At 45.0% G+C, this 69,721-nt stretch overlaps 7 protein-coding genes across 19 annotated transcripts in view; 4 read left to right on the forward strand and 3 right to left on the reverse strand.

Moving 5' to 3' along the window:
- LOC116842817 (protein fem-1 homolog CG6966) overlaps positions 1–1,628 on the forward strand; it is a 55,202-nt gene extending 53,574 nt beyond the window's left edge. For all 4 annotated transcript variants that reach the window (XM_032812537.1, XM_032812539.1, XM_032812538.1 and 1 more), the window contains exons 7-8: positions 123–329; positions 901–1,628. In XM_032812537.1, the coding sequence (XP_032668428.1) occupies positions 123–329; positions 901–1,305 (612 nt within the window). In that variant the 3' untranslated portion in view covers positions 1,306–1,628. The remainder of the gene's footprint in view (positions 1–122; positions 330–900) is intronic.
- A 1,969-nt stretch (positions 1,629–3,597) lies between these two features.
- On the reverse strand, positions 3,598–11,323 carry LOC116842818 (myelin expression factor 2). Of its 5 annotated transcripts, none has more exons than XM_032812544.1 (9): positions 11,091–11,323; positions 10,356–10,725; positions 9,305–9,634; positions 8,989–9,235; positions 8,741–8,917; positions 8,227–8,663; positions 7,999–8,134; positions 7,630–7,717; positions 3,598–4,377 (listed from the first exon to the last, which is right to left on the reverse strand). In XM_032812544.1, the coding sequence occupies exons 1-8, from the start codon at positions 11,102–11,104 to the stop codon at positions 7,662–7,664; spliced, it is 1,767 nt and encodes a 588-aa protein (XP_032668435.1). In that variant the 5' UTR covers positions 11,105–11,323; the 3' UTR covers positions 3,598–4,377; positions 7,630–7,661. The 5 variants fall into 5 exon arrangements, with proteins under 5 accessions (XP_032668435.1, XP_032668434.1, XP_032668433.1 ...); XM_032812543.1 differs by lacking the exon at positions 3,598–4,377 and adding an exon at positions 5,895–7,566; XM_032812542.1 differs by lacking the exon at positions 3,598–4,377 and adding an exon at positions 5,895–7,528 and having other exon boundaries at positions 11,091–11,322.
- A 1,428-nt stretch (positions 11,324–12,751) lies between these two features.
- LOC116842797 (probable isocitrate dehydrogenase [NAD] subunit alpha, mitochondrial) lies at positions 12,752–17,336 on the forward strand. The gene is made up of 6 exons (XM_032812499.1): positions 12,752–12,982; positions 13,414–13,539; positions 14,104–14,276; positions 14,536–14,770; positions 15,868–16,146; positions 16,314–17,336. Exons 1-6 carry the CDS (start codon positions 12,956–12,958, stop codon positions 16,551–16,553), a joined length of 1,080 nt encoding a protein of 359 aa, XP_032668390.1. The 5' UTR covers positions 12,752–12,955; the 3' UTR covers positions 16,554–17,336.
- A 2,354-nt stretch (positions 17,337–19,690) lies between these two features.
- On the forward strand, positions 19,691–21,490 carry LOC116842791. The gene is made up of 2 exons (XM_032812490.1): positions 19,691–19,978; positions 21,102–21,490. Exons 1-2 carry the CDS (start codon positions 19,778–19,780, stop codon positions 21,324–21,326), a joined length of 426 nt encoding a protein of 141 aa, XP_032668381.1. The 5' UTR covers positions 19,691–19,777; the 3' UTR covers positions 21,327–21,490.
- A 169-nt stretch (positions 21,491–21,659) lies between these two features.
- LOC116842790 lies at positions 21,660–34,151 on the reverse strand. Of its 2 annotated transcripts, XM_032812489.1 has the most exons (3): positions 33,917–34,151; positions 24,454–25,731; positions 21,660–23,229 (listed from the first exon to the last, which is right to left on the reverse strand). In XM_032812489.1, exons 2-3 carry the CDS (start codon positions 25,721–25,723, stop codon positions 23,054–23,056), a joined length of 1,446 nt encoding a protein of 481 aa, XP_032668380.1. In that variant the 5' UTR covers positions 25,724–25,731; positions 33,917–34,151; the 3' UTR covers positions 21,660–23,053. The 2 variants fall into 2 exon arrangements, with proteins under 2 accessions (XP_032668380.1, XP_032668379.1); XM_032812488.1 differs by having other exon boundaries at positions 23,079–25,731.
- An 18,994-nt stretch (positions 34,152–53,145) lies between these two features.
- Positions 53,146–55,529, reverse strand: LOC116842737 (G kinase-anchoring protein 1-like). Of its 2 annotated transcripts, none has more exons than XM_032812373.1 (6): positions 55,056–55,529; positions 54,707–54,772; positions 54,119–54,329; positions 53,752–54,009; positions 53,524–53,678; positions 53,146–53,457 (listed from the first exon to the last, which is right to left on the reverse strand). In XM_032812373.1, exons 1-6 carry the CDS (start codon positions 55,245–55,247, stop codon positions 53,425–53,427), a joined length of 915 nt encoding a protein of 304 aa, XP_032668264.1. In that variant the 5' UTR covers positions 55,248–55,529; the 3' UTR covers positions 53,146–53,424. The 2 variants fall into 2 exon arrangements, with proteins under 2 accessions (XP_032668264.1, XP_032668263.1); XM_032812372.1 differs by having other exon boundaries at positions 54,119–54,383; positions 55,056–55,528.
- Positions 55,530–57,006: 1,477 nt separating this feature from the next.
- Positions 57,007–69,721, forward strand: part of LOC116842734 — a 12,802-nt gene continuing 87 nt past the window's right edge. The window contains exons 1-6 of one of the 4 annotated variants that reach the window (XM_032812367.1): positions 57,013–58,352; positions 58,442–58,726; positions 58,817–58,893; positions 58,990–66,251; positions 66,456–66,803; positions 66,932–69,721. The exon at positions 66,932–69,721 is cut by the window's right edge and continues 87 nt beyond it. In XM_032812367.1, the coding sequence (XP_032668258.1) occupies positions 58,551–58,726; positions 58,817–58,893; positions 58,990–66,251; positions 66,456–66,803; positions 66,932–68,587 (9,519 nt within the window). In that variant the 5' untranslated portion in view covers positions 57,013–58,352; positions 58,442–58,550 and the 3' untranslated portion in view covers positions 68,588–69,721. Of the gene's footprint in view, positions 58,353–58,441; positions 58,727–58,816; positions 58,894–58,989; positions 66,804–66,898 lie in introns of all 4 variants that reach the window. The other 3 variants (XM_032812368.1, XM_032812365.1, XM_032812366.1) reach the window with 3 other exon arrangements.

Genomic DNA, 69,721 nt, shown 5'->3' on the forward strand with positions numbered 1-69,721 from the left:
ATATATATATATATATATATATATATATATATATATATATATATATATATATATATATATATCCGTTTTGCTCGCTCGTTCACGACCGTTTGTTTATTATTACACGGGGAAACTGTTCGCAGGTGATGGAGGTGAAAAGAGGCAAGCAGATGTTGGACAAGATGCCGGTCTGCGAGCGTGACCTGACGTACTTGAACAGGGTCCTCGTCATTACCCTCCACTTGGCATGCTTGTTGACGCGCGAGACAGCGGAGGAAGGTAGCGACGAGTACGTCGCTTTGCACAAGCAGATCTACGAGTTAGTCCGAATAAAGGCCAAAGGCAAGCAGGTCAGTGCTCGTGACGACTACCGCTACTTCAATACATTCGCTTCAATGTCTAGCGTTCTTCTAAAATGCCAGGAAAATATTGTTCCTGTTTGAATCGTGATCGAGGCCGCGCTTTTTCTATTTATATTTTCTATTTATATTTAAGTGTATCTCTCATTATTCAGCGTTCATGTTTCGTTATTCAAAATAGTTAAAATAAACGTCGCGAAAAACGTTTAATCTCATGTGCGATATACCGAAAGAAAAAAACATTATAGTTACAATTTTTATTTTAATTATAACGCAACAACTGTAATCGTTCATTGTAGTCAGTAAAAAATGATAGCCATTTGTGGCCTTAACCGCATCTTTCCAACAAGAATGTAGCAACAGCTGTGCTATTATCACCAATACTGCAGTAACATTTGCTATGTAAAAGTGGTTTTCCTCAGCTGTAATTGCTCCACCGCGTAATTATAGTCACAAGTGTCGGACACCTCCTCCATGTGCCAATAAAAAAGAAAAATAGCGCGTACCGGTATACGCAATCTTTCCGCGCGTCTAATATCGTCTAATTTTCGTATTTACATAGGGTCGCGACGCGCTGCAGCTGATTCACAGCGAGGACGGCACCCTAGTCAGCAGGTATCCCACTTGCAAGTTCCCGTCTCCTCACTTGACCAAAGCACTGCTGAGAGTGGGCGCCGACGTGACCGCCCGCGACAACGACGGCAACACGGCGTTGCATTTGGCCGCGTTGTCGCGCCCATGGCGACCAGACCTCGCGATCGCTCTACTCGACGCTGGCGCGCACTTAGACGCGGTCAACAAGGATGGCAATACCTTCCAGATGTTGTTATGCGACAAGCGCAGATATGACTCGATTTACCCCGTTAAGTACACCACGCTCACCTGCTTGGCCGCGCGGGTCATCAAGAAGACGCAAAGGGTTATCAAGGTGCCAGCACACCTTCGCACTTTCGTCGAGATGCACTAGCAACATCGAGACGCGATGAGACCGGGCTGGTGAACCGTCGACTGATCATGAGAAGAAGATGGAGTGTCACAGCAGCCTCGGCACCAACAGCAACAACACGGCAAGCAACGGTGATAATCACGGTTGGCCCGAATCCTCCGATTCGTTCGTTCATCCGTTTAATCGCGAAACTCTCGGCTCCGAACAGTCAAGAGGTCTTTCTCTTGCGAAGTACAATTTTCATAACGATTTACTGTATATGAACAGGCGCGATACCGGAGAGATCTCTCCCTCTTTCTCTCTCGATCGATGACTTTTCTCTAAAGACGAGATGCCCATTGTTTTGTCTTAAGGCTCTTCGCTACTCGCCACAGACCTGTTGACAATGTTGGTAACACAGCCTTTACGTGGGATGTACACACTGAAAATTCTTGCAAAGTAGCCAGGAGTCTTAAACGCGAGATCGTCGCGAAGGGACACTTCGATTTTTGCGTCGTTCAAGTTGACATGTCTCATCTTGTACTTTCTATCGTTAATTTATATTCGTAACGAGTCCTTGTTTAATCGCGTATTAGTTGGTAAGAAGTCAAGGAGCACGACACTGCGTCGAGTTGTCGTGCGCAAATCAACATTAATTGCCGTTCGAGTTGTGTGCCCGGAAATTACACAACGAGAAATACCTCCTCGCGGAGCGATAGATTCGATACTAATCGCGCGTTTGAAAAAGAAATATTTAATTGCATTCAGTGGACATTTTCGTATTGATAATGTCATTCTGTATAGAAAGAATAATGCTGTCGACACGAAGGCGTACGAAGCGCACGCAGTCAATGTCAAGTCCTACGATCGCGCTCAAACAGTTGGCTGCCCGCGACGGTTTCTTCGACTCTGATGAGAACGATTAATCGCGTCTTTCTTTAATAACGACCATGTTATTGTTTCCGCTAACACGATCAAAATAAGTGAATCGAATTAGCCCTCGGCGATACAGAATCCTTGTCGGAGATCTCTTTTTCATTCTTTCTGATATCAGTGCGTGACAATTACACGCGAGAAGGACTTTGAGTGGAAGAAAACATACATCGAGAGAGGGAGTGTTATTTTGGCATGAAAAACGCGATAACGGCGACGGAGATGATGAACATTGTGATTCTATTATTACGAACTCGGCTACTTAAAGGCCTCTCCTGTATACATAAACCCCGCGCGCGCGAGCCATATTACATATACATACTACGTTGAACAAAACACATACACGTGCTTAGCGATAATAACATATTACATATATACAGGGTGTCTCGCCATTACCGCATTATATCTTAAGGGCGGATTCCTGAAGTAATTTGAAGAAAAAATTCTAATACAAAAATGTCGAGGCTGTAATACTTTTAAAATTATAAACGATTAAAGTTGACCAATTGGCTAAAGTACGCGCGCTCAAGTACGATACAAAACACAATGGATGCGTTCAGCGGAAAAAGCGCTCAGTGAGCAATCAGCGATTATTGGTTCTTACTGTTAAATTCCTAAATCTAGGCCAATTACATTGACGAATTGTTCAACTGTTGTGCAACTGTTGAGTTCGCTGAACGCACCCAATAATATAGATGCATGCACATGTCGCCCCTTCTCCAAATATTGATACAGAAGTTCCATAATAATAATCTGCCTTTTCTATCATTTAAATAAATATCGCAAATAATTTCGTTAAAATGTTATAAATAAAATATCACACGATACATTTATGAGAATCAATAAGCTGTCAATCCGCCTTTAAGAGATAATACGGTAGTGGCGGGACACCCTGTATATTATACATATAAATGTACGTTAAATTACAACAGTGTGTAATCTTAGAGAAGTGACTTTTTACCTTGCTGTATAAACGAATAAATAAAAAAAAATGAGAGGAACGTGAGTTTGTGATAGAAGGGACTTTCTGACACCGACATGTCGACGGAATGAAAGCGACATGAATGGAATCTTATGCTCACTCGCGCGTTCTTGCGTATAAGTAACGAAAGAAAGAAATAACAAGAGGAAGGAAGACGGAAGGAACAAGGAAGATAAGCGTACACCACGCAAACATACGCGACGAAGTCGCGTCATTCTCTTTTTCACCTTGTATATTCCACGCCCCGAATAAACGTCATGCAAGGTTTACTACTGTTATACTAAGTCGGGCAGAGGGGGCTATTTTGCTGATCCGTCGCACCGATATTCCCGTGTAATTTTCCATCGCGATGTGATACCGCGAACGTGAGCGCCCGGAATTAACGTTTCATTCGCAGGAGAGACACCTCTTATTTTGCGTCTGTGTGACTGTCTTTATTTCGAATGTGATAAAAAAAATCTATTATAAAATATAACATAGACTTAATATCTCATTACATGATTACAACTACACGATTACACAAGTATATACCATACATGAGAAGGAGTATGTGACGTTGGTCTTTTCTCTCTTATCCCAGAGAGAGCCGTTGATGAGCGATGCGTTGCACACTTTTTGCGTGCGATAAATGCGGCCCCGTCCATGTTGTTACTTCATAACGAAGCAGCGTTCTTGTGTCCACGCGGTTTTATACGTATTTCATTTCCCGAATCGATATATAATGGCGTTTGCTACCGACGTACCTTTACGCGCGTCACAATGTGCCGTTTTTAACGCACAACCGTCGCTATGTGTAATATACACACGTCATATCTCAGCTCTATCTCTCTCTGCTTTTCTCTCTCTCTCTCTCTCTCTCTCTCTCTCTCTACGAAGATAGCGCCTTTACACTTTAACTCGCATATAGAAAACTATTTTATAATGTAAAGGTAGAAAGAAGTGTTCTCCTGGAAATAACTCGGAAATAAACTCGGCAATATAGGTGTGATTGAAAAGTACGACTGCAAGCTCGTTCTTTTTTACTAAGCGCGACACCGTCTCTCTGTCTTTCTAATTCTTTCTATCTCTCGTATATCAAACTCGACGTGTCGCTTGCGCGATCATTACCCTGCAAGAATAACATTTGCGTGAGGTGACTGTTCACCAATTGTCGAAACTTACCTCGTTGCAGTCGGGTGACGCACGTTGGTTCTCGATCTCTGGAAATAATTAACATATCCACCATGTGACTCTCTTCGTATGTGTGCCCCATGTAATAAAAACGTAAAATTCTTATTCTCTATACGACGCAATAGCTGTGCACGTTATCGTCTCTCTTTCAGTACATCTCACAAAAGGGGGAAAAATACGGATACTTCTTGTTCCCGTAAAAATCGGAGATATCGAGCGATTGTTACTGCAATTCGCACAGATACACAACGAAGCGAAGAGCACACCTCCCGGCCCCTGGAATCGACGAACCGTTAAACTACGGAAACAACACAAACACCGATTCTCGACGAGAGCGAGTCTCGCATCGTACGCTGGAAACCTGACTCGTCGACTAACTGAACAAAAAATAGGTGGGGGAGAGTACAAAACGTATCCTCTAACACTTTTCTTCGTTTTCTTTTTTTTTTTAGTGCACAGACGCAGACTTGTGAAACCAGAGTTCGACTCGATAAAACGTCGAGAAAAGCACCGGTCTCAGAGAGGGAGCGTGGAAATCGAAAATTCGAGGTCCGAAAATACACGAGCTCACTTACACAGAACGCGCTTCGACCCGGAATAGGAGCCGCCAAGTCTCCTCTCGCGATACAGAAACCGACAAAGAGATCGTACACAGAGCTGTATCGGCCACAAAGACACTTTGGAAGCGGACACGCGAGTGCCGTCGCGACGCGCGTGGAAGATTTCGCCGTCGTTTTCACGATTCTCAATCTCTATACACAAGACACAGGATCGACCACGAACACCACGTTAAAGACTACGAGAACCAGGAACCCGATGTTAATCACCCCTTATTTGCACAGTCCACATTACAAAAAATGAAAAGAAACATATAAAAAAAAAAAAACCGTGGATTCGCCTCATCGCTTTGTCATCCGCGGTAAAAGAGCGTCGCGTTTAAAAGCCACCGGTGACGAGGAACACACTACGATACCTTGACGATCATCCACATAGGACACAGACAGAGTTGGAGCATTGTTTCCCTCAATTTTAGCTAATTAATGAAAGGATAATCGTGCTGCTAATCACGGAGGGGCCGGAGTTATCGTCAATAGTCACGCTCCTTCTCTCTCCCTTCGGAACAAAGGAACAAATCGGGGGAAGAAAGTCATCTGAAAAGATATCTCACCTGCGATGGCAACAAGTTCTCTCTCTCTCTCTCTCTCTTTTCCACTGCATCGATTACTCCAGAGATTCTACCGACGCTCCGGTGTGTGCAGAAGAGATAATCGAGGCGGATATCTGTATTTAAAGACACGCCAACAAAAGCGAACGGACTGTCGCGTTGTCAACGTGACGCACTTATGGGAGAGACACATACCCATTATCACAAGTTGAGTCGCGCAAATGCGTGTCTTGTTCGAGCGCTGAAAATCGCGCACGCATACGCGCGTCCATCGTCCAAATCTACGCAGTGAGAGACCGCTTGCGGAGAGAGAAAAAAAGCAATAAAAATTCACAGCAGCACAGAAATAAAACACAACGACCAGCATGTTTCTTTTTTTTCTTCTTTTTTTCTTGATGTAATCACAAAACGAATCTGAATTTTATTCAATCACTGTCATGAGATTGTGGTTATACAAGAGTGTGTTGTACAATGCGCAACATGTTCCTCGAAATCGTCTACATGGCGAGAGGGGAGCTGTTATGTTTACCAAAAAATAACATCCAGGAAACACCGAGCTGATTGCGACGACAATAACGTCCATTGTGTCCACCGAAAGCGGTGGTGCGACTTTATCCCTCCATGAGGAATGAAAGGATATCCCATAGAGGGGTGCGGCACAGGGACGATATCGAACAAAAGTTAATAAAAAAAATAATAAAAAAAAAAGACAAAACCAAAATCTACGTTCGACGCAGAGAGCACGATTTTACTTTTTGGTAAACATATTAAAACGGCGCGGAGAACGCAAAAAAGCCAGTTTAACCGAATTTCCTATTCAGAGATGTAAATTTGATTCGACGTTGGCACGCCCGAGTCACGAAACACACCGAATCGAGAGAGGATCGTCCTGAAGCGGCGACTATAACAAATTTCCGTGTATCGTCGTGTCTAAGAACAGTTCAATTCTTTTAAAACAGAGCTCGACAAGAGATACACTTCCCGAGCTCTGTCTTATAACAATAATGCAATAGAAGGAACAGTGCGTAGTATACTGCAAAAAATTAAAGAACAAAAAGTAATAAAAACAATAATAATAGATCCTATCGCGACGGAGCATGTTGTTGGTTCCCTGTTGTTGAAAAAGCGTCACGATGTCAAAAAACCTCACGTTACTTTGGAAAATACGAGCGATTCGACGAGAATTCGATGAGAATAGCTAGGCTCTCTAGCACGATCTGCATAGAGCGAGATTTGTAACGAGCGCGCCTATTGGTAATTTCGATAAGAGTCAAAAAAAGACAGACACACACGAGCGTTAATCAGCAGTTCGAGCGGACAATGATTTTCTCTTATTTTCTTGTGTCTTCTTCACGACGTGGTAGAAGTGCGTTCCCGTGAACGATCGATAGATTAATCTCTATCCCTGTTTGGTGGAACAACCAGAGCGTCACTTTTTAAAAGCGAACGATGGACAGCCAATCGATCTCTCGTCATGACGACTAAGATATAAACTTACGGATTACATTTGCTAATTACTGTAAAACAATAAAGTAACCTATACACTGAAAAAAGGGACCTACTAGCTTACACAGTAACGATCATTGTGAACCTATACCTAAACAACTAAACTATGTCTCGATATCACTAGAAAAAAAGATCGATTTAAGAGGCGAACAATTAGTAAAGACTTCCACTGCAAAAAGGAACCATAAGGCGGCGTGGTGTAAACGATATCGCATTGAAAAATCGCAACAAGAAAAAGACAGATAAAAAGACTTCAGGAACAGAATGGAACTTGGAAGTGGAAGGTGCTTGTAGTGGTGGCAGGTGGGTGGATGGGGTGCGGAGAGGGCGATCGTCAGCAGTGGACACGACCATTTCGACGTGGAGTAGCCATAATTGAACAAGACTTGCTGATCTTCCGAAGAATAGATACTTCTCCCCCTCTCTCTCCCTCACTCACTGTTCTCTAAAGTTCTGCCACGTCATAACTAGGATGAATTTCAAGTATTGTCATCGGGAGCGGAACAATCCTGCAGACGACAACACAAATACCCCCAGTTTTCTCACGCTGCGTCAATAAGTTATGATTAAGCGTGACTACTCGCAAGTAGATCTTGTCTATTAACATTACCTTGTATTGTCCACTGATCCACGACTCCTCTTTTAGTACAGGCGTACATCGATCGTTCGGCCGTCGATGCGTGTCCGGTTCATCATAGCTAATCACGATCATTAAGGATAATTCCCTTGTGTAATGGAAGCATATTTCGTCTTCTTTACGTGATCTTTACGTACAATTAGGATAAGTGCTCTTTCCATTTCCATTTTATACTCCACTTATACTTTTATGCGTACGCGAGTATTGATTAGAAACATATAGAAACGAAAAGCTGAACTAACTCAGCCATGAGAAATATCTTTTCAAACTATATGAAACATATCGTGAGAGTCGTATCTCATCGTCGTTACCGTAACACCTGCATTGCATAGAAAAGGATACTCACTGCACGCTCAGCATCCCAATCGGATGCAAACCGTACCATGCCCATATCAGTGCCTCTCATTTCCGCAAACTTTACTTCTCCCGCGTCCTGGAACTTGTCGCGCAACATCTGCCATGTCGTGTTTGGAGGTAACTACAGCCGGAGAAACAAAGAGACAATCAAAACCTCGTATCGCACAAAGAGCACAAAAAAAGTTATGACTCGAACGAAAGTGCGACGCGTACATTACAGATGAGAATGGTGTCCGACATCGAGCGTGAACCGTTGGAGTTCTGTCGATTGCCGCCCCCGGTTTGGCTCTGGTTTCCAGAGAATCCACCGCCAGCGGAGACACGATCACCGTCACCTCTGTTGAATCCGCCGTCAAAGTCTCTGCCGCCTCCGAAATTGGAGCTCCCAAAGGCGTTGTTGCCGCCGAAGCCTATGTCACTGTCTAATTTAGACAAACCACGTGGCGCAAATGAGTTATTGCCTTGTCCGCCAGCTAAAGATGCTTGAAGTCCGCTCAATCCACCCACGCCACCGCCGAAGTTGTTCAGATTCGATGCCAATTCATTGGTCAACGAAGAGTTGAGCAACGAACTAGTAGTGAGATTGGCTCCCAGGCCACCAGCTAGACTGGCTTGTAAAGCCGCTGCGTTAGTATTTGAGAGTGCTGACGCTGCAAACAAATGCGACTCCCGTTGATTTGAAGAAAATTTGCGATCGCCTATGGAGTGCACGGCCAGCAATACTCACCCAGCTGTGCTGGCACGACGTTATTCAAGCTGGCTCCGAAAGCACCAGCCGCCAGAACTGGCGCCGAAATTGGATTCACCACTGGTGGGTTGTTCGCTTGCACATTGGGAATGTTTCGAGCCACGTCCAACAATCTGTTGCCACCAGCTCCAAGACCCATACCGATGCCCTTCAAGCCTGGCGATTCAAGAGACATACATTAATGAGAACAGAGCCACGTGTGAATCACATGTTAGCGCTGCAATTACCTTCCGGTAATTTAGGAGGCATATCCGGCTCGTTAGCTCTATCAAGTCTCACAGTCATGCGTCTATCGAACAGTTGTTGATTATGTAACATCGATATCGCTTGGACCGATTCTACCGGGTGATCATATTCCACGACCCCGAAGCCTCTCGATTTGCCGTCCTTATCTTTCCCCAATTCGACATGCAACACTTTGCCCGCCAACTTGAATACCTCAAGCAATTTCTTTTCGTCGACCTTGTAGTCCAGCTAAAAAAACGAACGAAGTATTCCAATGTTGCACACATCTCTTGCAACGCTTTGAATTGATATACTAACATTAGCGACAAAGACTCTAGTGACTAATGGACCGTTGATGCCCAAAGACTCTAAGAACTGTGTGCTAAGACCATATGTATTCCCGAATTTATTATCGCCGCCGCCACCGCCACCCCCGCCACCGCCTCCGCCAACACCACCACTGCCGCCGCCGCCACCGCCGCCGCCGCCGCCGCCGCCGCCGCCAACACCGCCGCCGCTAGGCGTAGACATGTTTTGTCGTCCACCTCCTTGCTGTCTGGGAGAATCTCTGAATCTGTCATCGCGAGTTCTATCGTTGTTACGACCTGTTGTCAAACGTCCATACTTATCGCGTTCAACGTCGAAATCCTGAAAAATATGTAATAATGTGATGAATGAAATTATTTCTCAAAAAATCGAATTACTGAGCACAGCTAGTCCTCGTGCTTGCATGAACTCGCAGATAACTCAGAGAGTTTAATTTAACACTAGAAATATACATACATACAACCAAAATAGTAAAAATAACCAATTCTGTAATTTCTTAAAAAGATGTCTAAATTTTTATAACTTTACATTTTATGTTCTTAATTGGCATTGAATAAAATTAAAAAGAATGAAAAGTGATGTATCAGTTTGCAGATATGTCAAGATGTTCTGTTGTTGCAGAATTCAGGATGGATTGATGATAGTTTTTGAAGCATCTTACAAATATGCTCAAGCAATCTAAAGTATTCTTTCACTCAAGTATCTTTTTATTTGAAAATGACATGCAAGAATTTTTGCCGTATGATTTCCCTCTTCATCAATCCAGAATTCCACAGTAGTGGCATCAGAAGTCTTGAGTACCAATAACAAGATTTCCTAACAGAAGTATTTGAATATTTACAACTTTGTAACAGGAAACATAAACCATACTTGTTTTAAAAAAGTTAAATCTGTAAACTGATGCACTGAAAATATTTTTATTCTTGCATACTTTTTCAAGAATCTGTCATTCTGATAGCTCCAATAGAAGTAGATAGTTGATTGTTAGTAGCTCTAGTGTTACATTATTGAAAGATCACAATTAGAGGGTCTTTACACTCACTTCTTTGACAACAAGTTTTCTGCCTTTGATGTCATACCGATGCATTTTCTCAACAGCTATCTTGACAGAGTCTGACTCTTCAAACTCCACTATCCCACATCCTCTGGGCTTATCATTTTCGTCAGTGAAGAGCTCCACATGTGCTACTTTCCCGACTTCTGTCCTGAACAGATCCTTGAGATCCTGCCAGCGGAAATCATAAGGAATATTGGATACATAGATCCGTCTGTCGGAAGCTTTCCTGCCACGTTCATTCCTTTCCCTGCTGCGATCGCGAGTAGCGGAATTCAGACGATTCGGCCTATCCGATCTTCGGTTGCGGTCGCGTTCTCTGCTTCTGTCTCTGTCATCGTTATTTTGCGGCTGATTGCTACAATCATAGCACACAGTCGATGTAAGTCATGGCATATGTATGCGTAGACAAAGAAAAGAGTATATCGCGAAAAAAAATGAAGTACTGAAAGAAGGGTTAAGATCAAGGCGGAGTTTCGTGATTAACTGCGACTACAGGACACGATTACAATATCGCAGAATGTATTGAATAGGAGGCATAGGAAAAAAAAAAAGAGATATTTTGTCTTCATAATAACACCGGGGAGTCGAGGCACAATCGCGGATAGATAATACTTCAGCTTGCGTGACAGCACTTCGATTACATTATCTGTGCAGGCATTTAACGCTGGAATTTCTCGTCGACGCGCGAGTAACTACACGAACGATGAGTCTCATACTTACTCTTCCTTTATCATAGTCGAGAAACCGGCTGACACTAAACTTTGAGATGATTTTATAAATTAGTCCTTGTTTCTCCTATTATTACTAATGACCCAGGAACCCAGGACCAAGATTGGTCAATCAAATTATATAGACATTTTCGATACTCTGTTAATATGATAACACGACTGCGCCATAAACTAGTCCTTAAATGTACGTAGACATCGAGCGTCCTATAAAATGGCCGTCACAGGAAGTCGCGAGCGTCCTTACCGGATGCTACTACGCTCAACAACAGGGTATCTATTGGCTTGATTTACATCGTGCACTTGATACGCGTACTAAATAGTAACTTTCTATTAGATAATCTTAATATCGACGATATATATAAACAACGATATATTAAGCTAATATAATACTCATCAACAAGACGTATTGTATTGACTGAATGCGTCGCCGTTGATATGCATTGTCGATATTAAGATTATCTAATAGAAAGTTACTATTTAGTACGCGTATCAAGTGCACGATGTAAACCAAGCCATTGGCTTGGTTTATATCGTGCACTTGATACGCGTATTAAATAGTAACTTTCTATTAGATAATCTTAATATCGACGATGTATATAAATAACGGTATATTAAGCTGGTACAATACTGATCAAGAAGACTTATTGTATCGATTGAATGCGTCATCGTTGATATGCATTATCAATATTAAGATTATTTAATAGAAAGTTACTATATAGTACGCGTATCAAGTGCACGATGTAAACTAAGCCAATGTGGACTTCTTCATATGGAATCAATTCCGATCGGAATAAAGGCTGGTTTATGATGACCATAATCCGTTAACTTATGCTGGAACCGTAAAAAATTGACCAATCAGAATCGATTATTTTTCTATAATTCGACTATGATTAGTCAATTTTTTATGGTCCCGGCATAAGTTAACGGATTACGACCATCATAAATCAGCCTTAATTCCGTTTCTCCTAGAAAAGACAATAGAAATCTAGGAAATAACTGAATGTTTCCGATCGGAATTGATTCAGAAGGGCTGCGTTCCAAAACTCTACTCGACGGGTAGATATCATTTAATTGACCAATAAGAGCAAAGATAACTAGGATTTCTTTATCATAATTGGACTAAATGTACTCTACTCGACAGGTAGAATACATTTAATTGTCCAATCATGATAAAGAAATCCTAGTTATCTTTGCTTTTATTGATTAAATAAAATGCTTTTATTAATTAAATGCTATTCTACCCGTCGAGTAGAGTTTTAGAACGCAGCCCTGTATAGGTTGAGTTCATTGAATTAGGCTGGTGGCCGGATAGGTAGATGGAGTTGGGAATAACTCGACTCGAGCCATATATTGAAGAAAAGAAAGCTGGTGCCGCTCTCTTGCTTCTCTCTGGTGGCGTGTTCCCCAAACGCACCCTTAGATGGCGCCAAGCAGGTCGTTGCGAATTTAAACTTTTCCCTGAGACACCGTCAGATGGCAGCAGGTTGTCCATCACTCTCTTTTCAAGTAAAGCCGGTATCAGCAGCGCAAGGTTCCCTGCTTATCTCTATTCGTTGCTATTAAAAAATAAGAATCCATCTTAAGTTTAGATATATAATTACATCGCAGAAGAATAAAAATCATTCTGCTTCCGGGACTTTGACTCGTCGTTGTAGCAGAAGACACCGCGTGTACGGGACCAATCGCAAGGCGCGGTTGGCCGCTCTCCCTCCCCCCGATCGTTTTCGGCTGCGTGCGTGCGTGTTCGCTCTCGCGCGCTCCTCCTGCCGTCGCTGCAACCACACAAAGCCCTTTAGAGTGAATTGTGAGCGAGTGCGGATCACATTTTTCCTGTACGGCATATCAATCAACGCAACAATGGCAGCTCACTGGATCCGCAGAGCAGTAAGTAAGGATGCGACGTCGCGCGAAATCCCGTCGACGAACTCAGCTACTCTGCGTAATACCTTGACCGCCCACGTCCTCCCAGTTAACCCAGCAAGGTTAGAATCGTATCATCTCGCTTTTACGCTGTTCTCTTCTTATCTTCCTCTCCCTCCTCTCATCCATCCATCTTTGCCTATACTTCTCACGATATAGCTGAACGTTCTAATTCCGTACGGCTCACCGTATTCCTGTTCGACGATTCTCTCTCCGTCGAAAATTTTAACCGGTGTAATCTCGAAGATGTTCGGACCCTCACGCTGCCGTTATGCAAAAACGGCACCAAGTTTCGAGGAATCCACGTGCCTTCGCCGCAGAGCATTGAATTCGCAGCCGGATTCAATCGCATCCGAAGCTCATACGTTTCTCAATCGTATGTGGCGTGTTAACAGATCCCCTTGAAGGTCACCGGTGTGCGACTTTACAGCAATAAGGTGCACAAATGCACCCTCATCCCCGGAGATGGCATCGGACCCGAGATCTCCGTAGCCGTGCAGAAGATCTTTGAAGCTGCCAAGGTAACGTACATTTTATTTTGTTATCGCCATGTGTTTAATCCAAAGAGTAATCATGGCCTTTATCTTGCAAAGTGACCCGATTCACCCTAGAGTCACTTTAACCTCAAGCTATTTATTTTAATCTTATCCCTATGTGAGTTGAGTCAATTATAGGCCAATTTTTTGTATTCCTTGTAGCTGCTGCTAAATTTTTCACGTTGCAAGTGTTCTACAATCTAAAACAGTCAGTTTATATAATTGCCCCTTGAATATTGAAAATGATATTATATGTAACATTGTATTATTTGTTTCTCTCACTGTGCATCATTTGTTTCACTCATTGTAAATTTTTGCAGAATTGAGAGAGGAAGTCTTTTGTAACAAATGAGAGCTACAAATCAGCAATACTGACTAACCTCTAGCAATGTTTTGATTGCGTAATGTGATTACTCAACTCATATTTTCTATTACATGCTAATGTGTCTGATATTGCTATCTTTGATACAAATGTATTTATTCTTGATCAAACAGCTCTTCCAGTCTAGATTTGAAATTAATTCTCTACATTTATCTCTGAAATAATAGGTACCTATAGAATGGGAGTCTGTTGATGTGACACCTGTAAAGGGTCCTGATGGCAAGTTTGGTATACCGCAAGCAGCCATCGACTCTGTCAATAGGAATAAAATTGGTCTGAAAGGCCCTTTGATGACTCCCATAGGAAAAGGACACAGATCTCTGAATCTTGCACTCAGAAAGTAAGCTCGCCATTGTCTCTCATTGCAATTGAGCATAATTGAAATTAACTCCTGCATACGCGAGAGTGTTGTCTCAAGTGACGCGCGATTACGTAACCGCGAATATCATGATAAGCGCGAGCAATTACTCGGAAATACGAACGGTGTGCGCGTTTTGCGCGAAGTGTGATATGCGCGTATATTACCTTATCTGGTTGATTTTGTCATTGCTTTTATTATTATGGACTTCATTGCTAACGAAACTGTTGCGTTTTTGCAGGGAATTCAACTTGTACGCCAACGTACGGCCATGCCTGTCATTGGAGGGATATAAGACATTGTATGACAACGTAGACGTCGTCACTATCCGGGAAAACACGGAGGGCGAGTACTCTGGTATAGAGCATGAAATCGTGGATGGTGTAGTGCAGTCTATTAAGTTAATTACTGAAGAGGCTTCTTCTAGAGTAGCGGAATTCGCTTTCCAATATGCCAGAGACAATAATAGGAAAAAGGTACGTATGTTCAGCAGTGGAATAAGTTTAGAATCCAGGCGGAATTGTCCGTCGCTTTGAATCAACGCAAGACCACCGTGTTAACAAGAGAACGCGCATGATAAAGAAGCAGTTAACGCGTTCACTAATGACCGTAACATTGCCGCATCTCATTAATTTATCAAACTTAACTGCATGCGACAAATTAAATATTCAACCGACAAAGAGTCGATGTAACGAACTAACAAATATATGTATCACAAATTGCATTTATTCAACACATTTACTGATTTGAACTCGAATTGAACACTCAGTAATCAATGGGAATATCAGCGTATTAACATTTTTGAACACAGAATTCTAACATACTAACAGTATGCAATTTAGCAATTTTAGACAAAATCGTAAAACTCGTAATTTGTTTTCGTAAGACTTGTAAGAACTTATGATGCAATTTTATGCGTTATCATATATCATATGATAACTCGTAAATATCTACGATTTTTTTTTCGTAAGTTACGACTTTAAGATTTTACGATTTACTCGTATATTTGTTTAGAATTGCAGCATAAATCGTAAAGTTGTAGCTTACGAAAAAAAATTAAAAAAATCGTAGATATTTACGAGTTACCACATGATATACAGTCCATATAGAATTGCAGATCTATTCATAAGTTTTCTTACAATTCTTACGAGAACAAATTACGAGTTTTGTCTAGAATTGCAGAATTAGTTAGATATAATAATAATCGAAGGGCGAGATATGCGATAAGATACGTGATAAGGAAAGCGATATGAAAGGCAGATGATAGAACACAACTTGAGTTGTAGAATTTCATAGTAACCAAAAGACCTGAAGTTTCTGTTATCGTTAAGCTTACTCTCGTTAGTTTCTTTCTTGTTGCCTATCTTGAAGCGAGTTGGTAAGAAAAAAGTGTTTACAATCCGAGTGGATATCAGATGAATCACCAAGTGAGCATTGTTGATTGCCCGCCGAACGCTTAAATGCTCGCGTTTCTGACTACGACGCTTCACACCCGTCGAATCCGAGCAACATTGAAATTTCGCGAGCTATGTGATGTCGCGTATTCTGCCTGAATCTCGAATTCGTTTTGTAGGTAACTGCTGTACATAAAGCAAATATCATGAGGATGTCGGACGGCCTGTTCTTGCGATGTTGCCGAGAAGCCGCGCAGAAGTTCCCCATGGTTAAATTTGAGGAGAAATACTTGGACACAGTTTGCCTAAATATGGTACAAGATCCGAGCCAATATGATGTGCTCGTAATGCCTAACTTGTACGGTGATATTCTATCGGATATGTGCGCTGGCCTAGTGGGCGGACTCGGTCTTACTCCTAGTGGAAACATCGGTCTGAACGGGGCACTCTTCGAATCTGTAAGCATTTGTTATTAATGCGAGCTTAATTAGTTTTCTTAATTTTGATTAAGATTAATATAATTCAGTAAGTTTAACTCTTAATTTTTAATGTCGATGAGAACCTGATCTTACATTAATTTTCTGATCAAATCTCACTTCACGCGACTAATCTTGACTTGTTACAGGTACATGGCACGGCACCAGATATCGCTGGCCAGGATAAGGCAAATCCGACGGCGTTGTTATTATCAGCGGTGATGATGCTGAAGCACATGGGTCTAACCAATGAAGCTAAGATCATCGAAAATGCCGCTTACGATACCATCAAGGAGGCGAAATATCTGACCGGCGATCTAGGCGGAACTGCGAAGTGTAGCGAGTACACCAACGAGATCTGCAAGAAGGTCGCTGCACAGTCGAAATAAACAGAAGTGCCGTCGATCTGAGATGCCTGAACTGCCAAATACTCGTAGAATGTTGCGCCCTTGTTAAACGGGCCACTCTATTTTCTACCATCGTTGTACTGTGCGTCTCTGCTCGTGTTCGGGCTCGCGATAGGTCGCGTACTTGAGTATCCCGTCATATTGTTTGTCCACATGTAGAGATCAATGCAGCGATTCTTCTTGAATCTCTATGATTCGATCTGCAAACGTTTTTTTGGACGATTTATAAAAAGTATTTAGGACTGTATTTTACTTATATATGCTAAATTTCAAAAAATTCAAATAAGTCATAGCGTGTTTTCATCGAAATAAAAAGATGTACATATATAATTTATTTCGCACAATACGTAGAATCGCATGACAGAATCTCGCTAAAGAAACTGTGAATCATTAGTAGAACAAACGTTGCGCGGGCAAGAGATTTTAAATAATCTCGATGATGATCCATCAAGTATGAAACGACATTTAGTTCTATTTTATCGTGAAATGAAGTGAAATGCATGTACGCCACCGTTCGTTGAGACTTACATTGACTGAGCATGTTTTGTGTATACGTCTATCGTAATAGGTTGTTTTACCCGTCAGAGAAAATGGTTTTAGTAGATGTCATAAGGAGATTAGCTGTGTAAATTACGTAATAGGAATACTGTATCATAATTTTAAATAGAATTGTTACACGGGACATGTTTTCTCTAAGAAGAGAAAAGAATAGTTTGAAATATCGAAGTTGCGCAGTATTACAAACTAATAAAAAGTTTACGAGAACCAGCCGCATCGGCAGACGTTACTTCGCATTGCGGATCAGCTCGATCCTCCTGGAATCATATCCAATCAAAGATTCCGTCTCCTGATCGCTCGATTCCAACTATCCATGTATTATCGTCGTGAAATTTCTGTTTTCTTTCCGTTTGTCTCTGCGGAGACAACATTTACATTCAGAAGCCGCATACTTGTGATTCGCGTGGCGATCATTTCGCACGTATCTTCTCTTTGTACAATATTTTTTATTAATGATCCCCACGCGAGGGAACAATCGCGAAGAAAGGTGATAATGTTCGCTGGAAAGTCCTCTTGATCGCTCTTGATACCGACGTGCTGCGACGGTGTACCGTTCCCCCTCGCGGTGTTACGTTATAGCACTTACCCGCCACCACTTCATAACTTCCTCCCGCGCTCCCTCGGTCTCCTCCGCGGCGCGGTGCGGTGCAGCACAGTGCGGTACGATATCGTTGCGGGAAAACTCTCAAGTATGAGAAAAGTTGCCGGCTATATTTCACCGCCCGGCTGGGAACCGGCGAAGGAAAAGGATGAGACCGAGGAGGGGACCCAGTGTCATCTTCGTCGCTCGTTAATTCCCTCTGTGATTTATCGCGATCCGCCGGCGTGAGTAATGACTAACTCCTCCGGAAAATTCGGATATTAGATTTTGCTCCAGGCACGAGAGGTATACACGCGACATCACAACCGCTCCGCGGTCGCGCCCGTATCAAAAGTGGAGGAGGGAGAAAAAAAAAGAGCAACAGCCTGCGTCTGTGTGTAATCCGAAGTATTTCACCTGTCGCGATAAATCGAGCGATACGTCATACGGCGCATCTGTTATATCGGCGTGCGCTGTTCGGCGGAGTATCTCATGCTACACGCGCGTCTCTCCGTGTCTGAAAACGCTTACGGCCCGTTAGAGACCATGATTATTTCATGGAACGCTTTTATTAAGAAAATCAGTTTATCTTGCAAAATATCTATGGATTTCGTAGAGAAGTCCCAGATTAGTGTCACAACTATTTTTATTGCGAGCACGGGTGTAATTGTGACAACTAGATGCTGAAAACGAAGTTACGTATTTATCAAGTGTAATAGATAATTGTATTGAATGAGTAAAAAGGAGCGTCACATTGATCGTTAATGCGAAGTCAAGAAAAAGACATGTCCGAAATTATCGCATTTCCAGAGAAAATAGTTCTCCTTTAGGTAAAAGATACGCGTCCACTTCGTCGCGCTACCGTGTCTCTGGACATTTCAATTGTGGATATTGCGAGAGTCGCGAAATTGCGATTGCGAAAGTGTGCGCGCTTTGAATCCAAGGCGGAGATTCGGCAGTTGAAAAAGCGACGGGCCCTCGTATCACGGTAGCGTATTACACTGTTCGCGCCAAGTGTCCGTACGGTGCAATACGGTAATGCTAACGAGTACATACGCGGCCGTACGGATCGGCGCGGGTCAATGCAAGAAGCGTAATGTGCATAGAGGCAACGGGGCGGCTGCACAAAGGTCCGGACTACACTCCGGTGAAGTGTGGAAAGCGGCGCATGCATATTCAACGCACACGGCAAAGAGTGCGAGAGAGAGGGAGAGAGAGAAAGAGAGAAAGAGTCAGAACGCGAGAGGACGAGTACGCGCCATCGTAGTCATAGGAATAATAAAAATTCGAGGGTTGAAATTATTTAGATTTATGCCCGCTCTCTTGTCGTCGTGCGGTGCCGGCGCGCCGGTGACGAGGCGCGATTCGATTCCGGGGAACAAATTTCATGCATTATTCAGAACCCGGCCGCGGTGCAACCCCCGGTCAATGGAAGCGATCCTTTGGAAAAAGTCGTTTTTAATCTCTCCTCCCCGTCGACTACACACGCGTCGTGTATGTACCGTGTCCCTCTCGAGCGTCTTCGTCGTTTTAAGAAATGAAAGACAACACGCGGTTAAACGTCCGCATACATGGCGGAGGAGGGTCTCCCCTCGGAGGAGGATATTGCGGGTGCAACACGCACGCAATACCTTCTCACGAAGCTGGTGACGAATTATCAAGTCGCGTCATTTCCACGGATTTACGTACCGCGCGGATCGACGAGAACAACGTTCTCCGGATGATGTCTCCCTCTTCCTTTCGCTCCCTTTTTCTCTCTCTTTCTATCTCTCGCTCTCGCACTACCTCGTTCATCCGGAATTATTCACGCGGAGAATCGGCGAGTAGTGTGCCATCGGCGGCATTTGCGCGCGCGAGAACATTTTAATCCCGCCCACGCAAGAACGTCATTCCCTTTGCCACGCGTTTAATTAATTGATCCCGCGCGCGGCGACCAATAATCGCCTTACCGCGGATTAACGAGTCTGGCATCTGGCACGGCGAAACTTTCGCTCCATTATCTTCGCGGACCATCGACGCGTCGCAACGGCAACGTCGAGCGAAAGCGAACGAGAGCGCGCGATCAAATATGAGGAGGGTTATTCTCTTTGTGCTCGTCGTCTCTGTCGCGACTCGCCAGGCCCACGGCAGGGTTTACTACCTGGAGAATGTAGACGGTCCACGTAACAACGACGCTATTCTGGAGCAGTCCTCCCGCGATCTCGACCTCGCCTTTTCCGCGGGGGAACCCCTCGTCGAGAACGAGAACGTCGGATCTCCGACCAGGAAGGTCAGTATGAACAATCCCGTAAGCCGGATCCTGGGCGAGTTTCTTACACGGTAGACACTGCTTGTTCACGGAAAGAGGATATCATAGTTTCTCTCATATAAACTCTTCTTGCTTTTATTACATATGTTTCAAGTAGCGCAGGAATAGACTGTCAATAAGGTCTATCTTGCTAAGGAACATGGTAAATTTCACTAGAAACTTTTTCAATAGCACATTTCGGTTCTCGAAATATAAGTAGCACGTACATTTCTCCGTGTAGAAATCACACTTAAGTTTTGAGCAAATCTGTTAATAGCGTGTTTCTGTTCTGAAATATAAACAGCGCATGTAAAGTGAAAGGATAGTCAATTACCACGGAATGTCGATCTATTCCTCGGTTACAAGAAATCCTATAATAATTTTTACAAGATTCTGTCTCTGTAAAGGGTATTGCACTTAAGTACAATACGGGTTGTCTATGTGCTTCGTTAGCAGGCGCGCGTAGTCATGCGCGGTCTCAGTAGTCAGTGAAACAGATAGTCAGCCCGTCGTATTGACCTGTATGTAAAATGCAACACCCTGGACATCGTTCTGTTCAAACGCGCTCTCATAACGTTCAGTAAGACGTTGATTTTCGTAAATAGACCGGAATGGTGCCTCGCGAAAAATTTGCAAATTCTTCGTCTACGAGTGGTAAGGTAAAAGTACCAATTCCTGGGTACATACTTAATCTTGGACATTCTTATTGTTTTGATCTTTAAATATTTAAACTTTCAACATGGAATGTATGTATACATTCAATACTTGTATATGTATTTTATGTTGAAAGTTTAAGTATTTATAATTGTACCAACACAAAAAGGATGTCCAGGATTAAATACGTGTCCGGGCATTGGTATTTAACACGATAATTCGATGATTCCGTATTCAGTTATTGAGTTAAACCTTTAGCGTTAATCCGTGGGTCTTACCGCAGTTAGGCAGGACGTAATTGATTGTCACACTTTGTCGTGTCTTCCCGCGGCTTCTCCGTGCATCAACTTGGTCGCGTTCGATCACTCTCGGTATTGTTGCAAGCGCACACGCGACACCGCGGCGAATTTAGACACGAGTCGCTTTCACGATGACACATCCCTTGCACCAGGTATACGCCGTTATCGCGCCGGAGAAACCGTACATCGAGTTGAACAGAGAGACGGACCGACCGATCGCATACTACAGATTGGGCGAGTCGGTTGCCAGGAGGAACAGTTACGACGACGTCATTCTCGTCCCAGAGAGGGGCCGTAAGTCGATGAAGCTGAACAGCAATAATAAGGGTGAAGTGATCCTGGAGCTTCGCGTCATCGCCAATCACGACAGCGCGTGATCGTCCGGGCCCGCGTCGTTGACGGACTCCCCCTTCGACGATACGCGAAGCCGAGGAGAATCACAGGCTGATCGACAAGTAATACAGTTAAATCGCATTGCTTTTATTACGTTCAATTTACAACAATGAATACGTTCTATTAATACATATAGATACATCTCGGAGTACTATTATAATATTTACAGTGCATATCACATATCGAATTCGGATCGGAGCTGCTACCACTGCTCCGATAAGGGTCGTCCGCGACCCTTCAATTTCCGCTGTAAAATGATTTCATAACTTCTTCTCTCCCCCTACCTTCCCCCTTCTCGCTTTCTCACTTTTTTCCTTTCTCTCCGGCTGAGCCGCTCGGCGCGTTTAAATGTACAGAATCGATGTACGAGCCGGCGATGACACAATATTGACCGTCGATTTGAGAAGGCGAATAACTGCGACACGTTCGAAACACGGTGTCTCCGAAGACGTATGTAAAGGTGCGACAAAGCTCTACGAGACTCTACGATGAGTAGCGGTCAATCTCTTTCTCTCTCCCTCTCTTTCTTCCTCCGTGGGGAAAATGTTCGCGCTTTGGAAAAAATAAAAGAAAATCACGCGACGATCATGATCGGAAAGCAAGGGGCGGCTTACGATCATCATACGAAGACACGACGGGTATCTCATACTCAAAAAAATGTTTCGCTGGTGCAGATAGAATACTAAATGTCACAATTATAATTTAACGCTGTTTTATGTATCTGCTAGAAAATTGTGCGTAAAATTCCAACAGCATCTGCCAGGGAAGGATGACTAAAACGGACCGATTTTTGCTGAGAAAATATAACATAAGTTATACACGTAATCTTACATATTTTAGGATGTTGAATACGATTAGGCTGTTGCATTTACATGCAATTACGTAGAATTTTTATCCGCTTCTCCAAACTCGTAGGAAAGTAGTCAGCATTCACCTTGAAGCGGTGGAAATGAGTCACTTTTCATGGTAATAATTCGGTTAGTGACGATTCTGTTCCAATTATTTAATTACTTGTATCATAGTTTAGTTTCGTAACTTCTTCTCACTGAAAACAAAGAAAACACTTAAAAACGAGACACTTCAGAAATGCTAAGTTGCTTTATAAAAAGTTCTTTAGTAGAACTCTTAAATGTGGAAGTTCACCAGTAGCCATTTCAATATCCTTAAAGCTGCACAATGTGTACGCAGGTGCGCATCTGATGAGACTCAAGATCTTTTGGAGGAGAAAAGATTGACTATCTTTTTTATAAACTTTATATCATACTGATCTCGCGCCACGTTAGACTTAGCATTTCTGTCATCCATATTAACTGAACATAAAACATATGCGACATCGCAGTGTTTGCTTTGTCCTTTGCTGCTAGTCCACTTATTCATCTCAGCAGATTTCTCGTGTCTAGATAATTTTCGTCATGACGGCAAGACCATTTTTTTTTAAGTGCACACATATACATACACATACACACTGCAAGAAAAAGAGAAGGTCGGCCTTCGGTGCGCGATCTCGCGACTCGTCGGTCAGGTCAGGTCAGGTCAGATCAGGTCAGGTCGGGTGCTACATTACGGCGAGGTGGTGGCGCGATCGAGTGCAGAATTCATGGAGGTGTCGAACGGGGGATGCGATTAACGACGCTACACGACTATCTTAGCGATTAAAGGGTGGAAAGACCGTGCTGCGTCCCTTGGCGAGTCCGCGCGGTGTCATGGCGAGTTATTCCGTTACTTGCGAGGTCTGTTGCTCGGCTGGCGGATCGCCCTTCGGCTCCTTCACGTAGTCCACCACTAATTCAAGGCCGATCAGGGCGCGCAGGTCCTTCCGTTCTTCCTCGGGACTGGCAGCCGTCGCGCTGCCGGAGTCCTCCGCCTTCGCGATGTCCTCATCGCCAGCTTGAAAACCATCGCGAGATTACGAACACTTCGCCGTGGCATGCACGCGCCCTTCTTCCGCCTCCGTTAGAATGGCGGAGAGCTTTGGACGAAATTTCTTTTTTCTTCTCGAAGACGAGAACGGCGAAGAAAGAGCGCGTTGTCGAAAATTCGTTCAGGTTGGCGGTAACGCGGTGGGAAATCGCGTTCGTAAAACTCTGCTCGAATTAATAAACGCGACACGCGAGATACGCGCTGAAAAATCATTCTGCATTATCAGCGAAATCAGCAGTCGCGTCGAATAGTTTTGCTGCCATTGCTGGGAATTGTTGTTACTACAATTAGAATGTACATATTGCCGTTATCGTTACATCACTGTTACTTAAGAAGTTAAAAAAAGTCGTTGCAATCTCTATTATTTTTCTCACGGAGCTTCGAAAACTCTTTCTTCACGACCCGCTGCTGCCGTAATAACGATAAAAGTAGCGATTATAATTGTTACGATTGCCAAAATAATGAGAAAAATTGTGATTATGCAGAATACAGAAAATGTAATTGGGTCACCCCTTTATCATTACCAACGGAAGAAGAAAGAAAATTAATACGTTCGCTATCACACATGTGTGACACTTCCGATCTCTCTCACCTCAAATTCGTGTTTATTCTAAATTTTCTCGATGTTATTTAACGTGTTCGCTACCAACGTCGTGTATGACAAAAACATTTTTCTTTGTACATTCGCACATAAACATGCCAAGTCTGTTTTGCACAATTACATGAGAACGAATGTAATTCGTTTTTGCTGCGGAGAAAATTCCCCAAACAAACAAATAAACCGTGGAAGCAAACATGCTAAAAAGTTGTGTTGTGGAATTTCTTAGCTGAACTAATAAATGTCTATTGACGCAAATATCTCGCGCCGTATCGTCTGAATTTCAACAGATAATAAATTAGGTCTCAGCAACGACGGCATTAGCTGTCTCAGTTTTGAAGAAAACGTCCGTCATCACGACTATATCTTAGTTCCTTCCGCTGATTTCTTTTCTACGTGCGATCTCGCGCATTTTCGTTTTCGCTCCGGGGAACACCCCGTGAACGAATTGCACCGTCGCCGAGCGATATGCCTGATCGAATCTCGAGAGCCCGCGGAATGAAAAGTTAAGAAAGAAAGAAAGAAAGACCAAACCAAAGACGCGACAATTCGGCGCGGAGGAGGATCACAGGATAGGAAATCACACAGCCTACCTTCGTGCGACTCCTTCGAGTTTTCCTCATTCTCCGTCAACGACGCGTCCCTTGTCCGCTGTATGTCCCTGTACGTCTTCGTGAGATGCTTCAGGATGTAATTGGTACCCCGCGTGTTCTCGTCGCCGCGGCACTTGGACGTTGTAGCTTCGTCCCGGGTGAGATTCAAGGGTCGATTGCCGTTGTATTCCTTCGACTGCTGCGGCACGCTGAAGGCCGAGCAATGCTTGCTCTTGAAAGGCAGCTGCCGTTCGCTATGTTTGCGATCCCAGATATGGCCTGAGACACGCAGGTCGATGAAGAAGTGCAGGGGGTCGATGCCGGGGTAAGATTGTGGCATCGGGTACGGCGGGTACCAGAGCGGGCTCGGCAAGAAGTCCGGCCCGCTGGGCATGTTGCCGGGCAGAGCGAAGCCCTTGACGCCTTGTAAGATCTCGCAACCTCTGGCAACGCTTGGCAAACCGGGCAGGAAACCCCGCGAGAAGTCCAGCTTTTTCTGGTCCGGCAGTTGCACGACTGGTACCTCTTGCTGCTGCTGGCTGGACACGATGCTCTTCGCATTGCGATCCTCGTAGCTCCTGCTGTTGTCGACGAAGTTACAGTTCCTACGCTCGAGCTGCTGTGACTCCTCCGGCTTCACCTTCCGCGGCTCCCCGCCAGGGAAGATGTTCTCCGGCGGTTGCGCCTGCTCGAAGTGCCGCGGCCGCTCGTCGAAGAAGCTCTTGCCGTGCTGCCGCGGAAACTCGTTCTTGTTCTCGTCGATGGACTTCAGGATGTCCGTGCCAAAGTTGGGTTTCTGATCGTAAGCGGCGACCTTGCTCTCCGCGTCGGGGTAAACGTCGGCACGCTTCGTCTCGTTCTCCAGACGAGCGTCCGGCGCCCCTTGAGGTGGCTGCTGCACCGTGTGGAAGTACTTGTCCGGGTGCTGGTGATGGTGATGATGATGATGCGGCCGTTCCTTCGTCGTGAGCTCCAACGGCCGGTCCCGGGCGTCTCGCCAGGATCGCTTACGACGCCGGGACGCACTCGGTGCACCGCCGCTACCACCGCCGCCGCTTCCTCCGCCGCTTCCGCCGCCGCTGGCCGACGGCGCCTCTGCCTTGGCTTGTACGAAGGATCGCAGCATTTCGCTGAAGAAGAAGCTGTGTGGTGTCAGCGGCACGTTGTACAAGTACGGGGGAGTGGCCGCCAACAGGCGGGACACCAGATCGCCACCCGACAAGGAAGCCGGGGTCTTCAGGGTCGACGGATCGCCGGTGGTCGTCGTCATTGCGGCAACTGGCCAGGGAAAGAAATTGCGCGAGTTACTTTCTGAGCTTACTCCAAAACGTCCTTTTTAAGGAATAAATTTATTTTACTAAAAATTGAAGTTACTATACTACGAATTTTCTGTAAGATTACTCATATACTATGAATTTTTAAAAGAGCGGTCAAGCTTTTTTACCAACATTTTTTAGAGTATAACCTAAGCGGATTGATTCGACTGACTCACGAGGCGAAACGAAGTAACAAGCATGTCGTGAGACTGTCATTAGACGTTTTCCATCTTATTGCACTATTTAATACCGTAACAGACTTTACTCGTAGTCAGAGTTGGGGAGATTATTGTACTATTAAAAATAATTCGTCATCGTTTCTCGTTGCACATTAAAAAAATAACTCTCAACTACCGTTATTTATTCTGAAAAATAACTTGTTACAGTTATCCAAGAAATAACAAGAATCCTTGCAATTTCTGCTACTTCTTCAGTCCAAAAAATATAATCTTGTTCTTAGCAAAATCCTCTTCTGTATCATCTCAAAAGGATTCTTCTAAAATCAGAAAGAAAATATTCGAAAATTCAGAGAAAGAACTTTACATGGAGGGAATTTTATAGTAAAAATTATTATGGAGAATTTTATAGCCGAAGAACAGATCAACATTCTGCAGCAAATCATTATCCTGTCATTTCGTACGTGTTACTTGTATTTTAGCAACTGAAATTTCCTATTGAAACATTTGCTGTATTTCTAACAAAATTTACTTGTTTTATAGTAACATGGACCTCACTGACAGTTTATTCCTACACTATTAAAACATAGTAAAATTAAAAAGAATATGAAATATGAAAAAAAGATTATAATATTTTCTCTGCATAGTCAGAAGATTCTGTTCCTTATAATCTCATATTATAAGCAAATAGACTCCTATTAAAGGAGTATTTTTCTCCTAATGAAGTAAACTATTAAATCTATTAGATATTATTCCTTTTTCCTTTTGCATCGAGAGAATATGTTGTTTTGAAGCTTTCTTGGAAGCTAGAAGAAAGCTCTATTAAGAACAAGATTTGCAGATAAAAGACGAAACTATTTGTAAATAAAAGACGAAACTTTTCTAACTTTAAAAATATTGCGCTTAGAATATTTTTTTTTGGTTTTAGAAGAATCCTGTTGAGGCTATATATACACGGAGAAAAATAATTTGCTGGCCCAGCAAATTTTCTGCTGGTTTAGCAAAATCTTTTCGTTATTATATAGACAGCAAAAAGATTTACTAAGAGTACTAATCACTATTTGCTGGATATAATTTGCTAAATCTACAAATTATTTTGCTATAAGAACCATAACGGATTTATATAAACAGTTACAGTTTTCTCTGATAACAAATAAATTTACTAAAGATGCATTATTTTGTATCAATAGCAAATTAACGTGATTCTTAAGACAAATACACTCAACAAATTTTTTCTATCCTGGTAACGAAACTACTTCTGTTCTGATAACAAATAATTTGTAAAATTAGTTACGTCAACAAAATTTTTTTGATGTCACTACGAATATGCAGTAGCAACGACGATTTTGCTAAAAGAGCAAATTACTTTTCTCCATGTAAGAATATTCCGCTAAAGATAAGATTACATTTTTTGGATGTTTTCAATCGAATTTAACCTTCTAACTGTGCTCTGGGTCTTTTTTGACCCAGATCAGTTTCAAAGTTCACATAGTTTTAGTAATATTCTAAATACAAATGCGATACTTCGCAACTTTTCGAGTTATTTTAGAAAAAGTCAGTACATATTGTACTAAATTACTTTATATAATGCTAAAATAAAAGATATAAAAAAATACATATATATCAATTAAATAGTGAATTCTCACCATTGGGTCTATTTAGACCCTGAACATGGTCAAAGTATACCCGAAACAAACACGGTTAGAAGGTTAAAGATCTTTCCTTTACGATTCGTACAGCTGTCGAAAACGATGAAGGTAACGATTATAGTTTGATTATCGTTATTTTAGAAGATAAAATTGCATTATCATTATTAACGGAGGCAGAAGAATAACGCTGTCGACCAGTCGTTGCTGAATGAAAGTACATGTAACGATAACGGCGTTAAAAGAGATGCATGTTTTCCCAACCCTGCTTACAGTAATCACTACTTATCACGAAGATTGAAGAGACTTTAACGGAGATATTTCTGTAAATAAATATCTCTGAGAATAACTGAGGGGAAGGGGGAAATAATTGAGAAAGCGCAGGTAGATTTTCACACTTGGGCGCGTTCGCGAATATCCCGGAATACAAGCAGATAGCGGTGGGCTCGGCGATGTGATGACCGTGTGTACGAAGCGCGTACAAGCGCCACTCGACAATGTGGAAGCGAGCTACTATTGTCTTCTGAAATTAATTGAACGGCTCCCAGCCTTAAGTCTAAGACGAGGAAGCGGCGGTCTACGGTAGGCAACGAGATGAGCCGGTCTGGTATCGCGTCATCCATTAAGGAATACTAATTTCTGTCAAGTGCATGTTCGGTTTCGTCTTCGCGCGAGAATCCTCCGGGAGAAGTTATCCGGTAGTGTCTCTCTCTCTCTCTCTCTCTCTCTCTTGCACACGCGTGCGAATTTGTAGGCGCAAAGGTGTCTTTCTCTTAGCGTCATCGTCGAAGAAAAAGAGAAATTCATCGACTATCTAATCAGAATATTACCCTCCTCGCGGCGGAGATCCTTCTTACTAAAGCTGAAAAAAGCTGAAAAGTGCGGAGATTCACAAAATTGCGAAGGGGATCGCAATTTCTCGATCTCGACTGCGAATCGTCGCGTGTCGCCGCGCGGCGATCCGTCGTTGTCGTCGAAGAAATGTTTCTTCGCGGCGGAAAAAGCAGAGTTTCCCGAAGGGGTCTCTCTCTCTGCTTCTGGTCGACGGAAAGACCGAAGAGCAACGGGGCGTGGAGGGTAGAAGAGAGTGAGAGCGGAGGTCCGCGCGCGGAGAGAGAGAGAGCGAGAGAGGGATCGGGCATTGTTTCGGTCCATTGTTTCCCAAACAAACGGCGTCCACGTTGTTTCGTCAGGAGATATTATGTTCAGCCAGACAGGCAGGACGAACGGGAAATGGACTGCTGTCAGTTTTACTCTTCGTGATAAATACGCCGCCCGTCGCCGGCGCCCGCCGTCGCCGCCGCCGTTACAAACAGCGCGGCCATAATTCCGTCCATCCGTATCGCGGGATACGCGCATCGAAGTTGCAGCCGTGGTGACAGGGAGGATCGCCCTCCTTCTCGTGACGTAATACCACGAGATACCTGCCGACCTCGAGATCGGTTTCGCGGCTGACCCCGAAAACAGGTTGCCCCCTTATCGAGAGAGCGCTATCTCCCGAAATCTCCCTCATGAGAGACGACTGTGGAGAAACTGGAGGAGATCATTCCGTTCGTTAAAATTCCTCGCACTGCTCCTCCAAGACGGCCAAGTCCAACGACCTCTTCATCGTGCGCATTTTCCTCGTGTATCCGTGATTTCCCGGAGAGTGCCTCGGTACGCATACGAAGGGGCGACGCAAGGTAAGACGAACGAGGCGCGGAGTTACCGCCGAGGGAGAAGGCGCAGAGAAGAAAGTCCTTCGGAAGCGTCGGCGATTTTTTCAGACTCGTTTAGGAGACAATGATAGCGGATGTGGCTGTATTCTAAAGACCGTAAAAGGGAGCTTTACGGGGCCGCCGTTATATTATTATTCCGCCCGAGGCGAGCGGCGCGGGTGGTGCGCGAATCACTTCGCCGTCGCATCCGCGTCGCTTCTTCATCGTCCTCGTCATCTTCGTCAGCATCAAGAGGAAGAGAAGGAGAAAGAGAGAGAGAAAAGGAAAGAGAGAGAGAGAGAGAGAGAGAGAGAGAAAGAGAGAGAGAGACAGTCAGTCTCGGTTTCACGCGGCGCGAGGGAAGGCCGGTTTACGATTCAGAAGACAACTCGGCGGATTGAATTAAGCTCGCTCGCGCTGCGGCAGCTGCCAGTCCCGTCCGCCATCGGGCGGCGCGAATCTGCATAATCCCGTTCGCGTCGACGATTCTAATTGGCGGATTGTTTCAATCTCTGTCGCTGCGAATATTTGCATTCGCGCTGCTGCTCTTCCTCTTCCTCTCTCTCGCGCTTTCTCCGCCGCCGCTGCCGTCACCGCTGCTACTACCGCGGACTCTGTCACCCCGTCGTTCTCTTAAACTCCAGTTCTCTTGCTCGCGCAAGCCCTCTCTTTCCGCGTCTCTGGCTCTTTTCTTCCAGCTCCCCGTAGCCTCCTTTCGGTATTCACTTCATCATCGCTATCTCCGTCGCGAAATGCTGAAGGAGAGCTGACAAGAGAGATCGTACAGCCTCCCTCCTCCCTCTCTCTCTCTCTCTCTCTCTCTCTCTCTGTGTCTGTCTTTTTCCCTTTCTCTGTTTCATTCTCGTGTGACTTTTATTCGGCTTTATAATATGTTTCTTCTCTCATTAAGTACGTCGTTAGAGTGCGCTTCGTGCAAAATTCCGTCGTCTTTCTCTCTCTCTCTCTCTTTCTCTCTCTCTCTCTCCCGCACCCGCAGCTGCTCGCTTGGTTCCCATCGTTTATTCGACTCGAATTCGACGGGACACCTCGAATGCTGCCGCGCGAGCTTTTCTATATCGCGTTTACACACTAGCCGCTGTGTATAAAACCTTGCGCTGCTATTTCCATTACGAAGATCGCCAGTTGACGCGTGTGTTTTTCTTTCCATCGCCGCGCGATATCCCCTATAAAAATTGTACGTCCGCGCAAAAGAAATATTTTGACACAATTGCCGGCGTCCAATTTGTGGCCGCGTCTGTTTTATCTAGCATTGCTGAATATCGCGGGCGCATTCCTTCCGCGTTCCCCAAAGGCAGCCGCTCCCTCGGCCCTCGGGGCTCCCAGCCCGCTCTTCAGCTATTTTTACATATTTTCCTATAGTCAGCTTGCGCAAATATTATTTCTGAAAGTATTCCCCGGAAAAAGACGCTGCTCTCAACGGTGGCTGGGTACGCAGGTGCATCCCGCTGCGCAAAGCCCGACCTGAGAGAGTTCTTGACAGGTCGCGCGAAAAATTTCACCCCTCGGGTCGAAAGCAAGGCGCGACGTGAAATACACGCGACGTGGGAGTGTCAATCGCGTGTCAAGGCGATCGGGAGTTAATGAGGCCGCCTTTGAGACCTTCGAAAGGATCGATCTGAAACGCGTCGTCGACGGGTTGGCCCGGAAAATTCGCGAAAGTGGATTCGCATCGCTCCACCGTGACACTGCCGCTCGCAAGATTAACCAAACCCACCCCGATGAAGTGTGAATGACGAAGCCCGCTGGTGGAAGCTCCAGTGTGTCTCGAGTGTCATCCTCGCGCGCTTCGCTCACACTTCGCTCCGTTAACTCCTCCTCGAGGAAACGCGATTCTTTTACCGTCTCCGCATAAATATTTTTATTGCGGGGCGCTTCCGCGACGGAACGGTCTTACTTTGCATAGGGAGGAAAGAAAAAGCGTCGGTCGCAGCAGAATCCGGGCTTTTTTACGGTTGAACTCCCCGCGTAATTCAAACGTCTTTTCCTCTTCGCATGCGTCCGCGCGCGCGAAGGAGTGCGAATGTCGCTGGGAGAGTCGCAGACGACGGCAAAGAGAGAGAGAGAGAGAGAGAGACAGAGAGAGAGAGTCCAGGAAACCACACTTCCAACCGAAAAATAATTATGGTCCGACACCGTGCGCTTCTCCGCCACTTTAGATGCGGATTTTGCTTCCTCGGTAACTTATTGTTGTTATTATTTTTACCCACCAATAATTAGTCGAATTCTTCAAGGTAAACTGTCAGTCTTAAGTGATACGACATCAGTGATAATTTTGTAGACGACACAGTCGTGTGTTTGTTGGTAGCACAACGGACAATAGATGAATCGGAGAAAGAAAAAACAAGTGGAGACATGCGGAGGTTGTAGTTTAAGCTTAATCTACAATATGCTCTTTGGTTCCTGCTTGTTTTTTCCTGGTTTCAGGCTTAAGTTTTGAATCAAACAGAGATAAAGAGAAAGCAGAAGCAAAGAGCATATTGTAGATTAAGTTTGAAGGAGTAGCGAGATTCATGAAGAAACAATGGCAGAGAAGTAGAACCGTCACGCGAGTTCTTACAGCCATCTTCTCCTTCTCGCTGTCAAGCAGCTTGATAACTTAATCAATCATTGCGTCGAGTATGCGCGTGGCAGAACAGAAAATTACCGTGCGAATACCGAAGAGAAATCTCGCGGTTGTTTATTACTGAAGAAAGAAAAGAGGAGGAGGAAGAAGAAGAAACAGATCTAGCTCTTTTCATAGATTAAGAGAAGTTAGGAGGTATCGACGGATATCGCGCAGAGGATCAAGGATTGATCCTCGCGCCCCTGCAGCAAGTGTAATGCAAATAACGAGCACGATAATCGCGGCGGGGGTGATCATTGCTGCCATCGCGATGATCGCTTAGCTCTTGCGCGCCGAAAGAAAACAGAGCGCTCGGCCGATCGATCGTTTTGATTGTGCAGATGCAACACGCATAACGGGGATGTTTGACAGCGGGGAACACATTGAATGACCAGTTAAGCGGCGGAACCGCGGCCGCCGTCGTCAGCCGGTGTGCACCGCAAATCTAAGTGTTATTTTTTAACGCACGAGTGTGTAATTTGGCTCAAGTTCTTTCTTCGTTTTTTACCGTCTCTCATGTCACTTGATACGTCTTAAATGACTCGCAGGACGAACGTACTATATTTAGTAACTCGAAATCGAATGAGATTAAGGTATCGGTTTAACAAAAATTTTTAAGACTATATATTTTGATACATGTATATCACGACCTTCTTCTTTATGACATATAATATTTACGATTTTCGAATAAACGTTCACTTATTTTATAGTCATTGTTTATAGCCTATTTTATAGGCTTTCATTTGACTGATCTTGCTGTTTTTTATTCAGTATGAGAAATCCTATAAATCCATCGTTTTCTGACTTTATACTACAACTAATTGAAAGTATTGTTGAAGAATATAGTTCAAAGCGGAAATTTGTAATTGATAAGTCTCGAGTATCTAATCCTTTGACAGCTAGACATTTTTCCCTTCTCATATTGAAAAAGATGAAAATCATCCAAGGTCAAAGAAAATACATTGTTAGTAGTACTGGAGCGAGAAAAATAGAACAGAAGATCTTTTTCCGAATGCAAAGAATGCAACGTCGGGCTCTGATTATTTTTGAGGGATTTATATATTATAGAAAAAGAAATTTTTAAAATATAATATAAAATCATTATTTCGAATAAAAACTTTTCTTTAAAAAACATCATCTTAGAAGAATTAAATGACATGATTTAAAACGGCAAGAAACACGTGTGAAAAGGAATTCAACCAAAGTAACACACTTGGATTAGCGATGTGCGCGCGGCACGCGCAGACCCGCAACGACTTCGCGAAGAAAAGAACGGACGCCGTAGGAACGAGTTCGCGATTTGCGAAGGCCGGCGAGTTCGTCGAGACTATATCGTTGTGAAACATTGCGACGCGTCTCCAAAATAAAGCGTTTACGAACGAGAAGTCCGTAAACGCGAATACAAGGTGTGTCATTTTGGCCGAATCTCCCTTCACACGTTTCCTGTCACGTCAGGTCACGTCATTTAACGCGTTTAAAAGACGCACTAAATTATAATTCACACGTCTCTTAGGCGGGAATGTTAGATGACGCGATTTAAAACCGTAAGGAAACACGTAAGAAGAAAAGAGTTTTGCACGCTTGTGTGCGTTTAGAAATAACACACGTGGATTTCAGCAATGCTTCGACTACTTCTTTCGCAAGATTTCAAAAAGAAGCAATTTTCTCGTGACCTCCCGAGGTTTCACAGCCCGCCACGAAGACAAAGGATGAGACGGGGATCACTACTCAACTACACCGGTTGAACGAGCGCGCAGACGAATACCGCGGAGAATCAGAGAGACAGACAGACAGACAGAGAAAGAGAAAGAGAGAGGAAGAGAGAGGGAGGGTGGAGGGAGAAAGAGTAAGTTATAAAGATATGAGAAACACCAAAGGTACTCGCGAAGAAGAAATACAAGTTCCCCCGCGATTTCACCCTACGACCGCGTGTTCAGCGACGCCGCGCGTCCCCGGTGACGCGTGCTCTTTCGCGCGCGGTCTGCCTCGTGATCACACTACTCACCTGCACACGCGACAGAGTCCCCGAAGTCGAAGTTGCTGTTCGGACACGACGATCCGACGACGACGGTCGGTCTGCGCAGCGGATGATCTATGGATCTCCCGTACGGTCGGAAAGCGCGCCGTGCGGCGGCGACGCGTGCTGCTGGTTGCGCCGGCAAATGAGATAATAATCGGAGGACTCAGTCACTCGTCGTCGACGGCCGTGGCAGTCGGGATGGTTGTTCGGTGGTGTGCGGTGGTGGTGGCGGCGGCAGTGACGGCGGCGGCGGCGGCGGCGGTGGTGGCGGTGGGGGTTGTATTCCACCCCTTGGCGACCGTCGGCGACCGAGGGCGCGAGAGAAACGGGGTGCGCTGCTGCGGAAGAGCCGCGCGTGCGAGGGAGGCAGAGGTTGTGCGAGTTTCCCCGCGCGGAAGCGTAGCGAGGGGTGCGGGAGGCGACACGAGCGCGAGAGGGATGAAAGAGGAGGTAGGCAGAGGAAGAGGGCTGGAGGAGGAGGAGGAGGGTTAGGAGGCGGGAGGGTGGTGGTTTTTGAGATGATCCGGCCAATCTGCGCATCATTTCCCCGATGCAACCCCCGCCTGGCCGCGCGCGTAGCGGCAAACCGGCGCGGATTCCGCACCACCGCAAGCAGCGTGGAAGCCCTGTTGAATGCCACATTTCGAGGCAAAGACGAAGCGCGGCGGAGGGTAGGGGAACGCGTCCGCGGCGCGAAGGATGGTACGGCGGGAAGGTAGGCAGATAGAGAGGAAGAGGAGGGGGCGGCACTAAAAAGGGGCGAGAGTGACGCGGGGGTGGCGAGGCTGGCTCTCTCACGGTAGCCGTGCCGGGGAAAAAAGTGGAAAACAGATATAGGCGAAGGAGAATCTTTCTCCCACGATATGCGCCACGCCGCGCTGCGTTCACCCGCTTCTCTTCACCAACGTCGGTGCGTCTCTTCGACGCGACTATGTATCCGGGACGTGTTTGCATACCGAAGCCGCGAAGGGATCGGATCGCTGCACATCGATTCCTGACGCCGGATGAAAAAAAGCCCGCTACTCTCTGGTAGCCGCGCGTTTCGCCAAGGATCCCCCCGCACGACGCGCTTTATGAACTTCCACGATGAGCGAAGATCGGGAAGGATAACTTCGTCGCGCGACTAAAATTAGCTTTCTGAACGTTGCCTCTTAGTAAATATATCGCAGATCTGATTCGTAAATCTGTCCCCTTAAGGTTCCCGTTTCCATACACCGTCCATCTCTTTTTAATAACTCAGAAGCGAGAAAACGCGAAATTCCTGCAAAATACTTTGAAATTAAAGGACATATCCATAAAGCAACTTGCAATCAATCGAGTAGATCTGTAAAGCAGTCCTTCCCTTTTATTCCAACAATCAATGATTTGTCGTAAATTTTAATGTGACATAAAATGTATATTTTCAACTTACCTCATTGTATATAATTCTATTATATTCTATCAATTTACGGTATCATTGATTGTTGGAGCAAAAGAGCAGTGTTTGGATTACTATTTTATAGATCCGGTCAATCGATTGTAAGTGTCGCTTTACGAATCCTTTACGAGTCCTTTAATCTTAACATATTTTGTGAAAATTTTTAGCATGCGTTTCCTCGCTCCTGACGTCATTAAAAAGAGATGGACGATGCGAGGACACAGAAAACTTAAGGAGAGATTGATCCAAACTCGCCGGTTTTCCTGGAGAGTTGCCGCGAGGAAGTTCCGCACGTGCGAATCATTTCGCGACGAATCGTCCACGGTAAGCCGTATATCAGTCGCCGATCCCTTTCACGCGAATGTTCACGGCAGAGGGATCGATTCCTCGCTCGCATCGAAATTCGAAATTTTGCGATGGGATCGATAGCGAACCCTCTTGCTCGGATTTAGATTTTAAAGGATATCATGGCTTCGCTCTCTCCCTCGCCACGCCTCGCCTCTCCTCGGCGCGTTACGCACGCGGCGAAGCTCGTAGAACCGTGCATGGGAACACACGATGGGCGATGTGCTTTTCAATAGGCAGGAAAGCGTACGTACGAGCGGCCGTGTGTGCGTGCGTGAGTGCGTGCGTGCGTGTGTGCTTGCGTGCTTACGTGGATAGCACGGCCGACGTAATACATATTGGCTCGGTTCGATCGATCGAAGATCGAAAGAACGGAATCAACGGTGGTCACTGTGTGAAGGGTTCTCCACAGCGAGACAAATTGCCCAAGGTGATCACTACTGACAGATCCAAGTGTATTATTTTCAAGCGTACAATGTGACCGCAACTCTTTTTTGTGATTTTACATCACGTCGTTTAACACGTTTGAAAGAGGCGTGCAAAGTATAATTTAAGACGTTCAAAATTAATCCACAATGTATTCTTTGTTTCCTGTTTCTTTTTCTTTATCTTTGTCTGACCCCAACCTTAAGCCAGGAAAGACAGAGAATAGAAACAGCAAGCAAAAAGCATATTGCAGATTAAGCTTTAAACGTGTCCAATGACGAGACTAAAGAGGACCAGAAACGTGAAAAAAGAAATTCACACACTTGGATTTGCAGTGATTTCTTGTGTGTGTCGAGAATTCTCTTAATTCCCATAATCCTAAAGAATTCTTTTTAACATGTCGCAACTGACATCATAATATTAATGTGTCTCTGTAATTTACATTTAAGACATAACTCTTTCCCAATTGCATGCAATTGACAAATGAAATATATCATCAATAAAGAGCCAATGAAATGAGCTGACGAATACACGTGTCGTGATTTGCATCGTAAGTTGCATTTATTTAACGTATTTTTGGTGACTTCCGGGGAAATAATCAAAATTCAATCCTGTTTTCTATTTGGTGTAGAAATATGAATCTATTATATCTATTATATATCTATCTCTGTTTTTATATCTATTATATATCTATCTCTGTTTCAATGAAGTTGAAAAAAATTATAATAAAAAAACAAAATACGTTTTTAAGAACGGTAACGTTTGAAAAGTTGGGATAAATTTTATTCATGTTTCGGATTTTAGAGTTAAATGTAGTGATTTCAATTTTAGTCGAGTATTGAAGTAACCAATGAAAATCAGCACGAATGGCAGTCAACATGTGATTAATCGTCTGGCCGCGAGATAATTGTGTTTTACGATATTTCTTCCGATTGCGGTAATACGTAAGATTCCGATAATGCCTTCCATTTTCGTCTAGGGTCTGTCCGGCTCATTGTATTTACATATTTTTGTATCATGTCTGTTGATTTTAGAAAGAACCAGCAAACTTGGCAGCATGTTAAATGCAAAATGGTAACATGCACGCTGAATGCATATATGCATCATTGCTGTCGCATTTAATGTGACTGAGTTGCCGATCGTTTCCAAGCTGTCATAGTACGAAAATATGTAGATGCGATGCGCACGGACCAAAATATCCTAGCAGGAAATGAGAGCCCTGCAAATCAAGGGTGCGATGGTTCACCCGTCCGGCTCGCGATTCATTATCAAATATAACCTGGCCCGCTTTGTATCCACTTTGGTGGAAGTCGAGGCGCGCCTGGAACGGACCGTTTTCTTGTCGACAAAATGCTTGTCAACAAACAAGCTCCGGTCTGACTCCACCAAAATGGATACAGACTACAAGCTAGGTTACATTTGATAATGAATCGAGCTTTGATTTGCAGAGCTTCATCGGAGGACATTATTGGAACTCCGTGTAATACCGTCATGAGATATTCATAAAAAATTTGGAACATCCCGACAGCCCATCTACCTGACGAGATTGCCGGGTATTTTCCTCGCAGACGGAGTAATTGGTCCTTGCGTGCAGCGTGCGAACGGCCGTTTGACGGGCGGAAGGGGCCCGGAGAGCAGGCGGTAAATAATGCGCCAAAAGTTTATCGTACTCGCGCATTTATTATTAATCGGGACTTTTCCTGCGGCGCGCAGCTGCCCCGCTCTCTTTGGTCGACACGTTTCACGGAGACTGGATGACCACTTACGTCGCGCTGTACGTGAAACGATGCTAATTGGTTCGCCGCGAGGGGTAGCAACGCGCGAAAGCACTCGGCGTCCCCAAGTCGGCGCCCCGTCCACCGTCCCTTGCCTCTGACCCCCTTCCCCACCCCCTTTCCCGCGAATCCAATGGGAACGAGGACGAGGTAAATCCGTGCACGCACCCGCGACACGTTCCGCTCATTAATTATGTAAAGAATTTCTCAAAGTTGCCGCGCTCTCGCATCCCACGTTAAACGCGCCCGCGAGCTCTCTGACTTTTACCCCCTCCGATACCCAATTTGCTTTTTATTAAACGCTCGTGTGCTCGCAAGAAAAGTGCGCGGGCGCATTATCGCGGAAGTGCGAGTGACTCGAGACCTTGTTTCGGGACTTGTTCCTCAGTTTATTCCAGAGTTTGACAAAAAGAGAAATACCATATGTAATAATTATCCCATTTTTTAATTGACCTTCGTGACAGTAAAATATTACATGAGATTTTCTCTCTCTCTCTCTTCACGCAATATCGTCCAGCTGTGATGAGAATTATCTGATCCACATAAAATTAACATTACTTAACGAATTCCCCTCGCGCGCGCGCGCGAGAGAGAGTCCCCCTCATTTCCGCGATACGACGTAATCGTCTTCACTGTTTAGTGAGAATTTTTGCGACGATTGAAGCTACCGATACATCAAGGTAAGACAATGAAATGTAAAGCGTATGAACTTTGCGGTCGGGTCATAGCGCGACGATTCGAAATCTCTGCTCCCGAGGGAGGCGGACGGAAGGACGTAGGACGAAAAGGAGAAGGGCATCGTGGAGAAGGGAAACGAGGGTGTACCGTCCCACGCGGCCAAGCACCCTAAATTTCAATCGACGATTTGGCGACACCGAGAGTCTCTTCTCCAGGCGATCGCTCGCCAAAGAGGTAGTGCGACTAGGTGGACCGAGAGGAGCGGGTGGAAGTTCGAGAGCGAGAAAGAGAGAAAGAGAGAGGGAGAGAGAGAGGGAATGAGGTTGGGCGAGGGAAACAATTTACCCGAAATTCGCCTCGTCGCGTTCGGCGACTGGATACACTCTTATTTGTCCCCACGGCAATCTGTCGAAACTCGGAACCTGCGCCAACCCTTCTGCTAGAGCGACCGTGGCTTCCTCCACCACTACCACCGTCACTATCACCACCGCCACCGCCTCCACCTTTCCGGTCGCCCCCTGCAATCCCGATCTGCCAGCTCCGTGCCCCGCCACCGGCTGCCAACATCGGACGCCTTCTCTCGAGCGACGAGGAGAGCGCGAAACCGCGAAGCCTCACGGGAATTTTAAACACCGACGATTCGTCAGTGCTCTTTCTTCGGCATCCACCCTCATCCACCCCCTGCCGTCAGCCCTCCTCTCTGGAGCTCCTTCCTCGAGATCGCGATTCTCTCGCTCATCTCTCCGCCGTCTCGCCTCTCCTCTTTTTCCGTTAAGCTAGCGTCACACACGCGGCACGATTTTCCGGTCCCTCCGAGTCGAAATTTTTATCCTACTTCCGACCTCAATATTTGTCACTTTAAAGCCTATATCAAGTGCCACTTTGTGAATTTTCTATTATTTATATATGAACTCAATGCGGAATAGTCACAAAACGATATAACGATAATATATTAACATACGGGTATGTTAAAAATTAAATACAAATTTTCTACACGGGTCGATCGCAATGCAAATATCTGACCGTAAACACTAATCTTTCAGAATGTGCAAATGCTAAAAAATTCAGGATTCGAAAGTAGGGCTAAGATTTCGACTTGAGTCTTAACATGTATGCTGACCGGTGCGCTGCTTGATTCACTGCATAGGACGCTGCACAATAGCGTTTATGAGGAATTTACAGTCTTGGTGGGTTTGCTACATGAGAGAGCAATAAATTAGCTGTTTTAGCATTAAGATATAATAAACGTATAAAGATCGCTTTAAGTCATCCACGACGCATTAAGAGCGGTACCATAACATTTAAACATACAATTAGAACTCGAGGACGTGATTGCGCGTGCGACGCACTGATTCGTGTAGTGCGAGAAAGCAAGCACAGCATATTGCACAGGAGCAATCATTGAAATTATGTTCGCTGATCTGTCGCATTTGATGCATGGTCCATTGAGAGACCACGATCAGAGAATGGCTTATGTATAAAGGTGGGATCTTACCAAAGCGCTTAGTCAATAATAAAAAGAGCAAGAGGAAAGCGAGCTAATCAAATGAAAATGCAACGAGTTGAGTCGCGTACAAACGTGCTGATCAGCGCGCACGTGAAACGGCACAAAAATCGTGCATCGTGTGACGCTAGCTTTATCTTGCACCCCCTTCCATCCCCGACGGACGAAATTCAAGAGCGACAACGCGCCTTCCCCTACGATGGGTACTTCGCACAATACGGTTACAGACAGATCTTCTCAGTCTCTTTTTCTTCTGCTCTTTCTCTCCCTCTCTCTCTTTCTCTCTCTCCCTACCACTCCTGCTTCTCCTCCTCCTCCGCCATATCATCCCTCAGCAGCGTGCGAAAATCGAGGACAACGTCGGTCGGTGCTCTTGATGATGCCGCACTCCAAGAACACGTCATCGCGTAACCCACGGAATCCGAGCGCTGTTCATCCTGTTTAACGAACGTGGCGAATTAATCCGGGCTTAGTGAAGTACGGATTGCGCGTGAGGGTGACGCTTGATACCCATTTGATAACGCGATAGCGGTATTCAACGGACACCTCCTGCGAGTTAAGAGATCGGATTGCAAGGGGGTTGCGACGCGATCGATCGATCGATCGATCGATTGTCGCGTGTTGCTTTCGTGTTCTATGCCGTCTCGTTACATCGGATTTTCACACTTATCAGAAATTTAGACTTTATAATGTCTGCTCTCTCTCTCTCTCTCTCTCTCTCTCTCTCTCTCTCTCTCTCTCTCTCTCTCGCTCGCTCGCTCGCTCGCTCGCTCTTTCGTGCAAGCAAATAAATGTTCGCGCGCGGTTGAGGTATTCGATGAGAAGTGCGAGGTAAGTCCATAATTCGCGATCCATCGTAGAATACGACTTCATATCTGCGAGTGGAGAATGCCCGTAATCCGTCGCCCTCGTCTCCGCAGCGAGACTTGCCCTCATTCCTCGCATTCTTCCGGGATGCGCGATCTCTGTGCGATGCGAATCGCAAAATCGCGGTCTGCGCTGCGAGAGCACGCTGACGACCGCGCGCTCGTTTAATCGAGATTTATCCGTTGTTGCGCATCTGTCGTTCCGCGCGGGGCGTGCGAAAGAGGCGCGAGGTAGAGGAGCGGGATGAAGGGAGGAGGAGAAAGAGGAGGAGGAGGAGAAAGAGGATGAGGCGATAGAGGTAGGAGGAGATGGAGAGCGGCGGTTTAAGGGAAAAGGGCGAGAGATGAGGAATCACTCGAGTCGCGCGCGCTCGAGAGCTCGCAGCGGGGTGCGTAATATTCCCCGGGAAGTAAAGCTTCCGAGAATTTCAAGCCCCCCTTTCTACCTCCCTCCCCCCGCCCCCGTAAGCGCCCACCCTTCAGCGCCAACTCGTCCTTCTCTCGCGCAGCGATGGAGAGAGCGGCGGCCGCCCCTCCGACTACGAAGGGATGCAAATAACTGGTGATAACAACAGATAGCTCTGTCGGTACGCCTGCCTGGAGGCCGCGTGTTGGTGACTACGACGATGGTGGTGGTCGCGGATGGTTTGGGTTTCGTTGGTAGGAAGGGGGTGTAAAGGAACCGGGTGAAAACGGAGGTGGGTGGGACGGGAGAGACGACGCTCGCGCTCACTGAGAGAGCGAGAAAGAGAGCGAGTATAGAGGGAGAGAAAGCAGCACGAGAATCGGGCTTGAAGAGTAGGCCAGGAGGGGTTGAGGGACAGGCAGGAATCGTAGAGCCGCGGAGAAGAGAAGAGAAGAGAAGAGAAGAGCAAGAGCGACGCGTAGCGTCGACGAGGAGGAGGTGAGGAGGAGAGGAGGGGGAGGGGGGGGGTGACAACAGAGACCGAATGGAAGGCAGAGTGGATGGAAGAGTAGTAGTCCCGCCGTCTCTGTCGGCCCTTCCGATCGTGCCTGTCTCTCCTCTTCCGTCTAACTGTATCCGAGTCGGAGAGAAGGGTGAGAATTGGAGCGACGAGGAGGTGGAGGACGAGTCGTCAGGCGCGACAGAGACGGGAGGACGAGGGGCGAGAGCGAGAGCGAGAGGACGTGGCAAAGAAAGAGTGAGACCGCACGACGTTGGTACAGGCTAGTTGGGGGTGCACAGGGGGCGACCGGAGCCGTGGGCTCGGCAAGGGTGAGGCAGAGGGTGCTGGGGGACGTCACTCGCTGTCGCATCGAGCGCGAGCGATGAGTGGCGCGCGCTCGCTCGTCTTTTGTTTGCGATACGATGCGACTGCCAGCCTGGTGACAGCGACGACGTGGTGCGGCGTCGGGGGGATGGCATGGGGCGGTTTAGGGACCGTGGGTGGCGGCGTCGGCTGCTGCTGCTGCGGCGCCGGCGGGCAGTGGCGTCGGGACGAGGGCCGGAGGGGGGAAGCGCGCACGCCGTTGGAAGAGAGGTGGAGGAGGCGCCGCGGGGGTGGAAAGTGGGTGGATGGAACGAGCCTGGGTGCCGGGTGAGAATCATAGAGCTACGCTACACTTAACGCGACCCACGTATGCACGCACGTACGCACCCACGCATCCATGTACGCACGCATGTACACACATACGCGCGCGAGCGCGAGCGTAAGCCACCTCCGGCCGCGCCGCGCTTCCCATATTGGGTCCTTGTTGTAGGCAGGTTGCCAGATACGCATCCTGTGAGCCCGTTTTGCCCTCGGCGCGCGCGGGGGATGCGATTCGAAAGCCCGAAGCCGTCTCGACGCGTTCTCTAAGGATCTAGACATCGTGCACTCAAAAGAATGATCTTGCAGTCGCGTAATGACAATTATCTAGATGCGACAAATTTGTTAAGGTAGATTAATCATAGAGCAAATACTGCGATATTGCATATACTTGTAGTCAATCGTATAAATGACAGAGACAAAATCTCTCTGTCTAAATTTGTTGTTAAATTCTGCAGGAAAGTCTCTCTCCAAATTAAAGTACGTCGAACGATACTCACTGATAAGAAATTGGATCGATGTTGAAGTATGCGATAAGCAGTTTGTAATGTTTCTGCATCTGCGATTACGCCACGTCACGCTATTTTCTCAAGTTCGTAAGCACTTCGCGTGTGTTGCAAGAGATTTAAGGCCGCGAGATGAAACGCACGTCGATAAGTGAACCAAACACTCGTCGCCGTCCATTTGTTCAGAGATTAAAACGATAAGGCTTATCTCGTGACTTGAAGAAAATCCGTACGAAGTGCCATGATATGTTCATTGAAAGTGGACAGAGCCGAAGCGTAAGCCGATATTACACCGTGGTGTAACGAAGTGGATCGGACGTTTTCCAGGGGAGCAGGATTTTCAGTATAATTATGACACGAAGTCGCGTGCTTCTCAGATTTCTCTCACTTTTTCTTTTTTCTCTTCTAATCGACGAAATGTTAACGCGATAATCCGGAGCATCATCGCAGGTGCCGGGGGCTTTCAGAGATTTTCGCGCGTCCCAGCGAACACATCACAGAAGCGGCAGAAGTTTTACCGCGGCGAGCTCTCGAGTGCGCGAGATATACGTCATGCATTCGCGGGATATATACGCGACTGAGGTTTTAAAGGTTGCAATGCGCCGAAGAGATTTTCTTGTTTGCTTTCTTCTTCTTTTGCTCTGGAGAACGCGACGCGCCTTATAATACCATTCGCGAAGTGTTCAATACGCACGTGAATACGTATTTCGCGAATGTCGCACGAGAAATGTTGAGATCTCGCTGCAAAATGGCGCGTCTGTCAAATCTTGTCGATGCAGCCGCGACAATTAATCTAGCTTACAAGTCGACCTTCGAATCCAGTCTCAGGATCTCAAACAATGTACACAGACTAACATAGAGCTTGATCTACAATGTGTTCTTTGCTTCTTGTTTCTTTCCCTTTTTCTGAGGTACAAATCTTAAGTCTTAAGAAAAAATCGTAAGTCTTAAGTCTTTAGAAAAAAATCTTAAGTTTTAAGAAAAAAGAAAATAACAAACAAGAAGCAAAGAATACATGATAGATAAGACTGAATAGTCTTAACATATAGTACAACTAAGATTAGGATTAGGAATTTGTACGCATTATTGATCCATTTGTTCGTTGATTATGCAATAAAGTGTCGAAGCAGTAACCTGTGATGGTTTTGATAAGCGATCATTTTGATGGCTTTACGATAATTTCCAGGAACGAATGTGTGTATTAAAAAATATTGGTGACCTAATTGTATTGGATATTGAGGTTTTCATTCCGATTTATATACGGTTCAAATAAGATCCCCACGTGGAAGATACTTTAACATGTTCACTACCATGATTTATTTCAAGGACTCTTCTCACAAACCATCTCGTATTTTTTATTTATTTATTTTTTATGTAATTGTGTAAAACAGACTTGGCTTGATAACGTGAACGTGGGAAAAAAATTGGCTATCATACATATGTGACGAGAGATTGTTTCGTCACACGTACGTGACGTTGCTAGCGAATGTGTTAACATCCTTCTCCGCGCGAAAATTCGAGAATCGCATGATCACGTCGCGAAATCAATGTGCGGCCGTGACATGAAGAATCATTCGGCTCTCCGGAACGTGCGTGCGATACGTGCGCGGTTCAGATTTTTTTCCTGGCACGGCGAAGAGAGAAGGCGGTAGAACACTCCGGTGAGAGAAGATAGAATATCGCGTATGAAATAACAGCCGTGGTCGCATGGAAAGGAGGCGAAGTAAGTTCGAGATGACAGAGTGGGGTCAGAGGATAACCCGGGTCTCGACCGGAGCTGCTTTTGACACGAATACGTTTATGCGATCTCGCGTGGCCCTCGTTTCTCAGGACGCCGCGCGCCCGTCCTTCTCCCTCCCTCTCCCTCTTATCTCGTCCTCTGCCCTCTTCCCCTTCCCGCCCCGCATCTGTTTGACCCCCTTCTACCCCTCCGGTCTTGGTTTCCTGTCTCTTCTCGCGAGGAAAAGGTCACTTCCAGCGCGTCTAGAGAAAATGGTAACAATTACGGCCGCCGATAGACGAAAGAGATTCAAAGGGGAGAAAACATAGACTTCTAGAAAGCTCTTCTGCGCTCTTACGGGACGACTGATGACAAGATTAAAGGACAGAGATACGCCAAGTCGAGTGCTTTCTCTGTCACCAGTCAGTACTTTAGGAGCGGGCGGTGTAGAAGAAACAAAAACAGAGACTCGTATTGACAGTCATTACTTGAAATTTAGGTCCTCGAATTGTAACATAGTGTTGGATGTGAATTTCTCAGTTGAGTCATACACGATTACAAATTTAATATCGCATGTATTATATGTTTTGAATAAAAAACCCAAATCTAACTCTAAATTCAAATCTGAATACCTCACGTGGGACAAGTTTCAAGTAACGACTATTAATACGGACACAGAAAACGAAACATAGTGGAAGGAAGAGAGAACCATTGATCATGATCGTTCTCCCAGACAACCAGGCAATTAGACAAGGAAAGCATCTTACTCTCTATTGCCCTCTCTTACCAATGCTGACTTCGTTCCACCAACAGCAATGGCGCAGTCTATTCTACAGAGTGTTGTACTTACACACAGGTCAATACGACGAGTTACCTATGCACTTGGTTGGCAGACGCGCGTAGTTGTGTGCGTTTTCGATAGGCTTTGGAGAAATGATTACTTGGGACGTAAACTGCGTAGGAAAGAAAGCACGCAAGTGAGTGTACAGCTTACTGAGATCGCAATCCATTATACTGACCTGTATGTGAATGCAACATTCTGTACATGTCTACGGGAAAAAAATTATTTGCAGGGGTTTCCGTGAAAAATCACGAAACAAACGACGATGGCAGTAAGCCGCGAGGACGGAGAGAGATAGAGGAGGAGGAGGAGGAGAAATGTAAATAAATAAATAAAATATATATACCGAATATTGTATCGTATTCATATTCCTAACGATGCCGGTGATTCGCGGATGAGCGAAAAGCGTGGAGAGTTTATGTACAATTGAGGGAATCCGCGGGTATCATAATAATAAATTTCGCGACGACGCGCGGCGATGACGCACGGCCGGGCCGATAGCGAGTTCCGGTGACACGATGACGAGCATAACTCAAAGGACGCATTTAATGCGGGGACAATTAAATGGTCCCCCTCGCGCTGTTTCCCGGACGGTAAGTTATCCCCGAAGTTTCCGAACTTGGTCGCGCAAACAACTTTAATTAAATATCTACCGTCGCACGCTCGCTTGTGCGTTCGTGTGCGACGCGCGCGCGCGCGTGTGTCTGTGCGCGTGAGGGTGAGGAGGAGAAGGAGGAGAGGGCGAATTCGCGGATCGGTGATATAATCCCCGTTTGATTGTCTTTTCGGGGACCGCGCGCAGCGTCGCGTCGCGTCGTGTCGCGTCGGCCGCGTACCGCGACGAATATATAAACGAGAATGAATAATGGAGGGTGCCCGTTAATCGCGCTGTACCGACACGGGCAGGGAGGATGGCGGCGTGGACGGACGGGGGGTAGAGGGCGAACGGGCTAGGAGGAATCCGCGCTGTGTGTATACCATTTTCTAATTGTGTCCGTCGTTACACGCATCGGCTCCTGTTAATTATGATTCTCCGGCGAATTCGGGTATCCGCGGATTCGGCGCAATCCCTGCTGCAACGCGATCCCTCGAGCGCGAGCGCGAGCCCGCGCAAAAAGATCGACGTTACCGCCGGCGGATTTCATAAAACTATATCCGCCGACTTGTCCGACGGTGCGCCGAAAAATCAGAGCGAGTGACGGGATCGTTCGCTTGGAAAAGAGGTATCACGTTCGCCTCGACGAAAATTTTTCGTCGACGGTAAGTCGGCGGTCGTGCTTGTTTGCTTGCTTGCTTGTTTGCTTGCTTGCTTGCTTGCTTGCTTGCTTGCTGCGCACCATGAGAGACGCGCTTTCGGTTTTCACCATGATTCTCAGAGGTCCGATATCCGAAAGCCAATAAATCCAATTAATTGGAGAGACAGATCTTCCTGCCTTCCTGCCCCTTCTCAAATTTATTCATCGGCTTACACGAGGGCTCTCTTGTTTCCTGGATAACCCCGAGACGCCTGGCAACGCGCCTGCATTTCCGCCGTGACGCTTCCGAACGGGCAAGAAACATCCTTTAGTGAAATGCGACAATGACAACGACGACGACGACGAGGACGACGAGCATGACGACGAGAGCATCGCATCCGTACGGAAGCCTCGGATCAATTACATAATGGCGCGATTGAAACGGATGCTCTCCAACCGCGAACAACCCCTTCCGTCCCCACGGACTGCCCTCATCCTACTACACCCCCTTCCCTCCCCCATCCCCGGTGCGGACGAGGCAGCAACCCCCGCGCGCGCACACGCGGCCCCTTTTCGTAAAATGACTATAGAACAAAGGGTTGAGCCTCTTCTCTGCGGGCCGCAGTAATTATTATGCTCTTTGACGATCCCTCTCTCTTTCTCTCTGTCTGTCATCGTTGGCGCCGCGCAATCGATACTTCTAAAACTTTAATCGTCCCACGTACGTGTACACACATACACAAAAAACACACACATGCACACGCATACACGCGCATCGCGACGGACGAACGGGGCGCGGTGGCGAATAGGGGTGCGAACTGCGAGCGCGCGACCTCGCGCGCAAAAATACCGCGCGACTCTCGAATTTTCGCGCGGTAATCAAAGTCGCGACCGTGATTCCGCGGCGAGATTGCGCGCCGCTCCTCGTCTCTCCACCTTCCTCTTTTCGGGCTTTTTCAGTTATAACGAGGCAGAATCGTAGAGAAAGATAGATAGAGAGAGAGAGAGAGAGAGAGAGAGAGAGAGAGAGAGAGAGAGAGGGAGAGAGAGAGAGGAGCGAAAAAGGAAGGAAGACGAGAGCGTGAAGTTCGCGTCGCGAACGCGCCGTGTGTTACTTTGAATTACGTACGACATCGCTTCTCGACATCGAATAACGGTGGCAAACGGTGTTCAAAATGCCGTATTCGAGTACTTTCCTTAAGGTAACTGCTCAATCGGGCCTGAGATGAGAAACAGAAAGAGATCGTAGTCCATTGTGTTAAGAACGTCGTGTTAAGAATGATATATCGTTCTTGAAAATTTGATAATTAAAGGAATTAATAATAATATTATATATCTTTAGCGGAGCATAAATATACAAAACATACACACACACACACACACACACACACACACACGTATGCACAGAGGAAGAACCTATACGAAGCGATTTAAGGGTAATTTTTCAATAGCATTTTAAACTTGGATACAAGTTTAAACTCTAATAATGCGTTTGTTTAAACAGAGTTTAAGTTGAAATCTAAATTTAAACTGTCATTGAAAAATCGGCGTTTAAAGTTTTTTGTTTTTTTTTCACATAAATTCTCAATTTTATTACGTTTTTAATAATCCAGGAACAGACTGTCAGTAAGGTTTATCTTGCTAAGAAACATAAATAGGGAATAATAAATAAATAAATAGGGAATAATAAATAAATAGAGAATAATAAATATAATGTATTAAACATAAATAAAAAACAGTAAATTTTGCCAGAAATATAGTAAGTGTTTTTTAGTGATATATTCCAACTTCTCTGAAATATAAGTAGCACATGTGAAATAAAAGGATAATTAATTATTGCAAAATGCCAGTTACACAAAATCCTGTAGTAATTTCCACTATATTTTCCCTCGATGTGTCATTCTTTCTCTCTTTCCCTTTCTTATTCATCTATTTATTTATCCATTTACCGATTCATTTATCCAATTCTTTTTTCCTCAACAGTGCTGCGAATGATTAAATTTCGCGCCAACAGATGCGGTAGTCGGAGGACCACACGGCTTATGATAATGATGGATTGAGCGAGATATCGCGGGATATATCTTGTATTACGGGACAATTTGCGCCGAACAGTGTGCTGAATATGGATGGGAGTTTGATCGTCTGATACATTGTACCTGAATCTACCTGATCTTGGCGATGTAATCTGACTCGTGACATATTACGTATTCAAAGGTACAACAACTACGGCGACGCGGCTTATAATCGCCCAATGATTCGTGGCAATTGCTCAAAACGCATTCACCGCGACAGATATATCGAACGATGCCGAAACAACGCGTCTGTAAATCGACAGAAGAAAAAGAAGAAGAGGAGGAGAAGGAAGAAGAAGAAGAAGAAGAAGAAGAAATAGAACGCGTTTCACCGCTGTGCCGCGCGAAAAAATTCAAGAGGACAACTTCCTCGACGCAGTTCGCGTTTCACGCCAACGCCATCAAAGAACTTATTCTCAAAGATGCCTGAGAATACTCATTTTGAGAAAAAAAGAAAAACAAAAAGGAAAACAGAAATAAGGCAACAGACGAGTTTATTATCGCGAGTCCGCTTTGTTGTCTTGTGACTAAGAGTACGCATCATCACTTGTGCAGACACCAAACATATCTGTCTAGAAGTCGCGTCATTTTTGCAAAACACATATGTGGATTTTGACATCTCACCATGACACACATACACACATACACACACACATACACAAGCAAAGAGCAAGATCTCTGAGTATCCCTCTCCGCTGTATCGGATTATGCGAAGCCAAGCGAGAGGACGAGAGGAGCGTTCCATTTGACAATTCACCCTTCCGGATATCGTTTCGATCGGACGCGGAGGATCGTCGTCGCGACCGAGAAGTCGTCGTCCTCCTCGCGATCTCATTATCCCGACGAGGCTTCGCGTCCTTGCTTGCCTGCCTGCCTGCCTGCCTGCCTGCTTCCTTCCTTCCTTCCTTCCTACCTTACCCCTCGTCGGCGAAGATCCTCGCCTCGACGCCCGCGACACCGAAATACTTTCCTCGTTAGTCTTAATTTCGCACGCCCGACGATGCAGGGAACGACGAGACACACTTCGCGCGACGAGACACACCCGCGGCAGGAAAGCGTTAATGACGCCGCGGCTACACGGGATAAATAACACTGTGACAACGGGACTCGTCCCGTCTCGTATTGTGGCGCGAGCTCCTTAATTTTCCTGCCTAATGTTCGAATTAATTTTCCGTTCGCCTTTTCTCTATTTCACCGCGACTGGCGCCCCTTCCCCGGAGACGACGTGCCGGTACAGGTGCGCGTATCCGACATATAAATAGCATCCTTGTGATTATATATTCTCTGTATTTCTTTTATTTTCTCTTTTTTTTAATTGACTCATCACGTTCGCGTGAATAATACCAGTATAGCTCTTCGTTAAATAAAAGAGCGAAGCTCGAGCTTTTTTGAGCGCTCGCTCGAGGGAGGATTCCTACCTTTCACCGCTGCTTTCTTCCGGTAATTATCCCCGTGACTGGCGGTAGTCCAGATTTAAAAAAAGTGGTCCATCCGAAAGTTTCCCGAGGCGGGATGTCCTTCGAGCACCGTCCGGACGACCGACAACTCTGTAAAAGAAGAACACGAAATTTTCACATTTTCCTCTTAACAGGTGTATCTGATGCCGAAAAGACGAGAATGACGGTGATCAAGTAATATTATTATCTTTGTACATTTGTTTTACGCTACTTTGTGAAGTTGCTTATTCGTTAAACGTGCAGGATTTGCAGGAACTCAATGCGCTGAGATATCGCTTAAAGAAAAAGCACAAATTCGGTGAATTTTGACGCGAATTTCGAAAAATTTGGAGTCGAAGGTGACAACGCGCCGCATATCGTGATGCGCAAAAGAAAACGCAACTAACTGAAATCTCCGACTTTTCGAACATGTTTTTAAAAAGGGAATATCGTATTTCACGATATAGATACATACAAACACACACAATACATGTATATATATATATATATATATGTGTGTGTGTGTGTGTGTATACATATATACACATATATATATATATATATGTGTGTGTGTGTGTGTGTATACATATATACACATATATACATATATAGATGTATAGCGAGTAATGCCTTGGTACTCTCGGCCCGAGCGAAATCTCAGCCCGCAGGAATGACAATAGACTGTCAGATAATGAATCCCCACTGTCACCCCCTGTACCGCCGCGCGTCCTAAAACCCTCAATCTACCGTGTTCCCTTTCGACGTCTCCCCCCTCTCGCACACTCTCTCACCTTCCCTCTTACCCGCCTACGCTCGTACGTCCTGCCACCGCAGCGATGGATTCGAGAAAGTCGCGTTTCATCCCGAAAAACAACTTCCTGCTTTTACAAAAGTAAAAGCCACCCCCCGTCGCGCGGAAAAGCGTTCTGTGGCAATTACCGCGGAAAATGAAATGAATCGTTCGATTTCATCTCATAAAGCGCGTTCAACAGCGTTGCTTAGAGACTTTCGGCGACTGATAGGTAATTGCAAGTTTTGTCACTGGAGATACGGAAACACGTCTAACAAAAAAACAAAAACATAAATACTGAAAATACGGAAGTAAACCAATACCTGGATTCGTATTCAACTCTGAAAATTCTTATTGCTTTGATTTTTAAGTACAAATATTGAAACTTTGGTGCTTCCTTGGTGCTTAACATCCTCCACATTTTTTTAGGAGTATCAAGAAGCATCCCAAAATTAGGCGGCAGTTATATCTGTCGCTAAATGCGCCCCCTGTACTTTCCACCCTCCGCTCTCGTGGCAAACAGGACTATGACCGAGTAGGCGAGGCGTCCACTTAGCGCTAATGCCCCTTTTATTGGTCAAGATCTCAGTCAGAAGATGAGTAGATGCTTGCCTGGGTCGTACGCCACACGTCAATCTCCCAACGAAATTAAACCGCCGTATTAAGCGTCGTTCGCTACGTCACGATTTTCGCGATTGACACCATTAAACGGTGCGTAAAGACCCGAGGATGTCACTTCTGAATGAAATCGAATAGCGAATTTACGAAATTCGCTATCGAGCGACGACAGGTGCTCGTCGTATTGAAAGCGAGAGATCCAAATGAAATATTATATAATTTATGTCTCACACACGGCAACTGTTAACGATCGCGACCGCGCTTTTATCACTTTTATCTAAAATCGCCGTATTTCCTGTTCAATCTCTTTCAGGGCTAAGACAATACCTCTTTTTTCTGTACGGAGCATAATTCGTATCTAAAGCTACCGCGAGATACGCAAATCCTCTTTTTTTTCACGCAACGGGGAAACGAACGGAGCAAAGCCGCGTAAAAAAGAGAAAAAGACAAGAAAGAATCGGAACGTGAGGTATAACGTATCGAACTGCATGTTGAAGTCGCCGGGAGCGAGCCGGAAAAAAAATTCACGTGGAATAACTCGAGGCAGAAAAAGCGAACAAAAAATTTCCATAAAAATGCGCACCCGCACGTATAATCCGGATGAAGCTTAGTATCGTGCGAATGGGCGTAGGTAGGTACCCAATGGGGATGGTTGAAAGGACTGAAAATTGGCAGATAGAGATGATGACGATCGTAGTGTGCAGGAATAAAAATCAACCGAATTCGGTAATCACGGTATTAACTACAAATCGCATCACGCTCGTTAATAAAAATCGCATTTCAGCGTTGCGTTCTCATTTTTCGTGAGAATCATATGAGCTTCCCATTTGAATTAAATTATATCAATATAAAAATATATCGTGACATTTAAACAAAAAAAGCAACACACACACACACACATATATATATATATATATATATATATATATATACAACGGGTTAGAGAAAATTAAACTATTGTTTGCATATTCAGATTATTTACATAGTACATTAGAAAATCGAGTAAAGGGATGCAGTAGTAAATGATGTGACGAGTAAAATTTTTTTACCCTAATTAAATTATAAAATGTCAAGTTGCATAATCGTCAAGTGCGTTAATATTACGAATAATAAACATAAAAGGAGTTAATAAACGATGAATAATCAGCAAAATTGTGCAGAATATGTTTATTACAAAATATTTTAAGTAATATATATATATTTATATATATGTATATATTTTATAAGTATATATATATTTTTATTCACGGATGTATGTTGGTACGTAGTTTGGAAGATGATACAATGTACATTGTCTTCCGTTTGGAAGACACTTTCCGAAAATTGTTTTGGAAACTCTCACAACGTGATTAATACTTCGCCAAATTCCCAAATAAACTATTCACATTATTAAAACAAAAAGACAAACAACCAAGGAAAATAAAACACGTTGTGATTTTTTTCGAAACTGCATTTAGAAAATAAAAAAAAAGGAAGGGGAGGTTGCATATTCTGACGTATGTAACCGTTAAAAAAAACTGGTATCGCGACCAATATTTCTTTATCTTAAGCCTATACTTAACAAGCAAGTACAAAATATGTTATAAGAGATCGAAATTTCGTTTTGCAATCGAGATATTCGTTTTTCTCAGACTGCTATTTCATCGGTGTTATTATCTCTCTCTCTGTTAAGATTAGTAGATCACAATAGTACAGTCCTTCGCGAATAAGCGAATTAGGCATTTTCACTGGCCGGCCTCTTCTTGTTCTAAAATATACAAGATACAATTATCATTTGATATATGTAAGATAAAATTCTCCAAATCGATCTTACAGTTTGTTTAGATGTCTTCACATCTGCACTAGATGTCCGCGTTTTAGATCTTTCTTGTTCTAACTGAGCATGCAACGAGGCTACCTCAGACGTTAGTTCATCACGGATTTCTTGCAGTTTTGCAACTTCAGCCAATACTGATGCTTTATCCTTCACTGAAAAATAATCGTTAATGATAAATTTGCATAACAAAAGTGTGGATTTCTCGCTGAGCTCCGTAATACTCACTCTCGCCGTGTGATAATATTTGATAAAGCTTTTTATTTCTCTCTTTGACCTGTGTTAATTCTTCTTTTAGTGTATGCACCTCTGTCCTCAGTTGACTGATTATTTCATCTCGTTTCTCGATTTCCACTCTTAATTGTACAGATGTTATGTCATCATCAATTTTATTTAATCTGGCCTTAAATATGTCCTTCTCTTTCCCCTTTGTTATTTCTTCTTTCGTTTCCTTTTCTACCCTATTGAAAAATTCTGCATCTACTTCTGCAAGAGTCGTAATATTTATCAATGAAATAACAATCTGTTATTCTGAATACAATTAGCAAACAATTCATGAATGCTTCCATATGTTCCGAATTTGCTTCAACTATACCTTTTGACTTATTGTCTACAGAATCTGTTGTTAATACTACTACTGGTGTTGCATTTGTTCCTGTGCTAGAAGGTGCTTTATGTTTCGACAAGATACTATTAAATTCTTCTAGAGACATAGTTGCCTTCTTGGTCTTTTTACCAGACTTCTTATTCTGATCCTGTTCTTTCTCCATTTTTGCCGCACTGACTAGTTCCTCTTCATAAGCTAGCTTTGACAGCAAAATGGCTTGATGTAATTCTTGCTCAAACGTTTCCTCGATGGCCTTGAGGGAATCGCGAATGTATTAACATTTCATGCGATAACACAAAAGACATTGGATTTATGCATTCAATAAATATTGAAAATCTTTAGAATTTATAATTCTATCACCATAAATCCTGTAACCAAGTGTCACTAAATAAATAAAATGTTTTTTACTCAAATACAAACTTTGTAATACTTGCATAAATACTTAAAAAACAATCCTTAAAAAAAGAAGACACCAAACATTTGATTAATTTAAATATCCAAGATATTTACATACAAATTTTGATAAATAATTCGCAAATAAATTTTTCATGATTTCAAACAAAATTCAATTTTTACCATAGTATCTTTCTGTTTCCACTGCTCCCACTGTTGATCATCACTATTCGTTTTCTTCTTCTTTCCCTGAAGAAAAAAAACAGAAGAAATAGCGTTATACGACACATTGGGTGCATTCAGTACTACACCACTGACTGAGCTCTTACATTTGATTGGTATATATTTTGAGATCTAAAAGAATATGCCAATAGGATGCAAGAGCTCACTGAGCGATTGTAGTACTAAATGGGCGCATTGCATTAACGAGGGAAAATTTGAAACGTCTCGGTTTCCCGCCACGACGTTCGGATCCGACTCGTGACATTCCGCCGACTAATCGAAAACAAAAATGTAACAATGGACGCAGTACCTTGTTCTGCTTCTTTTTGTTTGCCTGTTGTTGCTGTTGCTGCGGCGGCGGCTGTTGCTGTTGCTTTGGCTTGTCACCTTTGCTCTTCGTGCTAGTTTTACTTGCAGTCGCGCTCTTCTGTGTCTTCTTCGGCTTGTAATCGTCGTCCTCGATACTGAGCACAGCGAATCGCGACGGCACGGCGGTCGCCATTTTCCCGTCTGACGTTACAGAACGCGCACGTTGACACTAACGTGACGGCGACGATGACCGGCACTTCCGGTCCGATGACGAATCACGAGCGCTCCGATAAAAAATCGGCAGCGATGAATCAAGCGGGACCGATCGCGTCGAATCTCACGGGAACGACGAGCCCGTCGGTGTCCAGGTCGAAGTTGAGACGCGTGCGGTCGGAAAACAGAGTGTACGCCGAAAAAAAATTGAATGACGCCGTTCGACGACGGTAGCAATGTACACACCGGAAGTAGGCAGCGCGTGCGATTCCGGCGCCGCATCGCGGCAGCCAGCGGCACTCCTCGGGTCGCCTGACGACACAGGTGTGCCAACACAACGCGGCGCGTCGCTACAATTTCGCGCCATCGCGATAAGGAGAGTAACGACAACATCGTTAGTATCGCGAGATAAAAAGTATGAAAGCCGGCTCTTGCGACAAAAAATGCCATGTTACGGAAATGCAATGGGAAATGAAATTATTGTAGCAAAGATCGTCTCTAGAAAGATCGTTGATTCTTTTATTGAGTAGAAAGGCGACGAAATTTTATAACGCGAATTTATACCCTACGAATATATCGATATACCCACGCAAAGTGGATAACCTCGTTGAATTTGTATTGTTCAAAGATCACACGAAGATCTGTTCGTTTTAATCCGAGGATTTATAGTGCAGAATCGCTGAATTCTATGATCTCACAAGATATGAACTTATGAGTCGCTGCGTTAGAATAAAAATGATAAAAATCGTCGATATTCTGACAATACAACGAGTTTCGCGGGGATCAAAATATTAAGTCCATCGAAGACACTTTCGTAAATTCAACATCCATGCTTATCTCACGGCCCTTAATTTCACGAGACTAATGTATCTCTCGTCGAATATCATTCCTCTCTCCTATTCCTTCCAAAACGCTTCATTTTACCTCAAGATCCGCGCCTCGATTTCGAATAAACACGGAAAAACAACAGGCATAATTAATTTTTTGACAAAGTCACTGTCCATCTGACGTGCACTTTCGTACACTTGCCACATCAAGTCAACATCAATGACGAACTCGAAAAATGTCGATAACGTAGAGGCGATCGTCATACGATGATACGATACGATCATACTATCCTTTTAGTATTTTTTTTATAGATCTTATACATGTGTACTACTTGATTTTATTATATTCCAGCAGAAAACAATCACGTAAAAATCTTTCTGCAAACTTTTCGTGTATTTTGAGCTTCTACGATCAATTGTAGACACAGGCATGCTCCTTCAGATTTTCGTTATCAAAGCAAACATATACAGTATCACAAGTACGCTCAAAAGTACGTAATATTAATATTTTTTATAATTTTCGCCGCATATTGAATAATGCTGTAATTCATTATTGAACATATTTTCAGTGTACAAAAGTATTTGTAATTCTGTGCAACTAATATATGGCGTAAACCTTGCAAAAAATCAATATTTTGCCGGTAAAATTTTCAAGTATGTTATATTTTTATAAATTGGAAATACGCATTCAGACCTTGAGCACGAAACGGAGACGGCGGAGGACTGCAAAAGTGCACGGAAAGTGCAAATGAAATGTACGGAATGAAAGAGCCAATCGTCGCGACGAACGTCGGCCAATGAAAACGCGCGCTGACTGTACGGACAGATGCTTACCTCGCAATTAATCCGCGCATTTCTCACGCTTCTCGTGCGTTTGTAAACAGAAAATTCTTCGCGGATTCTCCGGACCATTCTGGCGAGTATGCATCGTGTTGCAAAATAAAAAGAGGCTCGAGCGACGCGAGCGCGCGCGCAAGGTATATCATACTGTTGGTAGTACTGTCGCCGGAATATGGCAACACGGAGCAACGAGGCAGAGAAGTCTACACATCCATCCATCCATCCATACACTGTACGGTGCCCCGTTGCACGTCGGGTAACCGAACATGTACGTATGTCCTATACGAGCGACGTAGCGTGTTCCGAAGTGTGTCGCGGCGTTTGGCCAAACTCGGCTCGGGTCGGCTCAGTGTCTTCGAGTTAGCTCGGTCCGATTCACGGGCTTGTGTTTCTGCTTGGCGATAGCACGCGCGCGAAATCGCGCAGTGGTCGAGGCGTTCTTGGCGGCCTCCTGGTGGTGTGCTCTGAGGCGGGCTAGAAACGAAGCGAGCGAAAGAGAGCGAGAGAGAGTGAGTGATAGTGTGGGAGTGAGAGAGAGAGACTGACAAACAAGAAGAGTGATAAGGACAGGCGTTGGGAGGAGAGAGAAGACACACAGAGAGGAGGGAACGAGACAGAAAGAGAGAGAGAGAGAGAAAGATAGAGCGCGCGCGCGCGCGCGCTCGTGCTCGCGCTCGCGCCTTCTACCGTTTGCGTTCCTGGGACGCTCGCTGATTCTCTGCGCGCCATATACATACGTGTGTGCATGCACTCGTGCACACGCATGCAAATCTTATCGTCGCACGAGGCTCAAGTAGCCGGGTCGTCCGCAGCAGATCTGAGGAGGCGCGTTGAAAGCTGCACTGTGGACGAGCAGCTCGCCACACGACTCTACGTGGGCTAAGATGCCCGACATAACTGGTACAAACGACGTCAACATCAGAACAGCTAGATCTCGTGGCCAGTTGTGCACTTGCTCTTCCTCGCGAATACGTCTTTGAGCTACTCCCGCCGCCAATTGCGTTGTTGAAATCACCATCGTTCTCTGGACTAAATTCTCTGGATACGATTTTCTCATGGTAGTAGTAATAGAGTATGCTTGGGATTCTGGAGGAAGACTTATTTGAAAGATAGCTGCGGTGTGTTTCACAGACACAGAGAAACATCTTGATGAATGTGCAATAACAGTTCTGATAGTGATATGTACATTGGAATTGTGTGCTGATCGATGGTTATTATGCACGTAGCTTAGAAATATATGATGTACTCGACAATTCTTGTATTGTAAGAATAATAATAGTTACTGAAGGAAACAAATTGTAGCAATAGCAGGATTCATACTGTGCCATCTGGTGCTGCGACTCTATATTTGTTTGCAACATTGTTGATACATGCATCCGTATGTAATTGTGAGGATATCTCTTCTGCATATAAATTAGGTGAAACATCTAAAATCCTGATTGAAATTGTATTATGACTTTTAAAGATATTCTTTGTAATATAGTTGTATTTTCTGTTAATCCGTCAGGATATAGTCTCTTGGTGCTGCTATTTCTTCAAGAATAGACTTCAGAGAAATCTTTTGGTATCCACCAATGTTGATTTTATAAGAAAGCTGGATTAAATACTCCGCCAAGATGTGTGAGCAAACGGAAATCAATTACCTGGATGGAGATGTTGTCTGGGTTAAGTTGGGAGCGTGTTGGTGGCCTGGACAAGTTACTGGGTTGCATAATTTGCCAGACGATATACAGGTTGAATTCCGAAAGAAACCGTTGATAGCTGCAGTAAAGTTTTTTCAGGAAGATACCTAGTAAGTTGAGAAATTTTTACTCTATTATGTAATATCTTAGTGCTTACATCACAATTGTTATAATGATAATTTCATTAACCTCTCTTTTAGTGAATTTGTGAAAAATTACCAACAGATCTACAAGTACAATTGCACACTCAAAGATGATTTTATCAGAAAAGGTTTGGGTAAGTAACCGTTCATTTTTGTGGACACTTAATTTTGCAAATTATCTTCTCGATAAAGTTCAAGATAAATAATTCTTGTTTTATTTTACTTAATAGATAAATATAGAAGTAAGAGTAAGGATGGTACCAGTTATATGGATAAATTCCCAGGTGATGTAGAGATGGCGGAGAAGTTAACAGGTGGAAATCCCGATATACTGAATCATCAGAAATTTTGTCCCGAAGAAAAACCGGATATCTCCGGTTTGTTCGGCGAGAAGAAAATTCCGAAAAAGAAACGCGATCGCGATGACTTGCACAGGCGAAGCGATAATTCAGAAAACTTGAAGAAGATCACGCATCCGCGCTTCATACGGGGGGAAAGCGACCACGAAGTTCGCATTCGCCAGCAACCTAGCAGTTTACCGTCTACACCGACTAGTACAGGTTCTCCGCAATATCCCTGTCACTTTTGTGGCTTCACTTCCTCGCGCGTCAACGTTATCATTTGTCACCTGAAGATTCACCGATCTGGCGGCTCACCGTCGCCGCAATCGAAAGTCAAAACATATTCTCAGTCGCAAAGTAGAATATCCGATATAAGCTCACCGAAACGCAAAAACGTCAAGAAAGAAAAGAACCAATCGAGTAAAAAGAGCGACGGTGAAGTTGAGCCGCGTAAACGAAAGCACGTTAAGCAGAACGAGAAGACCAACAAGAAGAAGAAGACTGATCCAGAATTGCGCGAGAAATTATTGGCTGACTGGGACGACGAATCGGACGAAGAAATGAGTGTTAATGTAAATAACTCTTTGAATAACAGTACAATTAACAATTCGGCTACCAAGGATCAGTCGAGCGTCAACATTAGTCAGGAGTTTAACGAAGAGAGCGATGCCACAACAGATAATAACGAAATTATAGCAGAAACTGAAAAATTACTTAAGGAAACTGAAGGATTATCGTCGATACACATGTCGCGGGAGTCATTAGATAATCTGTCTGCTTCGACAAGCTTAAGATTGAGTAGTTTCGACAAGAAATCCGAGTCTGAGAAGGACCACAAGGTTGGCGCGACGTCCAATGAAGTGTTCAAGAAGTCTCCAAAAAAGGATACCTCGGGTCCCGACAACGACAATAAAAATGTCTCTGTCAAAGACGACAAAAAGTCAAGACTATCTTGTTTCGATTTTGACGAGGACGACTTAGCCGAACCATCTTTGCCCGTACGAAAAATCCCTAGAATGTTCGGCGAAAAGAATTTATCTTTGAAGAAGGAGATTATTAAGGAATTCGAGATGAGTCAAGCTCTGAAAAATGAAATTAAGAAGGACACTGAGAAGATACCAGAGTTAGAGAAAAGTTTGGAACTAAAAGCTGACGAAATAATGGAAATAATACAAGGTAGCGGATCTTTACCAGAAAAAAAGGAAAATAAAGCGGATAAGAAATCCAACGAAAATGTACAAAATAAAACGGAAGAGATCAAACAACTTGAAGATAATGTTGAGAAGAAGACTGTGCCATCGGAGAAGAACGAACGAGAGGAACGAAAATCTAAGGCCAGCACTTATGAATCTGAGATAAACAGAGTTGCAGAAATTATTGGCATTGAAAAGAAAAACGATCAAGCTACAAACCATTCTACGAATATTAAGAAAGATATTGAAAAGCAAGCTAAGCCTGCTGCACCTGAGACGCCAGTAAAATTAGAAGCATCTGCGAAGGACGAAACGTTTACAGACGCGACTAAAGCTAACGTTGACATATTGTTCCAGTCCGAGAAGACTGATTCAGACAATGTGATAGCGGAATCCAATGAGAACGCATCTACGAAGGAAGCTGACGATACTTGGTCGGAACGTTTTACTACGGAAACAGAAGACGAGACCGTGTCCGAATCTGCGGAGACTGTGCCTGAACAAAGCGAAAATTCAGATGTCGATCAAGATCAAAGCGCTGACGACAGCCTCTCAGGAAGTCGTGCCAGTCAGCCGATTAAACGAGGAAGAGGACGACCGCGCAAGGACACAAAGTCGACTAACAGAGGCGGCAGCGTGAGCAAAAGTCCGAAGGTGAGAGACAGTAGGAGCAACAAGAGGCCTCGCATCAGTGAGAAAATCGAGTTCGAGCATAAGACTTCGGACTCGGATACAGATCGCTCATACAGTGGTAGAAAGCGCAAGCCGAACAAGAAATATTTAGAGTCCGACATATACGTTCAAGGTTTCGACTACAAAGCGGTTAGAACCGATGAAAGTCAATCGGAGAGTGACGATAAAGTCTCCGAAAAAAGCACGAGCACACCCAGAAGAGGTAGGCGGTCCAAAGGTGCCGAAAACAAAAGTAGCGATATCACCGCTCAAATGGATAAGCAAGAGATAGAGATAGCTGATCAAATGCCGACCGCAACCGAGAATAACGTTAGCATTTTGTCTTCGATTGAAATGAAACCTGAAATGCTTGAAAGCAACGTCTCCCAAGAGAAGACACTCACTGAAAAGCCCGAGGAAAAACCTGAAGACATTAAATGCGACATACTCGAAGAATCAGTGAAACATCTGGATGAAATAGTCACTGCAAAAATTGACATGAATATATCATTGAAAAACGTGGAAATGACGATAATACCAGAAACTACGAGCAAAAATGACGAAGCAGAACTTGATCTGGGTAAAACTGTCGATAAGTCATTGAATATACTCGAGAAGGAAAATGTTAAGCAAATCAAAAGTACCGAAATGGATATTAAAGATGAAGATAAATCGACACTAGTACAGCAAGTTGAAAATAAGTGTGAAATTCATCGGGATTCCCCAAAAACGAGCGTGGACATGTTGCCGCCAAAAAAATCGCAGATAAAAAAGTTCGAACTATCGCAAATAGATTTTTTCGAAACAGACGTAGTATCAACTAATATAACTACGCAAGCTGAGTCTGAATCTAAGATTGAGCCGGAGTCTAAAATTGAACCTGAATCTAAGATTGAACCTGAATCTAAGATTGAACCTGAATCTAAGATTGTGTCTGAATCTAAAATTGAGCCTGAATTAAAAATCGAGCCCGAATTTAAGATTGAGTCTGAATATAAGATCGAACCTGAATCTAAGATTGAACCTGAGTCTAAGATTGAACTTAAATCTAAGATTGAGTCTGAATCTACGATCGAACCTGAATTTAAAGTTAAACCTGAGCATCAGCATGAATTGAAAAATGACGATGTTAAAAAGATAAATGAGGACGAGATAGAGATAAAACTAACAATGGATAAGATAACCGATGAAATCGCTAAGTCTCTGGACATTGAGCATAAAGAACAAATTCCCGCGAATAGTATCGAGCTCAAGTCGCCGAAAAAGTCGGAGAAATCTGATGAGAAAAAGGAGGAAACGCGATTGGAAAAAATACCGGAAAAGACAGAGGACATTCAACTGAAGTTAAAAACGCCAGAGAAGTTGGTCTCAGCTGATAAATCGAACAACACGGAGGTTACATCAAAGAGTCCCACAAAGGCTACGATTGAGCAACCATTGACACCCAAGAGGTCCTCCATGCAAACGAGATATAAAGGAAAATTCACTCCGGAAACGGGTGCCAAGGGGAAAAAAGATCAGTTCTTGGATGATACTCCGAAATTAACCAATACATTCCAAGAAGCTTTCCTGAAAACTCTACACATGGACAAGAAGAAGATCGAGGAACCTGAGACACCTAAAGGAAAGAAGGGGAAGAAGGCTACTAAAAAGAAAACTGAGGAGATCGACATGAATATTATCATGACAATTGCACCAAATCCGAAAGTCGACGAGTTGAATAAAGATACGCAAATCTTCGGAAATATTCAAACCGAGGCAAGCATATCCGACATATCGATCGTGAGTAACTTCGAAAACGTCGAAATGGTCGTCGAGGAGAAGTTGGAAGTCGACAATAAAATTGGAGAGAACGTGTTCAAAGCTACCGATCAGCTCGGAACGTCGCCCGACGAATTTATTATCGTAACTAAGCCATCTTTCAAGTCGACCGTTTCCGAAAATAACGCGAACAACATTCCAGACGTTAAGAAGGAGGAAATCTCTAAAGTGACGCCTGTGTCCACATCTTCATTATCACCGTCGGATACTTGCGTGCCGGTGAAGAAACGCGAGATGCCACGCATAATAGAAAATGTGACATTGACTGAGCCAATGCAGATATTGAAGTCAAAGTTACTGGACAAATTACCGCAGAAAGGAGTCAAACATAAATTCGAATTAGACATGTCAAAGAAGGGAGACTCGAAAAGTTCCAAAGCCAAGATAATGAAGATAGAAACTCTGCCCTCGAACAGTAAAGCAAAAGGCAGTGCGAAGTCAAGTTCAAATCCGCATATATCTCTGACAAAGAAGCTTCAAGTCTTGAAGACTGAGGAGACGGACGCGCTCTTGGAAGCGCAGAAGAGAGAACAGAATATGTCAGCGGAGCAAACCGCGGACAAGTACGTGCAGCAGAGCTCCCAGAGTCTCGCCGACATGGAACTGGATATCAATTCGATGCCGTTTGTCCTCAGCGATGACGTTTTAACGCCGGAGAGTATCGAGCAAATGCCTGTCGTTATATCTTCCATTATTCCGGCGTCCAGTTCAATACCAGCCACACTCTCTTTCACTCCGACCACGCAAATTGTGTCACCCACTGTGCAGACTGCGCAATTCAAAATAACGAATGAGACCGCGACCGAGACTGTGTCGTCTTCGACGAAGAAGAAGAGCGGCGTGCCGGCGATACTGAAAAACAAGAAAGCGAGGCCGACCATCACAAGCGTTAAAACCCTAGTACCGCCGCTCACCGGTGGCGTGAAGGGTTTGAAATTTCAGACCGCTCAGCCGGCGAGCAATACGACGGCACCCCTTTTGACGCAGAAGGGCGCCTCTCAAGGAAAATACGTGGTCGTGCAGACGGCAGGAGGACAACAATTGCGTTACAGTGTTCAAGGTAAGGCGGGCACCCAACAGAAGATCGCTATTCCGACCGGTAAGCCAACTGCTGGCAACGCACAGGTAGTTCAACAAGGCAGTAAGGTCGTTATATTAACGTCCGCGCAGTCTTGCCAGGCCAAAATGATGCCGTTAAACATCTCTAAGACCTTGAGTGGTAAAGTGCAGAGGATCATGACGAGCAAGGGCCAAGTATTGTGCCCGATTAGTCCGCAAACTGGTATAATCACCTCCAAGACGCTCCTTGCGCCGAAGGCCGACGCGACTAGCTCGCCCACAACGTCCAAGTTGGCCGGCACCGGTCACAAGATCATTAACACGCAGGGCATCATCACGTCCAAAGCTGTGCTCACTCCTATTACTGGCAAAACAACGTTATTGGGCACACTGGCGCAAGGAATCCTCACGAAGAATCTTTACACCCCGATCAGCGGCTCGGCCTTGAGTGGAAAGACTTTGATTGGTTCGAAAGTCGTTACAAAGGGTGCAACTCTATTGTCTTCTCAGAATTTGAGCGGCACGAAAGCGATTCTAGCTCCGGTGACTCAAGCCATTGCCGGCAAAACCATACTGAACACGCAAGCCATCGTGGGCAGCAAGGGTACCGTCCTGACGCCGATAACCGGGCAGCAGGTGAAGGCTCTCGCCGCCAAGAGTCCGACCAAGGGCAATAAGGCTCTACAGTATCAGCAGGTTCAGCAGAAGATGCAATTGCAACCGTTACTGCAGAAGTCTAAGATGCCGATATCGTCCGCATCGTTGCAAGCGAGGACATCGGCGTCGCTGAAATCACCGGGTAGCAGCACATTGGTGCTGCAGAACACAGTCGGTACCGCATCCCCTCAGAAAACCACTCATAGTAAGAAAGCAATCAAACAGACGGTAGTGCAACCAACTGCTACTATTCAAAGTATCGCCTCGCCGAGCGGCGCGCAACAGACGGTAGCGGTGATGTCGCAGCAGATGCAGTCGAAAGGCAGTAAAACCGCTGCGAATGTGCAAAAGGTCATAATCCCACGAAGCGGCGGTCGCCAAACGAAGGCACAGCAGAAGATTATGATGCAAAAGATGCAGGATCCGGTCGTGTCAACGATGCAAAATATCCACGCGAAACAAGTAATCGCTGCGACTTCGGCGACCGTGCCGATCACCGCCAAGACTGTCATTCAGTCCAAGCAAGCAACTCCTACGAAATCTTCAACGAAGTTCCATTCCTCGAGCAAGCTGCAGAGTCAAGCGCAGAAGAATCTATTGAACGTCGCCATGAACTCGATAGGTACCGTCACGACAAACGCGAATATTATCACGACCTTAACTATACCGTCGCTTGAACCGATTGACACGGAGAAGAAGAAGACGGATCCGCAACTCGTCGACGGCGGTCAGAAGGAGGCAAGCAAGGTTGAGAAGGTTCAGACTGAGAAGAGCGTCGAAGCCACAGATAAAACCGAGGAGCCGAAAGTAACCGCACAGATCATGGCTTTGCCAACGGAAAGCAGCGATGGCACGCAGACCTACGTCTTAGTGACGATCGATGAGCAAGGGCAAATACAGCCTTTGGATAATAACACTCTCATGTCGCTGGAGGGAACCACGCAGAATCAGGACGGCACGAGGACTCTGTATATAGACCCCAGCTCATTGGGAGAAACCGGCAGTTTAGACAATATCGTTCTCCAATTCGACAACGGTATTTTGCCGAACATTCAGAGCAACGTGACAACGGAACCTAGTCAGACGATCATATCGGAAAGCTTCCCGACGTCGGAAGTAATACAGACATCCAATCAAGATATATTGGCAGCCGCACTCGCCAACACCGACTTCCAGCAAGAGATTACACTGCCGGAGAACCAAACGGGCAGTGTAATGACCACCGGTCTCACGCAAGCAAGTCTCATTAATCAAACTATCCTACAATCGACGATTATACCACCTACACAGCCAATATCCTCACCGTCGGTGCTGGAGACTTCATTGACGTTAAACCAGCCGATTATGACTCCCCTCGAGGTGCCGAGCAACTTGCCCATTCAGTCGGATTCGACTCCCACATCGTCGACAGTAGTCTCCACGATACCAACTTCCCTCGAGTTACCAATCACCATCACGAATCCTGCCATCTCTTATATATCATCGGGTGAGACGCAGATACAAATCCCCGGCAACTCAATGCCGGACATCGGTGAGATCATGGAAAGCCCAGTGGGTGGTAGCACGGAAATAGATCGTACAGAGGAGATCTCCGTGAGCACGCAGTACTTGATGATCCCCAATCTAGAGGACAACATCGCAGTAGCAGCGGCTGCGGAGACACAGAACGTGCAGAGCACTGAGATCGCGATACCATCCGCCTCGTACTCGGTCACGATGCCGAGTAGCATGGTTTTGGAGAGCTCGCAGGTACAAACTACCCCGTCGATGCCGATTATTGACGACACGTACACTGAGAACAGCCACTTCGCCGGCGCGTCGATCGTCGCCGAACAGACTTTCGTGGACGTGCCGGTCTCGGAGATGTTGGTCTCTAAAGCACCGGTCTCCGTGGAGAACGTGCAATCGCAAGATATCACGGTAACGTCGGAGATGATTGTTTCTTCCCACCAGGTCCCGGCTTCTCCGCAGAAGCCGATAATATCGAACGAGTCCAAGAGTTTAGACGAGGAACAGACGGTGACAATGCAGGATGTGTCAATGCAGAACGTGACGATGCAGAACGTGACGATGCAGGAGGTCTATTCGTCGCATGAGGTTCCCATCACGTCTGAGGAACTAATCTTACAGCAACCGGTCAAAGAGATCAGCGCGTCGTCTTCGAGTGCAATAGAAATCGTGCAGGAAGCGGAAGCCGTCGATAAAGAGAACGACGTGTCGATGACCGATTGTTTGCCGATAATAGACGAAACTACCGTAGTGACGTCTGAGTCTACTTCCAGAATAGAGCCCATGGAACAGGTAAGTCTTGAGGTGATCAACTCAAGCAAGATAAGAAGCTCTACTGACTGTTTTACTAACTAAGCAGTTAATGTTTTTCGAAATGTCTATTATAGTTATAGTTATAAGTTACTTTAACGGTGGATCAGCAGGTGGTGGCCACATCGAACGAGGTGGAAGCCACCTCGCAAGTGCTACCAGCTGAATCGTTGACTCAATCCAACGACATGGCGATGGAAGTGGATGAAGAAGCAGTACAGTCGAGAGAACTCTACGCCGGTAGCAGCACGACCACACGTTCTGCGGATTGTCAGAGGGACGAGCCGTCGTCGCAGGAAGAGTCGGACAGACGCTGCCTGCATGAAAATGTGGAGCTGCACTTCGAAGAGACAAACACGGAGGCTGCTAGTCAAGAGGCGCCGTCGCAGTCGCAGTACGAGCAATTAAGCTCGGCGTCGGTTACCAGCGACTCTACGGATCTACCTAGTCAGTCGGCCGCTAAAAGCTCTGAAAGCACGGCCGAGGCCACTCAATCGAGCATAATTGCGTATGAGCCGATGGAGATGGACGAGGAGGAAGCCGTCGTGACGGAACCACCGACTCAGTCGTTCGAGCATTCAAAAGTCAACGAAGCGTCACAGTCGTACGAAACATCGGCGGAAGCCAATGTAAACGCGCCGACGCAGTCGTTTAACGAGATAATGCAGAGTCAGGAGGATCGTCCGAGTGCTGATCAAACGATCGACGACCAGAGTTTCCCCACGCAAAGTTACGAGGTTGACAAGGGTGAGAACGTGCCGGAAAATCTGGAGACTGACGCTGAAATCAGTCAGGAGGGGAACGTGCCATCGCAGTCGAACGACATCGGCGTTGACGGTATCGGCACGTCATCTGTATCGACGAACAACTCTGGACTCAACGAGGACGAGACGGCGAGCTCGTCTTATGTGCCAGAGACTCCTGAGAATCAGGAAAGGGATCAGGAGGATCAAGAGAGCGCGATTAGCACGTCATCGTACGAGATACCGCCGTGCGAAGAACTCAACATCGCCTCGTCCAGCGTAATACCGGACACGTCAGTCAGTGCGGAGCATAGTAGCATCCATGACAATGGGGTGCCAGAGATACCCACCTCGTCGTACAATCTGAATCCAGACATCACGTCGACCCACGTGGACTCCGGACCGACGTCCAGCTATGAGGACCAGGTGATAGTCGAACAGAACGTATCTACATCGTATGAGGTGCCAATCTCGATGCCCGGCTTGGACGAAACTTGCTCGCAGAACTTTGTCACTGAGAGCACCGATCATAGGAATGAGCCGTCCAGTTATTATGCCCATCACCAGGAAGTAACGGCGAGTTACTACGAGTCTGTCGACCAAGACGCAAACTCCCGCCTGGAAGGAGGCGATCCGCACGAGGAGGTGACGCCTGGCTACTACGAGGGCAATCCACAGGAGGTGAGCCAGAGCTATTTTGCGCCGGCTGAGGAGACTCCAAACTATACCAGTCACAGCATTTCGCCCAGCTATTACGATCCCAGACCCGAGAGTGAGGCGAGTCAGAGTTATTACTCCACGGACGAACTGGACAAGACTGAGCAGTCGTCCTCGCCGAACATCGAGGCGTCACAGAGCTTCTACCAGGAGAGGTCGGGCGAACTGAGACTGAGACAACAAGGTGAAGCAACTCCAACTTATCCAGAGGGCTATCCTGTGGATTACACCTTGGAGAACTCGCCAATCGAAAGGCATGACCTCGTAGAGAGCTCGGTACCGGCTACTAGGCCTATGGAGAGGTAATATATTGCGAGGGCCGATGGCGTCGAGGAGAATCCTTTCATGAAATAGACTATCAGACGTGCTGCCACTGCAGTTGCAGTCACCGTCGACAGCATACAAACTCTCCCCACATCCCATCCTCCTCCCCAAGTCTATTTTTAACTGTAAATATTACGTTAAGATATACACAGTTATAATAAGCGTTTAGCTTTTAAAGTGAAGTCTAGAGCTACTTTAGGCTCTCCGACGCACAAGACAAACGCATCTCTTGGCGCGCGCGTGTGTCTGTGTACGTTGAAATAAAGGGAAAAGGAATAAAGAACGGACATGTAATTTGCTCTTAGAATTTGATATATAAAAGTTATATATTAGGATTACGTACGTTGTGGTTTTATTTGCATTATTTGTTACGATCTTTATTTCATTAAAGCGTTTCAACTAAATAACGAAGGAGCAGCAGAAGAAGTGTCCATACAACCGTTAGAGTAAACGCAGCGAGCTATTTATATAAATAAATAATACATTGCTATTCATTTCTTTTTCCTTTTTTTTTGGAAATGTAGAGAATTATATCACGCAACCGATTCTCTCAATATTTCTATACCGAAAACCGGTTTCCGTTAAATATTTCTATGTCTACGATGGAGTGTTGCGAGCAAAATCGCGGGGGACGATCGGTTCGTGAGATAAACTCTCTTTTTCTTGCGACAAAATAATGGTCGGTGATAAAAGAAGTAAATAAAAAAAAATCGCGATAAAGTCGAATACCCGGGATTTTATTGCTACTTTACAATGTCGAGTTATAGTAAGCAGTTGTTTGTTTACAAGTTGTAAGGAATAAGAGCTCATGTGATTGTATAAAGCAAAGAGCACAATATTTCTGATAATACACCAATAATAGTACGCGCTCTACAAATCAGTGGAAACGTGAGGAATGGAGACCTTCTGTCTATCATTCTTCCTCTTTTTCTCTCTTGGGCTATATCGTTTGAAGACTTAACTTTCGCGTATAAGTTGCGTCATGCCCTCGATTTGCTCAATGTGGAAATGTTTTTTTTTTCAATGGTTGTGCAAATCATGGCAAGATAAGGTGCGTGTTGTGCTTTGAGCGAAACGAGGATCGTACATTTAGACTTACAGTTTAGTTTGTAGGTG

This window comes from Odontomachus brunneus, unplaced genomic scaffold (assembly GCF_010583005.1).
Source record: "Odontomachus brunneus isolate Ranch 3 - 2012 unplaced genomic scaffold, Obru_v1 Obru_scaffold_027, whole genome shotgun sequence".
In the NCBI taxonomy this organism is placed as follows: domain Eukaryota; kingdom Metazoa; phylum Arthropoda; class Insecta; order Hymenoptera; family Formicidae; genus Odontomachus; species Odontomachus brunneus.

Excerpts from the sequence above, each read along its gene's own strand:
- LOC116842737 (XM_032812372.1), bottom strand. The coding sequence starts at position 55,247 with ATGGCGACCGCCGTGCCGTCGCGATTCGCTGTGCTCAGTATCGAGGAC. Across the intron at positions 53,679-53,751 it reads AATATTATCACACGGCGAGA|TGAAGGATAAAGCATCAGTA; the intron begins GTGAGTATTACG and ends ATTATTTTTCAG. Across the intron at positions 53,458-53,523 it reads TGAAGACATCTAAACAAACT|AACAAGAAGAGGCCGGCCAG; the intron begins GTAAGATCGATT and ends TGTATATTTTAG.
- LOC116842790 (XM_032812488.1), bottom strand. The coding sequence starts at position 25,723 with ATGACGACGACCACCGGCGATCCGTCGACCCTGAAGACCCCGGCTTCC.
- LOC116842797 (XM_032812499.1), top strand. The coding sequence starts at position 12,956 with ATGGCAGCTCACTGGATCCGCAGAGCA. Across the intron at positions 12,983-13,413 it reads CTCACTGGATCCGCAGAGCA|ATCCCCTTGAAGGTCACCGG; the intron begins GTAAGTAAGGAT and ends GCGTGTTAACAG. Across the intron at positions 14,277-14,535 it reads CTGAATCTTGCACTCAGAAA|GGAATTCAACTTGTACGCCA; the intron begins GTAAGCTCGCCA and ends GCGTTTTTGCAG.
- LOC116842818 (XM_032812544.1), bottom strand. Across the intron at positions 8,664-8,740 it reads CGTCGTGCCAGCACAGCTGG|CGTCAGCACTCTCAAATACT; the intron begins GTGAGTATTGCT and ends ATTTGTTTGCAG. Across the intron at positions 8,135-8,226 it reads ACACCATTCTCATCTGTAAT|TTACCTCCAAACACGACATG; the intron begins GTACGCGTCGCA and ends CTCCGGCTGTAG.
- LOC116842791 (XM_032812490.1), top strand. The coding sequence starts at position 19,778 with ATGAGGAGGGTTATTCTCTTTGTGCTCGTCGTCTCTGTCGCGACTCGC. Across the intron at positions 19,979-21,101 it reads TCGGATCTCCGACCAGGAAG|GTATACGCCGTTATCGCGCC; the intron begins GTCAGTATGAAC and ends CCCTTGCACCAG.